At 38.9% G+C, this 70,831-nt stretch overlaps 8 protein-coding genes across 12 annotated transcripts in view; 2 read left to right on the forward strand and 6 right to left on the reverse strand.

Annotated features, from left to right (window-relative positions):
- Nucleotides 1-378: 378 nt before the first annotated feature.
- Nucleotides 379-19,795, reverse strand: hoxd3a (homeobox D3a). Of its 4 annotated transcripts, none has more exons than XM_086267034.1 (4): nt 19,547-19,795; nt 4,307-4,366; nt 2,269-2,818; nt 379-2,087 (listed from the first exon to the last, which is right to left on the reverse strand). In XM_086267034.1, exons 3-4 carry the CDS (start codon nt 2,714-2,716, stop codon nt 1,336-1,338), a joined length of 1,200 nt encoding a protein of 399 aa, XP_086123160.1. In that variant the 5' UTR covers nt 2,717-2,818; nt 4,307-4,366; nt 19,547-19,795; the 3' UTR covers nt 379-1,335. The 4 variants fall into 4 exon arrangements, with proteins under 4 accessions (XP_086123160.1, XP_086123158.1, XP_086123161.1 ...); XM_086267032.1 differs by lacking the exon at nt 19,547-19,795 and adding an exon at nt 8,229-8,608; XM_086267035.1 differs by lacking the exon at nt 19,547-19,795 and adding an exon at nt 6,238-7,593.
- On the reverse strand, nt 9,976-13,790 carry hoxd4a (homeobox D4a). Its single transcript, XM_086265960.1, has 2 exons — nt 12,436-13,790; nt 9,976-12,029 (listed from the first exon to the last, which is right to left on the reverse strand). Exons 1-2 carry the CDS (start codon nt 12,842-12,844, stop codon nt 11,731-11,733), a joined length of 708 nt encoding a protein of 235 aa, XP_086122086.1. The 5' UTR covers nt 12,845-13,790; the 3' UTR covers nt 9,976-11,730.
- Nucleotides 19,796-22,898: 3,103 nt separating the features above from the next.
- hoxd9a (homeobox D9a) lies at nt 22,899-26,421 on the reverse strand. The gene is made up of 2 exons (XM_086266222.1): nt 25,814-26,421; nt 22,899-25,321 (listed from the first exon to the last, which is right to left on the reverse strand). The coding sequence occupies exons 1-2, from the start codon at nt 26,382-26,384 to the stop codon at nt 25,077-25,079; spliced, it is 816 nt and encodes a 271-aa protein (XP_086122348.1). The 5' UTR covers nt 26,385-26,421; the 3' UTR covers nt 22,899-25,076.
- A 1,629-nt stretch (nt 26,422-28,050) lies between these two features.
- On the reverse strand, nt 28,051-30,423 carry hoxd10a (homeobox D10a). The gene is made up of 2 exons (XM_086266342.1): nt 29,525-30,423; nt 28,051-28,759 (listed from the first exon to the last, which is right to left on the reverse strand). The coding sequence occupies exons 1-2, from the start codon at nt 30,270-30,272 to the stop codon at nt 28,485-28,487; spliced, it is 1,023 nt and encodes a 340-aa protein (XP_086122468.1). The 5' UTR covers nt 30,273-30,423; the 3' UTR covers nt 28,051-28,484.
- A 1,415-nt stretch (nt 30,424-31,838) lies between these two features.
- On the reverse strand, nt 31,839-35,876 carry hoxd11a (homeobox D11a). The gene is made up of 2 exons (XM_086266156.1): nt 35,195-35,876; nt 31,839-34,536 (listed from the first exon to the last, which is right to left on the reverse strand). The coding sequence occupies exons 1-2, from the start codon at nt 35,793-35,795 to the stop codon at nt 34,301-34,303; spliced, it is 837 nt and encodes a 278-aa protein (XP_086122282.1). The 5' UTR covers nt 35,796-35,876; the 3' UTR covers nt 31,839-34,300.
- Nucleotides 35,877-39,213: 3,337 nt separating this feature from the next.
- hoxd12a (homeobox D12a) lies at nt 39,214-41,771 on the reverse strand. The gene is made up of 2 exons (XM_086266272.1): nt 41,206-41,771; nt 39,214-40,737 (listed from the first exon to the last, which is right to left on the reverse strand). Exons 1-2 carry the CDS (start codon nt 41,753-41,755, stop codon nt 40,499-40,501), a joined length of 789 nt encoding a protein of 262 aa, XP_086122398.1. The 5' UTR covers nt 41,756-41,771; the 3' UTR covers nt 39,214-40,498.
- Nucleotides 41,772-51,374: 9,603 nt separating this feature from the next.
- evx2 (even-skipped homeobox 2) lies at nt 51,375-55,435 on the forward strand. The gene is made up of 3 exons (XM_086266643.1): nt 51,375-52,032; nt 52,373-52,614; nt 53,150-55,435. Exons 1-3 carry the CDS (start codon nt 51,375-51,377, stop codon nt 53,762-53,764), a joined length of 1,515 nt encoding a protein of 504 aa, XP_086122769.1. The 3' UTR covers nt 53,765-55,435.
- A 13,223-nt stretch (nt 55,436-68,658) lies between these two features.
- lnpa (limb and neural patterns a) overlaps nt 68,659-70,831 on the forward strand; it is an 11,765-nt gene continuing 9,592 nt past the window's right edge. For both annotated transcript variants that reach the window (XM_086266918.1, XM_086266919.1), the window contains exons 1-3: nt 68,659-68,784; nt 69,516-69,621; nt 70,097-70,138. In XM_086266918.1, the coding sequence (XP_086123044.1) occupies nt 69,595-69,621; nt 70,097-70,138 (69 nt within the window). In that variant the 5' untranslated portion in view covers nt 68,659-68,784; nt 69,516-69,594. The remainder of the gene's footprint in view (nt 68,785-69,515; nt 69,622-70,096; nt 70,139-70,831) is intronic.

Here is a 70,831-nt window from a genome sequence, read left to right on the forward strand (position 1 = left end):
AAGATGCAATAAGCCCGTAGACTCACTTCCCTCATACCAATAAAACATCAATAACCTCCAGAGCCTTTTATTCCGCTGAAATGCACTTTGCATTGGAAGCATAGAGCCGTCTGATGAGTTTTAGATATCCTGGTGTCTAATTATTGATTGTCTCTCCCCGTTTAGGCTGTACAGTAAAGCTGTGGGTCAATACGCCTCCTCGGCACAGTTACCTGACAGATTCACTGGCAGCAACAGCAGCAGCTGAATGAGAAATTAAAAATAATGAGAAGCTGCAGGGTAACCAGAGTTCCTGCTGCAGGGTTTGTTGAAAAAGAAAGAAGGGGGAAAAGAAAAGGAAATCAACAAAATGCAATAAAAAACGAAGTTTAAGCACTTTATTTACAAAATGTTGAACACAATAAAATATAACATTTCAATATCATTAGGGTTTCATAAATTTATGGATATCCAACTGAATGGAATAACAATGGAAGACAAATAAAAAATAGCAATGGACTACACAAAATGACATGCTGGTGTGTATAATATTTGATACTTCGATAGTCTACGTTTTGCTTAAGATTTGACACAAGAATAACCATGGACATATAGTGATGTTTATACACTATAAAATGTCCCATTTGTCCCAGATTTACAATTAGAAATGCTCTTTTTTATATACCAACAACACATTGCGAGTCATAGCATTTTCCAAACCCTGTTTTGCCCACACTTCCAAGTGCACTGATCTGTCCAATCTTACAACAAACTCCACACGTATAAATACTCGCATATAAACGATAAATAATGTGCAATACAAAAGTAATTAAATAATAAATAGGCTATATGCTAGTACAAAAGATTATGCAAATCAAAAGAAAAATACAAAACAATAAATAAATTGGGGTGTGCGCGGGGGGAAATGAGAGCCTAACAAACAGACGAAAAACTTCCCTAAAAATCCTTCTCGCTAAGGATGCGCTTCTATTTTTGTGATCTACAAGACTTACCTTCAAGTAATGGCATGAAATACTCAGTCAAAAAAAAAAAAAAAAACAATTGCGCATTGCACTTGAGAAAAAACAAGAACAAAAAAAGAACTACTGACAACCGGGCTATCTGCTTCTCCGCATCCCCAAATATTCAAGAGAAATGGACAAAGCTGTATTATTTAGAAAATAATTACACAATAGCATTAATAGTAATATCAATAATACTGTAATAATACACACGACTCGCTTGGAGTGTAGTTATTAGACTAGTGAGGTAATAAAAAAAGAGCGCAACATAATCTTGGCACACACACACGCAAACATACACGCGCACGCACACGCACACACGCGAAACCACATATTACAAATGCGTCAGTTTAGGCGCTTCCTGAATCCTTCCCTGAGACGCTTGGTGAGAGGTGAGGTCTGTGTATGTGGGATGGGGATCACAGGGTCCATGGTGGTGGTTTCCTGGGATCTGTGCGGCACAGCTGTAGTCCACACTGGTGGATGAGGGGTGGGGAAGATGGCCGAGGTTGAACATGGGGCCCGAGGCTGGCATGGAATCAACAAAATTCCCACCCACGTAAACGGGGCTGCTTTGCAAATTGGCGTTGGCAAAGCTGCCGTTGCTCTGCATGCCGTGGTGTTCGTACTCGGAGCCCGGGTATCTCTTCTGTTGTGGGATGCAGCCACCCAAGGGTGCCGTGTACGCGGCCAAGCCGTACATATTTTGCTGGGGTTTGGCAAAGGACGGGGGTGAGGGTGCGTCATAGCTGAGGCTGTTCACATTTTGGAGCTGGCCAGAGTATCCAATGTGATTTGGGCCACTCAGCGGCGGGCTTCTATCCGGGGAATGTCCCAGGGGGGAGTGCGCCAGCCCTTTAGACTTCTGGTCCTTTTTGTATTTCATCCTCCTGTTTTGAAACCAGATCTTTATTTGGCGCTCGGTGAGATTCAACAGATTTGCCATTTCCACCCTCCGAGGACGACAAAGATAGCGGTTAAAGTGAAACTCCTTCTCCAGCTCCACAAGTTGCGCGCTGGTGTAAGCAGTTCTGACCCGTTTGGACGCTGGTCCCGGTGGGCTTTTCTCATCACTCACTTCACCACCTGTGAAGGAATCACAGAATCATCTTAGGGTCTTTTGAACAATGTGAGGAATAATTTATAAATTCCATGCACATCAAGACCCCCCCCCCCCCCCCCCATCCCTCCCTACCCAAACACACCTCTACACGCTCACACAACATACACAGACACTACACATACACGTCACCATCATGATCACTACCTGCGGTGGCACAGTTGTTTGAGTTCTTCTGCTTTGAGTTCTGTCGGGTCTCCTTCATCCAGGGGAATATCTGCTTGGTGAGGGCTGGTGTGGCACTGCTGGAAGCACTGCTGGATGGGGATTTCTTCTTCTGAGATGCAGAGCTGTTGGAGCTAGGGGAAGATGCAGACAGTGGAGGAGCCTGCTGCTCTGAAATACTAGTCGCTTGGTTGTTGTTGTTATTTTGACTGCTGCTTTGTCGCATGCAGTCTCCGTTCAGGTCACTGTCTTTTAGGGCTGGTGGCCGGACTGCAGCTGTCTGAATGGGACAAACTGAGCCCTGGTAGTCGCTGTCTATGTTTGAAGTAGGATAGGACTGGTGTGCGGGCCCATAGTTGTAAGAGTCTGGTTTGGGGTAGGTGTAGCCTCCAAAAAGTCCAGAGTTGTCGTAGTATGTTGCTTTCTGCATTTTGTGGATTCAAAGCCAGTAAGCCAGTGAAGCTTTATCCAGTTGCATGAGTGTTGTTTATTTACGTGATTGGTGTTTCCCACCGCTGCTCCACTCTGTGACCTATAAAAAGAAACATCTCTCACTGTAACGCCACAGAATGTGTGAGATGCAGCGTTTGAAATCCACATTAAACCAAAAGGCACAGCTTGCTTGGCCCAGACTGAAGCTACTGTATAGAGCATTTGGTGCTTTCTAATTAAACAACTAGAGCAATTAAATTAGAAAAGCACCAAATGTCTTCAAACTGTCTATGACAATGCTTCATCTCCAGCTCGTTCGACTCGTTTCTTGGCACAAAACAGTTAAAGTTTAACTTGGACTAAAAGGACCCTCTGGGAGGCTCTGGGAGTCCCTTGCAAATAAGCTGAATCAGCATTTGACACACACGTACACACAATACCCTTTTCAGTAATCACAAGGCCTGACAAAGCCCCTAATGCATTCATTGTTCACGCGCGCACAGGCATTAGGATCGCATGTTGAAGAGCGCAAGAAGCACAACACTGAACTCCCGCACTGTTCATATAAAAATGTAGCCGTGTGAGAGGGTTAGAAAGAGAGAGCGAGAGACAGAGAGAGAGACAGAGAGAGAGGGAGAGAGAGAAAGGGAGGGATAGAGTGAGAGTGAGAGAGAGAGAAAGATGGGTTGGGTTGGGCTGGGTTAAATATGACATTTCACCAGCCTTTACGCACATCTCAAACATTATAATTTGGCTGCTTGGTCGGTTTTCTTCTTAAAGATTTATGTCTAATTATCTTGAATTATCTTTTTTAAACTTTTGGAGGATATTTTTGAAAACCAAAAAATTATTATTAATATTCTCATTATTTTACCAATATGATAAAAAGCATGACAACATTTAAAGTAAGCCGAAACAAAAATATCAAAGGGGCCCTCCTGTACTGTATGTTGGTGGCTTTACGAGGTGCAGCCTGCGCCGTGCATAACAATTGCACCTGTCAGTTTGGACCGCGGCAAAATTTATGACCGCAAATGTTATGGTTGTAAACGGCCTGAGAGAGGGGAATGAAAAGCAAAACACTCCTCAAGACTCACAGCCCCTCAGAAGTGTAAAACTAAGCGTAGGAGGAAGGCAAGGGAAAGAATTTCATAGTCGGCGACTTCTCCCATGAAGAGGCTCGGTTTATAAATGATGCCTCCATTCTGGCTTAGTGCGAGTCTCCAGCTAAACACAGAGGTGGAAAGCACGGAGCTGTTTTGCTGCTTTGAATAAGGCACGGGGATACTGGCGAGGTCTTGAAAAACTCTACTTTTTTTTCTTTTTAATTTTCTTATTGTGTGTGCTCTCACTGTTTAATTCCGGCAACGCTGCTAAAAAAGGAAATGGGACTTACTGAAATTGGACTCTGGCCTGCGTAAATAATTACACGTACAGGTTAAGACCATCCTTCATGTCTGTTTTCTTGATTTAAGCCTCCTGTGAAACACTGTGAGCGTAAATATGTAGCCTAATAACAAATCACCCTTTCACCTTGTTAGCAGTTGGCTGTGTTGTCCTCTCCCTTCATTAAAAAAACGTTACTCACCGAAATCTGCGCAGATCTGTTTTATACCCCTCAAGCATTCACCACTGCTTCCATCTCGACCTAAAAGACAAAAATAATAACACAAATAAATGTATTGTTATTAGTCTGAGCCCTGCGTTATTTTCGATGCATGTTGTGTTAAAAATGAGTGATACATTTTTAGTTGTAGTATTTTTTTTAAATTTAGATTTATGTGTAAACTCAAGCTAAACTAAACAGTTCTAGATAATTAATTGAAAAATATAGTAGCTTAATAGAACTGAGGCTTTAGTTCCATATTTTCCAGCGTTTTTATTGTATGTCTATTTTTATTTCACTTTTTTTTTTTTTTTTTACTTTTTTCTTCTTCTTTTGCTTTCATTTTCTTGAGACTGAAAAGTCTGACATGTGCACTTTTAGTACAAAAGAGTCAGGCCAAATATCTAGCACTCATAAGCGTTTTAGGTGACCTTAGGGTCATTCAGCAGTAAGTCATAGTTTAATGAACAACGAACAGTTTGCCTTAAAGAAGAGCCAAGTCTCGACTAAATTCACAGCAGCTTTTCAGCGCTAAGAGAAACAGGACAAGATGCTCGACCGACGGCAAGGAAACCAGAACTTCAAACCCAGAAATCTTCCAGATAATTATATTTGCAGTGAGTGTAAAAAAAAGAAACAAACAGCTCCTGTTTCATTGCATCTATCCGAGGAATTTAGCTTCATAGTATCACGATTCAACTGTAGGATTTTTTCATGAGGATTTTCTAAAAAGCCGGTCGATAGTCTGCACCTCGAGTGCTTTTGAGCACACTGAGCTACTAGTAGCAGACATGGTTCCCTTTTCACGCGGCTGTGTTTTTCGCCTACGCGTTGTTACGGTAAGTTTGGTCCACACAATGGGTCGGACTCAATCTGGAGTGTTATTATCTCACTTAGTCGTTTCTTCAGCTTAACCTTTGAAAATCTATTAATAAGAGGGAAGTTTGTATAACTGGAAATATATATATATTATTTTTTAAGCTAAGTTTATAATTTTACACAATGTATTCGCTGCTGTTTTGAAACAACGAAAACGAAAACAAAACACAAATTGCGTTTTGTTTGTTTTTTTGCAGAAAATTGTATAGTGCTTACAAATTCCCATTTTGTAGCAAAATGTCTGTATTTTTAGTTTAGCTTTTTTTTTTTTTTTTTTTTTTTTTTTTTAAATCCAGGAGACTGCGCGTAATTATGAGCAGCTCAGGCCTATAATACAAAAGCTGCAGTGCACAAACATTAAATCTTTATCCAAAGTAAAACAGTAAACTGAACGAAAATGGGTGGAAATTATCTCAAATTTGAGTTTATTGCCTTGTGTTCTTAGACCTGCTGCTCATCAGTCCAAAGAGAGAGAAAATATATTTGCATGGAACAAATTAGCCATTAAGGTATCCAAACATTAAAAAAAAAAACCGCATTTGCATTGTCCTTGTTCACTATTCAGACCTCCTATCCCTTAAAGCATCCACTATAAATTCACCTATAATATAACGTTGCAGGTTAACAAAGCCATACTATTGAACCCACATAAATCAACGGCAAACGCCAGCGAGTGAGGATAAGACAACAAATTAATGTGATTTACGATCCAAGAGTCAAAAAGAAAAGTTCCTCTCCCACTTTTTCCTCCGAGCAGGTTTTCATAAACGTGAAATCAGCTGAAAAGCGCAGGGTAGCTTTGGCTCGATCTGTCGATAATATTTGAACGCAATTTCTCGAGGAAAAAAAACTATAATAATGGTAATAATATGAATCTGCTTTTGAAGAGATAGCTTTGGGCTCCATACCCGCGCGTTTGCCGGTGAGAGCGACGTTAACGAGCATCGCCTCCATGAATGGAATGAATCATATATATTTCCTTGGATTATATTAACCCGTGGTTAAAGGTTGCTTTCTGCCATGCAATTTCTTACCTGTGAATCAATTCATCATAAAGCAGTTCCCTCTCAGTCTCAGTTCCTTTCCACGTTGTCTCAAGAATAAATCCTTCACCCTTTGTCTGTAGACAATGCTGTCCTAAACCTGATCTTGCTGTTTTTCAGACATTTCCATATACCAGTGGAGACAGTATTCCCGAAAGAATGGAAGGACTCGCATTCAACTACCAATAAAAAGCGAACAAGGTATCCTTATTCCTGAAAAAAATCACTGGCAATCAATCACCCAGTGAAATATACAGGAATTCAAAAACGGAGAGGCCTGTAAAGATTTGCAGCTAACATTGGGATTTTGGGGTGTTTCGGAAGCTTTATGATGACAAATAAAGGCGCTGCCTTAAGGTACAAGCATATTTGTTCACGTGATTGTTCCCTTCTTCAAGTAAGCCTTACCTCACCAATCCATTTTGATAAAGGGTGGCGTTTATTTCCTCATCTGAACTGTGTGAATGTGAAAATGTTCCTCTGCCTATTTCTTTTTATCTCCCCATGAGCTGCGAGCTTTGCAGCTCGCCTGCACTCCAGCGTTTAAACCCAAGCAGATATGCTTTTGTTTGGGTGCTCAACGTGCAAATCTAGACATCTTTAACCTCCCCCCCACAAAGGCACTGAAGTGCAATGCATGTGTGCAAAAAATGATCTGTGCATTTTATGTCACAGAAGATTTGAAATTTCCAACATTTATGAAGATTTCTTTTTCTTTGCCTCACTCCCCCTAAAGATAGAAACTAGCGGGGATTTCGCAATAAAACGAATAAAGAGGGCCTCACTCACCACATTTTGCATAATATTGAAACGTTTTAAAACGCGGTTCTGTGTAATTTACAAACAACTGCGCAATGATGTGGGAGTGCATTTTAAAAATTTATTTATGAAATAAATGACGTGTGTGTATTTTCTTGCAACTGGGAAAGGATTGTATTCAAGTAAACCACATTATCATCTCGTGTTTGTTGTGTCTGTCTTCCCACACAGCTGAAGCACAAAGAGGCACGGAGCCAGTGTCTTCTTGCATTGTTTTCGGTACTAACCCCACACTATGCCAAATAATGGCACGCTTTAATGCCAGAGAAAATATACCGAAAGGCCAGACTCTAAGATTTCGAACCACAGAGACGGTTCTCGGACCTGGTTGGTTCAGCGGTGGGTAATCTTTGCTAGAGAAGAAGAAGAAGAAGGGATGCCGGACTGGTAGCGTCTCAGCACATGTTCAGAGGGTAATAAAAGTGAAAGATTTACAGTTTTCGCCCGGCCCCCAACAGCCTCGCACCCTTTCAGGGATAACTGAGAATGATTTACAAGGAGGCAGAACTGTCAGCCTGGCCGAACTTCTAGGACTTCTAAGAAATCAAAATTAGATCATCCCCCCACTAACAATAAAAACAATAGAAAATGATTGTGCTCTAAAGCGAAAGGGAGAGATAAATAACTAGGAATTTGTCTTATGGTTAAAAATACAACACCAAAAATCGCGATTTCTGCTTCGCAAACAAGACAAGTTAATTTTAATGCTTTCTTTAAACATATTCAATTTACTTCAGATTAAAATAAACAAAAACAACTTCACATTAAATTAGCAAAAATCCGAATTAGACTCTGAATAAGGAGTCTATGGGCCCAAAAGAGGGAGCAGACTAAGCTGCATGTGTCCGAAAGAGCAGTTATTCAAAGCGAGCATCCATAAATCCTACTTGTCACTGCCATTTACTTTTTTCACATTAGTCCCATCAGTCCATTTCAAGACATTTGCAAACCGCAAAACTGAAAAATTATGCTACTGCTAATATATTTAATTTATTTATTTATTTTAAAAAAAGAAGAAGGCATGCGTACAGCGACTAGCCACAGCCTATACAATTGCGCTCAGAGCGCACACATCAAAGGGAGCAATTTATCAAATATCACGACATTTGATATCGTCATTTACCAGCTGGGGCAACATGAAAAATGTTGAAATATTTACCTACCCAAGCATCCATCGGTTCAGATGTGTTGCTAAAGTGCGGGACTACAGTTGCGCCAGGAATCGGATATTATTTTCTTGGGGGATCTCTTCAGTTTTCAAGTCTGATAGAGTCCTTGCGATTAATGACGACGCCGTGTTTCTAGGGGGACGTGCTGCATTAATTATTTAGACAATCACGTGGTCGAGAATAGAGAGCGGAGTGGTATAGTCTCTGGATTATATCTCTGAATGCAGACAGCGCACTTTAATATATCTTAGGGGGGTTGTCTGGCTCGGAGAGGCTTCTTGCGAAAACAGCTGGAAATCAAATATGGCCGGATGGAGAGCAACGACGTTGTATTCCTGCACTGGGTGCAGTGTCATTGAAAATGGCACTGCCTTTGGCTCCCATTTATTGCTGTTCAGACATGTAGGTCAGTGTGGCTACACACTGCACGTTGTAGTAGGCTGCTCTGACCTGATAACTGCCAAGGAAACTATGATATTGGCATTAGTTCAATTCATGCATTATATATCAGACGCTCAAAACACCCAGGTTTTATATTAAGTAGCTAAAAATAATAATAATAAAAAAGCAACCTTTGGTTAAGTTAGAGCTTGTAATGTATTTTAGGTAGGTTCTCCCCCCTCACCCCCCTTCTAGTCGCTTCTCCCCAGTCCCCCCCCCCACCCAGCCCCCCTCGCTCTCTCTCCCTCTCTCTCTCTCATCTTCTCCTCAGCATCTATATGGAGATCATTTTTGGCAGGATGGTGGATTGGTAGCATCACTTTGTCTCTGCTTCTCTTCACATCCGTGTGACAAACTTACATTTTATGTATACACAAACGTTTATGCGCGGTGCACGCACGTGCTCAGTGGGCATCAGCCCGTGGTCACTGGGGATGAAAAGTGTTTGGATGCAGGTTGTCTTTACAAATGCATACATATGGTCACTTTGTTTGTATCCGAGCTGATCCTGTAACGTGAAGGGGTCGAAGGTCGGTATTGCTGCGTCTCATCCTCAATAAAGTCTCAGCTTGTGGATCATGGGGGGTTGGGGGTTAATATTAACCATAAGCAGAATATAGGTATGCTTTAATAGCCTAAAGTTCTATACTGTGCTATTGGGTGTTTGTTCCTTCGTTCTAATACAGCTCTAACAAATGTGGCGTGAATTAGTCTTGGAGAAGGACCAACTCCTCTTAACAAGTTTTCCCTGTCAATTTGAGTCTTATGAGGGCACTAGAGATAATTTGTGCTTCCACTGCACCGTAAAGAACCGTCTAAATAACTTTTACGCATTGAATGTGGTTTTTATGGCACAAAAATAATAATAAATAAATTAAATAATCCCCACTAAGAGTTTTTTTTTTCCTAAGGGGAGGTTTTTGCGCAGTGCTTGCTCTCGCTTTGTTACGAACTCATGAGTAAAATGAAACGGCAAAGTAAAAAAAAAAAACCCTCTTCTATTTTATTTTATTTTCTAAATAATAAAAATACACTTGTGTGCTTAAATTTAGGACCTGCCAAGACAACAGGCTGCATTTGTGTATCCATTGGCCATTTGGTCCATTTGTAGATGTTTTGTAAAAGCGGCCTTTAGTTCCATATGGTTCCACACGCTTGTAACTCTTAGGTGAAAAAACACTTGGAGCAAAGCTGTCCTTTGCGTCTAGCGTAAACCAAATGGCACCAAATAACGCAAACAAAGAAAAGTTACTCTAAAATTTCAAGCTATCGGGGAAATAATAAATAACCCCGGGGTCGAAAAAATATATGTATTTCTTCTAAATCAAAATCTATCTTGAGTGCAGGAAATAAACATCCCAGAACACACACAGTCTCCCAAATACTTAAATGCATAATCAGTAGAAATCTTTATTTTTTTTTATTCAATATACTTCTCACATCTCAATGCACCGTACAAGGTAAAAAGCATGTACAAAAATAAAAACGAAAAGATTGCATATAGACATGAGGAGACAAACGCACAAATCAGAACCTTTTCGGGGGCTTCGCCTGGTATAAATACTGTTTAAACACGTGTAAAACGAGGAATTCAGTGGCTCTTACTTTGAATCAGCTTTAGCCTTTTTTCTTTTTCTTTTTTTTTTGAGGGTGGAACAGTCCTCCAAAGCAAAGCGAACAGCGCCTGGGAGAGAAATGCTGCCTGTCCGGCGGGTCAGGGGTGCTGGGGTCAGTCCTTGCGGCTGAAATGTGTCCCCTGGATGAACCTGCCACTGCTGCTTTGTCGACCTTCGGTTGAAATACCTTTTCAACTCTCTCGTCAAGAAGACTTCAGAAAGGAGACCTCCACATACTGGGAGAGCTTCTTGGCTTTTTGTCCGAGGACAAAGACGGTATAAAACGAGAAATATCTGTCTTGAAACATGACCTGAAAGAGCCCCATGGATAGCTTGGTTGTGAATGAAAAAAAAAAAAAATAGAAGATTCCCATGTTAACTAAGACTAAAACTTTGCATAAGGCCATGCTAATAACGCACAAGAGTTCAAACATATTTCGGAATAATAAAGGTTTAACGAATACTTTTAATTTAATTGTGTGCTATACGAAAAAATGTACACGTTTTTAAACAAATAAATAATGACGCAGAAATCGTCTGAAAAATAAAAAATAAAATACTGCTAAATCTCCAGGATTTGATTATTTCCGATTGGAAACATCTAGTATCAATTTGATGCCATGCAAGAACAAATGATCTTTCATAGGAGAGTTTTAAATGGCACAAGAGAGCCTCTGAAAATGTACACTGTTTACAAAGATGTCAGGAAAGATTTATAAGGGCACTCTGAATAGTATGCACACAGGAATGTCTTGTGTTTGGGAAATAACAATTTTAAAATTTCAAAGCTTTTTTTGTACAAAATAAGTTAAAACATACAAGTCACAAAAGATTCAGCGGGGATTTCTGAAAAAGGTTGAGGAGTGTTTGGCGTGCTCTATATGCAAATAATATTTCCTTCAAGTATACATTTATATATATATATATATATATATTGTGCGTTTAATGTGAATTTTTCAGTTGGCTAAAATAATTTCTGTGCTGAAAGCTGTAATAACTTTTGTGTATGTGCGTGTAATTTGAAATGATCTCACTGTTTTGTTTTTAAGCAAAGATATTTCATTGTTTAAATCAGCTGAATCCACGTGAGAAGAGCAGAGACACTTTGTTTAAATCCACTGAATCGGCCGAGGCTGCTTGATAAATGTCTCCTCAGAAGGGGCAACGTCGGAAAAAGAGGGAAGGAAAAGTTTATTTCGACGTTTTTTCTGTCTCTTTGAGGAAATTTGAACACAGAAGAGGCTCAGCTTGCAAACCTCTCGGTTTTAAAGACCGATTGATTTTCTCACTCAGACTCGAGGCAACAATGCTGGAGGGTCATGTTTGTTAAATTAAAAACAAAATGGCTAGAAACGACATCAGTCCATGCAAAAGTCAGATGTAACTTTTGTCTTTTTTTATATACAGTTAATCTCTAAGGACAGGACCACTTTCCTTTCTTATAATGCTGTGATATCAGTCAGGTTATCCTTCTGAATGCTCTGCAGATGGTTGGAGACTGGTGCAGATCTCCCCTTGGTGTTGGGTAGTTTGTGATCTTTCTTCCATTTCATCCGTCTGTTTTGAAACCAGATTTTAATCTGCCTTTCGGAGAGACAAAGAGTGTGGGCAATCTCAATCCGCCGCCGCCTGGTCAGATACCTGTTAAAATGAAACTCCTTTTCTAGCTCCAGAACCTGCTGCCGGGTGTAAGCTGTTCTGGACCGCTTGGGTTCAGATCCCGTGTAATCCGGGTTCACTGGGAGAAAGAACACAAAAGAAAAACAAAACGAAACAAACAAAAGTCACTAAATGTGGTCGATGCAGCATGCAGGTAGAACATGTGCAGGACAAGAAAATTAGTTTCTCTGTCAAAGTTCATACTTTAAGGAAATTTAAACGGAACTGTCATCAGGAAACAGTGGATTATTTTAGCTAAATTTAACCAGATTTGCTCTAGATTTCATCCCAATTTCCACCGGCTAGTCTGCGTGTTTGAGGAGCTTTTAGGAGCTCACCTAGCGGCCTATTTCCTGAGCTATAAAAATTTATGACTTGTGTAATTGGCGAGGCCTTTCAAAGACTCCTATAAATAGTATACTGACTGATTTCTGGATTATAGCCCTCAGTAGAGGAAGAAGAGGAAGAAGAAGAGGAAATCTTACCAGTAGTTACGTGAACTTTCTTCATCCAGGGGTAAACTACTGCTGGCTGCTTGGCTTGTATCCCATTTTGGCTCTTTGTGTTTTGCTGCTGTCCACAAGTCCGGGGTCCGGCCACTTGGACCGGAGTCCCCTGCTCAGTCTGTTCGCTAAAATGGCTCGGGTGGCTGGCTCTCTCGTGCCCATGACCCCGTGGTTGCACTGTGGAGTCCTGCACAGTGTTGCAGCTGAAGGGTTGCTCCGTGTAGTTTGACCGTGGGTAGATCCCTGGATGCTGAAAGTCTGTGTCCTGCGATGGACTGTAGTAGTCGGAGCCCTGCTCAGGTATATAGTTATTCTGTGAATATTCCTCGCAGGGAGGAAATTTGGGATCCACATACTTAGAGTTCACCATATACGAACTCATGGCCATTAATTTCTGAAGGTAGAAAATACTAATTTTTCTCGAGTTGTCTTTTTTCCTCCCTCCATAAAGCCCTCCTACTTGGTGTCAACTGAATAAAGTTAGCGAACCATGTGACCAGATCGGCCAATAGAGGTGATGCGGGTCCAAACACTGGTAAACATACAACTAAATGCATTTTTATCTGAGTTAAGATACACAGAAATTAGAACCTGATGGAAAAAACGCAAATATTATCTTGAAACATCGGCGTACGTGTTTGGAAGACAGAAAATGAGGATTTCAAAATGAATAAATAGAAAAATTGGGGGAAAATATGCACAATATTGAACTTACGAAACGTATTAAAAAGAAAACAGAATATTAAAAATGGGGATTGTCTTCTGTGCATGGTGATGTTTCATCAAAGCTGATTCCTGGTTTCTAAAGTCTAACTTAAAAGCATGGTGTTCAACAGAGAAACCAACAAAAGATACAAAAAGCCCCTTGGCATAAAGACAGCGAATAATGAGTGAGGACAATTGATGGACACTGTCTTTGTCAAGAAGGGGTCATCCAAAAGTTACACGAATCTCATCACTTCATCTGCTCCCATCCCTTTGAAAAAAAAATCTGTCTCAGGAGCCTATTGGACAGCAGCAGCAGTCTCTGGGAATCAATAATGTAGAGACAGAAACTGCCCACAAGAGAAAAAAGAGCTACAGCTGGAGTGTCTGTGGCTTGGTTTCATTTAGTAAATTCATTTGGTATTTCATGCAAAGCACAGCGAGCCAAACAGGAATAGAGACACCTTCCAATGTTTATTTCCACGTGCAACATTTCATATTAGATTTCCTTTAAGCCTACAGAGTTACAGCACGACCTCTTATGAGGAATGTGGTGTTGTCAGATTTACTCTCACTCATAAACCAACACTGTTAATGTAACAACTGGAAGCACATTAGGCTTCAAATGCCTGATAACGATGGCAGTAAAGTCAATAAATCGAAGTTTTTTCATCGACCATATACTCCCCTAGAATCGAATCTGTGAATCTGGTTTCATCACACAAATTCGGTTCTACAGGGTATATATAGACGACGGGAAGCGATGCTGCCTAATTTTACCCCCTAAACCACATCACGTTTTCTTTGTGCAGCACTCTAGACTAATAAAATTAACAGAGTGGCTCACAATCAGAATAAACCAAAACCATCAAAGAAGCTGAGGTTACATAAGAAAATAAGAGGCAAGAATTAAAAACCCAGGGATAAACACATACTTTTATAAGCTATAATCACTCCGGAGTGCCCTATTTTCTTTGTTTTAGCCACGGCATTTCCTTTTTAATTTATTCCCCTTTTCTACAGTATAAAGTAGGCTTTTTTCGTAGTCTTTTTTGTTGCTTATTTGAAGGAAATCTCGTCAATAGGACACACGAAACCCTCGAAGCCTTGTCAGTTGCTGGTTGACAAGGCTTCCAAAAAAGTAGAAGAAGAAAGACATAAAGAAAAGGAAAAGCAAAAATATTAGGCTACAGGCTACCTCTGCCCTGGGTGCTCCTGTCAATCGTAAGAAAATGACAAGCGTAAAGTAAATGAAAAAACAGCTACCAACTGAGGTCAGCCCAGCTTTCAACGCAGAAGATCTTCTTCTCTTCATCAGGCTACAGCCCAAGTTCACAGCAAGACAATACACTTCTTCAAACACCATAAATCCATAAATGACCTTAAACCTTTTAAAACTGTCAGCTCAGATTTAAAGTTAAGCCTCCGTCAAGCAATCGAGCAACGGTATAACCCCCTGAGCACTTGCCAGGTTATACAGGGGTTTCCTACCTCCGCTGTCCAAAAGATGCTACGGACTGGAGGCCATCGAGGTCAACTCAAATCATTTACAAACTTATCAAAAAGTTCAATTATTTTTACTGCTGCTGACAGCTCAAAGGGTGCAAAAGTTTACCAAGTCGTCAGACCTTAACTAACTGCCATGGAGACCACCTCAAGCCCTACACCGAGCTTCCTCTACAAATTAAATTAGTTAAAGCTGGGCGTGATCAAGACAGATTGGCCAAAACTGAGAGAAACTGAGAGGGTCTAGCAAAAATAATACACTTTTTTTTTTCAAGGACGCTAAATCACCATGCGAGTGAGCTAATTTCATATCAGTGCGTCTATATGGAGAAAAATAACGCTGATGGCGAGAAAATATAGCAAACTCTAAAAATGTTGAGTCAGTATTTAAGCAACGAGACAGTAATTTGAATTTATGACATGTTTCCTTCTTGTCCAAAATGTGACACAATAATTGCATCTCAGCTCTGAAAGGGCTTAAACAGCAACTGTGCCTCACACACAGAACACGTTTTCTTCTTTAATAAGAAAAATTAAACGGATAAAGAAACAAATTCGTGGCTAATTATTTGACAGGTGATGTAAACGGTTTAGTGTAATATAATAGGGAATATTATTGGCTTGCACCAACCTTGTAAAAGAGGCCTTTAATAAATAAGAATCAAACATAAAACAGTAAAATGTAAAATCAGTGTGACGCTTTGTGCTGGAGCTCCTTTAACGAATATGTAGGCCTGCGTGTAGTATGCATGTGCACATATATATGCTGTGATCTGAGCTGGAAAACTTCCGCTAAAATACGAACAAAAACTCAAAATATTCGTTATGGCCTCAATTAAATGATGAGTGCATTATTTATTTATTTACTCATTTATTATAAATCGTCCTTGCACTTCACGTTTCAGTATTTATTAGACAGCCTGACCTGCCTTTCACCTGACCCTGCCGGTCCTTGTGACGGGTCAAAGCCGAGTTCCCCAACAAAAGAATGATAAAGTCAGCGTTTCCTGGCAGCTCGTGTTAAACCAATGGCCAACTAGTCTCCAGCTCGACTATTTCTTCATTACATTCACAGATATTTGTTTTCGATTTTGTAAACCATCAGCTGTGGATTTGAAAGCTGCAGAAAACACCAGGCCTGCTTATTTTTCACACAACTTAATAAAGGGATTTTTTTGTCTGATAGTAATACAAAATAAACGCTAAATTCCATTTGAAGCTTGGATCAAACATGCAACCATTGCAAGACTAGATTTCTAACAAAGGGTGACAAAATTAATAATTTAAAGGCCTGCAGTTAGAAACGCGCCAGGCCTGGGGTGAATTAAGAAAAAAGAAAATCCACACCATGTAAAGACTTAAAACTGATTTTCTTGCGAAATCAGTGCTGTTTAAAAAAAACCAAAACATTTCTGTGTGATTGAAACCCAAAGAGAAGATGACGTTATCTAGCAAACGAATTGTGGGTGAAGAAATGTGCAGCTTAACAGTTGGACACAGCAGGAAATTAATGCAATTTAAAATAAAATTCCTTTGATTAAAATCTCAAGTTAACTGCACAAGATCACCATACAGCTTTAAAAAGACCAAACAAAGAAGCAGAACCAAAAGAGGAATAAGAAGAATATGGTGTGGAGCAAATCAGACCAATAACACTTTTAAAAAAAGAGTGAAGGTTAGATCCATAAAAGCTTTTCAAAACAAATCAAACAAGTACTAAACTTGAACACAACTTCAACAGAAGAGCACACTGTCTAAAAGTTACCGAGCATGCACTGCAGCTTTACAGGCAGGAAACAGTTTAGCCTGAGCATTACGCATGTGACATCACACGCCCATACCACGAGCATAATGATAAAACGCAGCTTACCGCGGAAACCGCAACAGATGACACGCAGTCCAACAAACGCATCCATGCTGAAGGGGAAAAGTCAGTCCGGTAGAGTTCCATGTCAATTGAGGCTCTATTCCATCTGGACTGTCTTACTAATACACAATGAGAATTATATTTTGGCTTGTCAAGTCCCAGGCCATAAAACAAAGTTTAATGGCATCACGTGTTTCCTCACAGCCATTCACAACAGGGCGCAGGCCCATAAATAACCCCGAAAGTTGCACTTACTCAATAATAGCGATTGCACTGATGTGCACTGAGGAAAAGTCGTGGAAATGAGGAAGCAGGGAAGCGGAAGGGATTTTGTAACAGTCACAACAGAAAGTGGTACAAGAGCGAGCCGTGACAGAATAGCATGTTTTATTCCCACCGTGAAAACTGGGGAGAAAAATATGTGCGAGCTTTAAACTTCCATGAACAAACACCAAAGTATCCTGGTCATCTTAAATATTCATTTTAATCATTTTAATATTGAGGTGTGATGGAATCAAAACTACTGAAATCGAGAATTTCAATATTTAAATCTCCTGAAATCTGACGCCTTTTGACCTCTAAAGTGTTAACAAATGAACCACTACGCGTCACTGATTGGTGCCCGAATACATTTTTTTTTCTGTCCAGTGAACCTGTCACAATAGGACTGATGTCATTCATTCTTCTGGGCCAATCCCAGAGTGCAATGCCTTTTGGTCCTCCTCCTCCCCCTGCTCTGACCTAACCGGAGAGAGCAGACCATGTTGAGGTTTGGGTGGCTGCCACAGTGCGGCAGGTATAATAAATGTGAGGGCAGCAGATCAGAGGCTTTGAATTTTCTTACATGTATGTCTTCATAAAAGCTTTTCTTTCCTTGCAGATTCAAATTCTTCCTACACATAACCCCTGCTTCTAGTTTTCATGTTTCCTCGAACTGTTTTGAACTTGTAAATAAAGTCGTTTTAATTGAATCATCCTGTTTATCACGAGGACACAGTTTACGATTATTGAATGACTGTTTGCTGGGGAAAGATGACAGACATGAATATTTGGAGGATTTCCAAACCAGCACAAAATGCACCATTGTATAATCTTAATGGCTGATCTCATTTGATAGCAGCCTTTAACGTATCTAGTGCCCATGCGCGCCACATGGGTGACTTTTCTGGCACCAAAACAACTTTTAGAAAGAAAACGAACTGGATCACGTGATTCCCGCCTCATCTACTTACAGCACCAAAGAGCATGCTAGTAAAAGGATTGCTAAATGGGACCAGAGAATCTGACTGTTGGGCAACAGCGCCTTCTGCTGGCATGATAAAGGCCTCTCCACAGTTCCACTGTAATAAATACAAAAAATAAATAAATATATAAAACATACACAAACCAGTTATTTCACCCAATCCTGTGTTGCATCAAACTGTTGATGAAGTTTTGAATGAGGGGAGAGGAGATTTACTGTTGGTATGCAGACCACTGATTTCAAAATTTGCTCAATTACTCCTCTAAATGATTCCCTCCAAAGCAAGTAGCCTAATGCAAGCTAATTCAAAACTAGGTTTAGTCAAGCTCTTTAAACACATTATATGAATTCAGAATAATTACCATAGCATATTTATATCTAAATATTTTCCTCTATTTGTAGAGTGAACATTTAAAAAAGACTATAATGGGAATATCTGTAGTAATAAACTGCAAAGTAGATGTTGAAATTGAAAATGCTGATGTTGTGGTGATGATTCATACTTAACATTGTTAATGAAAGCATCATTTATCTAAGTGGCAACAAAAAAACAATTAAAACTATTAAATAGAAGGCAAATGACAGCACATTTAGGTTCACATGGCTTGGCTTGAGCAAAAAAAAAATTAAAAAAAGAAATCTCACAAAATATATTATATGATTATATAAGTCTGTTGCTAAAGGGTCTAGACAGTCTGGATGTCTGAGAGGAGCTGAGTAGGAGTGAAGGGAGGAAATCCATTTATGGAAACTAATAAAAATATTAGTGCAGGGCCTGCGGTCACACATATACTAAATAATTACGTGCATTACAAAAAACGCTTAAAACGTGTGATCTTTTTTTTTTTTTTGCACTGTCAAAATGTAAAAGATCATGACTGAGTCCTATGTAATTCTCTCAGGCTTCTGCTTGTGCCTGTCTTTCAGGGTCCATTTTGCCGCATTGCAGTAAGGCTGTAAATACTTTCGCAGCTGCCTGTCAGGCAACAGTGAAATACTGTCTTTGTTCATTTGGCCTCATCTCCAGGCAGCTGAAAACAAGTAGGAAAACTGAACTTTTGCTGCCAGGCTTTGTATACGTTCCATAAAGCAAATTAACTGAACTTTGTCTCGAGTATAATCCCTCATTTATTAGCATATAAAGCGAAACAGTGTGATGGAATATGGTGGCCTGAATACGCCAATACAGATTTTCTAGCAGGTTGAGAGATGAGGGATAATATAGCTACAATTATTCGTAGAGGCTGATGGAATTGGGATCTGTCTACAACCAATAACTTAACGCTGAAAGCAAAATAAGGAATGACCGGTTAAAGACAAAGCTCTCTTGCAGTGCACAGTGGAAAAAAAAACTTCTCTGCATCAAAAACACAGCTCACACATCACCATCTGTGACCTCAGAAACAACTTCTATTTGTGCATCTAAGGCTTTAAAAAGGCATCAATAAACACGATGAAACGACTTGAAATCCATATGATATCTTCTTAAATATTTCTCTGTGGTTGTTGCATTATAAAAGGCAACTTGCCGGCTAAACGGACGTTTGTTAATCATTATAATATAATGGCCAGACTTCTGTTACTGAACATGTCTAAAAACAAAAACAATTAATCCCAACACACCCAGCAACATGTGACTTCACCAAATTACCTGAGTGCCATTACCTTGCAGCTCATTTACATGACCAATGAAACAGGAAGCTGTCAAACTTTACATGCTCTCACACATGCCCAACTAATAAACGCCATTATCGCACAAGAAATCTTACCTATGGTGGTGAGGTACTCCATGCTTGCTCTTTGAAGTTTGCTCAGGCAGTGCATTTTGCGTGAAAGAGCCAGCACAGCTCTGTGAATGAAGAAGGTGGGATGTGGATAAAGTTGAAACGCTTCTCTTGTCATCCAGTAAAAGAAAAAAATAATTAATTAAACAAACGACGCAGCGCCGGGAAAATATGCGCTGATCAGACAATTATGAAACGAATGGCAGGCGATTTTTAAGAGAGCAGACCGTAGTGTATCGGTTTAACACCATAGACAACGTGATACAGAATGCAGTGGGGGGAAATCGCCAGGGAAATCAGGAAAAGGGCCATGAAGACGTTTGCCTCTCGCACATGACCAGTGGCATCCAATGACAGGCGATGGAGGCACATAAAAAGGTCTATTACCAAGTTGTAAATTGTCCCCTCACAAAAAGGAATTTGGACTGCAGCAATTCTCTCCATCTTGGCGCATAATAGCAGAAGCCCCACCAGGTCCCCCAAGCAAGAGCTTTTCCCCCTGTTGTTTTTTTTTCTGTCGTCGTTTGCATCACTCAAAAATCTAAAACTTCATGCAAAGTGTACAGAACAACTAAGAAACGAGTCTGATTAAGTATATGAGATTAATCTTTTTTATTATTATTAAATATTTGGCAAAATCAAACTGATCCGAGGTTTGGATATTACAGTGTTAAAATGCATAATCTGCCATAGATCACGTTGATGTTTAACGTTTTGCAGAAACTGGAGATTTTACGAAACAAAATCTTTTGAGAAACCAAATATTTCTTGTATAAAATACAGAACAACTTTGTGCCTTTATTTTATTTTATTTCTCATCTGTGAGTTCACGGCCTGTGCAGCAGATGCTAGGAAAACGCCACACAATAAAACCAGCAAGTATAATTTACACCTTTTTTCCCTCATTAAAAGTCTAATGCTTTGTCGCCGGCCTTTTCCCGTGGATGTTCAGTCATTGTCCTGGAGGACAGATTTTCAACGGATGCGGGACTTTTGTGTTTCCAAATGATATTGCATATCAACGGCTTTTTCCCACCCTCTTACAGGCCAGCTGTTGTTTATTATTAGAGACAGAGATACACTATGGTGTGAAAGTTTTTTCGTGTAATTGAAACTCGACACTTAAAGACCTAAATACTGCAACTGCATGCAGTCTCTGCACATGTGTCTACGACTGCACCAAAGAGGAATTTCATGTATTTCACTCTCGTTCATCTGGTGGCACGCCAGAGAAAGCATCGTGCGATTTATAGTTAGGCTAGCCCGAGCAATGGCTCTGGTTTCCTGTCTTATAGCTCCCTTTCCTTTCTCTCTCCCCGCGTGTGTCCCTGTGAAAGAGGGAGAAAGATGCAAGACCTCAGGATTTGTTAAATCACATTGCATTGCGACTATGACGTTACTGTAATGTAGACTATACTTGAAGGCCTTTCTTTTGGAGGGAAATAGACTGATGCATTTTTACTGTACTTTTAACCTATCTATCTATCTATCTATCTATCTATCTATCTATCTATCTATCTATGCAGGCACACACACACACACACACACACACACACACACACACACAGACAGACAGACAGACAGACACACATACACACACACATATGGGGCATATCAATGTCATTTTTTCACTGTATGTCGGCGCCTCTTTGTTTGCGCCCAACATATATCTTGTTGCACGACTTTAAGCGTTTCGGCATGCCACATAATATACATTTATATAAATGAATCAATCACATATCAGTTATTCTGCAAACGACAATTAGGGCTTTGCAAAGTTTAAAAATCGTTTTCTTCTTCTTCTTTTTCTCCTTCTTTTGCCAAGTGGCTTTCACTGACAGGTTTAGTGCTGCATGCTTATTGATAGGCCGACACTGATTTTCTCAGAGACATAAATTCAGATCCTGGAATCATGTCAAAGTCTGCCTTCAAGAAACTAAATATTAAAAAGGGTGGTGAACTAAGTTAATGCTTACAGGCACATTTGTGTCATTATTTGCCAAGCACACTGACTCTATCTGTCTTTGTGACCCATTCTGAGCTACAAATTCCTCGTCACATTACTCCTGACCAGCCAGAGGCTGCCTACCCACACTTTTATCAAACCGCAGTGTTTCATTCGCTTTTGGGGAAGTGTCATTTAGTGTTCCTCCGCATTGTCATTCTATATTCATCCGCAGCTCTATTCTCATAGAAACACCGTGTAACGTCCAGGATCTGTTGAATAGGATCTAGAATATATAGTCATATTCTATGCTTGTTTCGTTGCAGTCGCTATGAAAACAAAAGCGGTTAAATTCATAAGCATATTTATAACAATACATCATTAAAAAAAACATATTAAAAATCTAAAATTATATTGGGACGAGTGGGGGAGAGGAGACATTAAAATTCATTCCTGACAAGCGAACTTTAAAACTCATGCATCACATTTGTTTTCTTTTCGTCTTCTTCTTTTCTTCGTTTTTTTAATGCGCACACAGTTCTCCCAACAATAAAATAAAATAAAATAAAAAGGTGTATTATGTGTCTTACGTCGTTTTTTCTAATAAAGTTATCACTTTACGTTTTACTCTTTTTTATGTTAAATTGCCCTGATTATCTTGGCCTACACGCATAACATTAATACGGGAAAAGTCTGCATGCAGTGCTCACTAAAAAACTGTCCCTGTTCACAGTATGTACACACGCAGACACACGGATATATATATATATATATATATATATATATATATATATATATATATATATATATATATATATATATATATATATATATATATATATATATATATATATATATATATATATAACAGAACACACATATATATATATATATTCTGTTGTTTTTGTCCTGCTGTAGTGACTGTACACAATAACGTCAGACGGACAGACGTACTAAAATGTTACTCCCATGCTCCTTCTAGGTCTATTATTCTCCTTTGAACCAGTAATTGAACCAGTACGGTCTCTAACTATTCGCATTATTTAAAGGGTAAGCAGCTTCCTTTGCAGCGACAGAATTCGATCCATTCCTCGTGTGTGTAAACAGTGTAGTCTCAAAAAAAGAAAAAACAACAACCAAGTTGAACGTGTGTTCAGCCGTTTCAATAGTGATTACTAAAGTGATGCTCACAGCAGTATGTGCTGCAACATCTCTTTATGGCTCCATAACTGCGCTAAAACGCACAAACAGCAGAAGAAGGATAAGCTGCATTTTATTTCACGAAATGAGTGTAAGGTGTAAAAATAAAGCAAAACAACTTGGATTTATATATAAAAAGAAAGCTAAATCTGAGTGTACTTGGTGTGTTTTATTGTCAGTGAATTGACGCCATTTTTAAACTGTAATTACTTATTTTAATGTGAGCTTTGTGAAACAGAAAGCACTACAGTTTACATTTTAAGTAGTAGTAATATTATTAATAGTATCACAACAAATAGACAAAACAAATTTCCCACGTGTGGGACTAATAAAGGTTATCTTATCTTATCTTATCTTACAACAAGCAGGACACTGTGGGACAGTCTAAAAACGACAGGCTACTTCGCTGGTTATTTAACAATAACAATAGCAGGCTAATAATAATAAAACGACGAGGCTCAGAGACCTGCCCTTTAAAGGAAAAAACCATCTGTGAAAGATCAGTGTCTCTGTTGTTATTTTCTCTGCATTTACACGGTGGGCTGGGTCTGCTTCTGCCTTCAGAAAGCCTTCCCTCTAACGATTAAATTTGGCTTCTCCTTTGTGCAAATGTGTGACATATTGCTGAAATATGGGGCCTGGGAGCTGTCAGGAGATTTCAAAATCAGTATAAGGGTGCTGCAATAACCGATTAGAAAAATGGGGCTTTCAGGTTTTGGAACTATTAAAAGTAGAGCGCTCTTCTTCACACACGTTCATCAGGGCATAAGACGTTTATGATATAAATCAGTAAAAACATGGACAATGGTATGGACCTTGCCTTGTCTACGTGTTCCAGCTGTGAATAGGCTGCTTTAGCTGAGACTTAAAGGACAACATCGCCCTCTAGCGCTCCCGGTATTCTTTCCAGGGGCCCTGAAGCTCCAGTAAAGGTAAACAGATTGCTTTTAGATCTGCAACTTTCTGGATTCCTGTTTTAATCAACAAGTTCCACTGAAGGTGGTTTAAGAACAAAGAAAAACAAAGCGTGTTAGCTCCTGCCCGTAAAGTACAATTAAGACACGTGCTCTTCTTGACCATTTCAGTACACAGTCCCATCAGAAGATAAGACTGCACCACACAGCAGTCAAAGTTAAGTTTTTTTTTCCCATCGGTGGGAAGTGCAATTGATGAATACACGTGACCATTAAGGTGGGGGGTGATTTCCTCTAAAACAATTCATCGACCAGACACCCCATGGAAAAGTGTCTACACTCTGTTTGTCAGCAACAGACGCAAACACCCAGGAAAAAGGGTTTTTCAAAGGAGAGCGTAATTACTGGCCAGGCCCATAAAGTAATTTAGGCCAGACGTCTAGCCATTTCTATAGCTTTATTGGACCGCGGTTCTTCCTGCTTTAAAGTAATTGTTCGTACAAGTTGGACCATAAATTGGAAATTCGCCGCAACACCTCTCCCAATAGCAAACATTTTATGACTTGGAGCACTACTTTTCAAAAAAACACTAAAATCTTCCGTTTTTTAAAGTTATTTTTAAAGATGTTTTAAATAATATTTAGTGGGGGGTTAATATAATTTTAATATGTGGGCTGCTAATAAGAACATCCAGCCATTACATATTTAATATTATGTTAAATAGTGCTGTTCTCTATTAGGTTACATGGCCTCGATAAACCGCATTTGGATAAGTAAGGCCTTAGGGGATATGCTTTGGTCTAATACAAATAAATTAAAGAGCAAGGTGCTTACGTCAACATGTCAAAAATACGAATAAAGGATAAAATCTTTATGCATTTATTTTTGATTTAGACTAAAGGGAGATTTTTCCTTTCCTAAACATGGCACCTTGTCATGAACTGTATGAAAGCTTAAAAAATAATTTAGGAGGTTTTAAAAACAAAGATTTTAAGCAAAATGTCGTTAAAACTGGGTAAATTCTGGCTTTACTAAAACTGCGTCCCGTGTGTGTAGTGACATAGACAGCAGTCGAAGTAGTTGCTCTGAATTCTTTTTATATTTATATATATATATATATACACACAACTCCAAATAACAGCAATACACATACATGTTTCCTGCTGCGTAAACATCCCACTTTGTTGCGTAAAACTTTCAGTTGGCTTGAAACATTGTTCGACAAATCCTCTGTGGGTCTCATCAAGGCAAATTTTTTGCACGTGTGATGCATATTTGGCCAAATAACCCCAGAACGCTGACACTTAATAAATGTTAAAAAAATAATAATAATAATAATAATAAGATTTAAAAAAATAAAATGGCTAAGGAGGCTCCTATCAAAAATCATTATAATTGTTCACATGGCTTCCTTGGTACAAACGTCAGAATGTGTGAAACGGCACCAGCACCGGACTTATAGCTGCTCCTTGCCGTTCCTCTCTCTGTTCATCTTCTTCATTTTCATCCTCCTGTTCTGGAACCAGATCTTCACTTGTCTCTCCGTTAAACTGAGTATGCGAGCGACTTCATAGCGCCGGTCTCTTGTCAAATACATGTTGTAGAGGAACTCCTTCTCTAGCTCTAAAGTCTGATATTTTGTGTAGGGACATCGCTTCTTTCTCGTCGAGCGTGCGTGAATCCAATTTGCTGCAGGGTTACCTAAAGACACATAAAGTAAATACACATGTGATTAGTTGTTTGGTTTTTCCCCTTTTTATTGTAACCTTTAATAAACCATAGCCATTGTTTTTACTTAATGGGGCTCAGAGACTTGCGGTCGGTTTCATTGAAGCAAAAGAAAATGAGAACTGTTGCCTGTTATGTCCAAAGAGGACTATTTCGATTACATGATTTCCTGTTTGTACCGATTGCCCCCGTGCACCAACAGAGGGGAATAGATCTGTACTTAGGTATAAAGTCTCTTTAGATGCAGTCTTATCGAAATATTAAGTTGTGTATCTATTTCGGGTGTCCCGTGACATGAAAAACATTAGGATCCCTGCAATAACCCTTGTAGGGCGGGTTCTCCCCTTTCGGAGCAACAGTATAGTACGAGACACTTTTATAGGTTAGTAAAACCTCCAGTTTTACACACCCGGCTCATACAGTTCTTAAAGTTGTAAATCAGCCCCGGCTATTTCGTTTACTTACTTGGGTCAAGTTTTTGTTTTTCCTCTTTGGGTTCGCTGTGGCTCGAAAGCTCACTTCCACTGTGTTCTTTGGTTGTTTTTTCTGGACACTCCGATACTCCACACGTGAATTCGCCAGCAAGCGGCCGAGCCTCCGCTTCCAACGTGTCACAATCTGAAGATTTAGCTGGCAAGACCTCTGGCTTTGTCCCGTACGACCGACTGCTGGAGGGGAATCCGGCGAACGAAACGTGGTTCGAAATGGGGTCCATCCACGGTCGGACGCTAACGTATCTCCCGTCCGACGCAGGCAGATGGGACTGGTGGTGGTGGTGGTGGTGCACATATGGATGATAAATCCCCTGAGGATGAACTGAGGACCAGGACGGCGAGAAAACAGCGGATTTCGGTGCAAAATTACACGAGGAAAAGTCTGCGTTGTCCCCAGCACCTGACGGCCTCGGGGTCATCGCGTGTGGAGCCTGAATAAAGCGAGCACCGTACACATCCTCCGGCTCCTGCCCCATTATAGCGTCCACATAGCAGTTACTGAGAGTGCCACTGGAAGACATTTTTGATGGCTTCCTACTCATATAATAAGGGTTGCACTGTTACGGGAAGCTTCCCTTTATGAACAATCATAGTATTTTTGCTGGCCCGCATCTACAGGGATTGGTTACATGGATCACGTGGTCATATTTACCAATACAGCGAGTAAATCAATCCTGCCCTTGCTCACCCCCCCCCCCCCTTTTTTTTTTCGTCAGGTTTAATTTAGCTTTTCATTTCTCAAATAATAAAAAGCCCATTCTGATGTGACTAGTGGGAGAAAACTAACGCTCAAATAAAATGCCCCTTTTTTAATGAAGATGTGAGGATGTTTCAACAAAACCTACAGTCTGTTGTTCTGTTTTTTAAAGGAGTAAGAAACATTTCCACCAAAAAGCACACACGGCGTCCAAAAACACAGATTCCTTCTGTCTTAATCCTTCAAGGGGGAAAAAGCTCTTCTAATATCGTCCTGTCCCGATACCCTCAATCCCAGTAAAATGGTTTATGGACTTACAGAGTCCTCGTAAAATAGATGTAATAACATGTTGTAAAATAAAAAAGACGCCATTTCAGCTCACAGTGCGGTGTATCCATTGTTAATATTTTGGCAAGGAAACGTATTTTCTGAGTTGGTTTAATTTTTTAAGTTGAGGCGGAAACAGCAGCAGTCGTGAAATTATTATATTCATTGAAAGGAGAGTAATAATGTATCAATAAATGTTTTACGAGGTGCGTGTGATTATACATGCCGTCAATAAAAAAAAGTCTTGGAGGAGTCCATGTGTGTATTGCTCTCTGAAAGGTGTAATTTAGCACTAATAGCCTGCACATCTTGCCATGTTTCTTCTTCTACTTTTTTACCTACTTTTTTCACTATGTCATTTTCTCGCACTGTGTAAGGCAGAATGTCTCGACCTTCAGTGAACACTTGGAGATAAGAACTAGGTCAAATCTGAGGAGGGGATCAGAAATTGTGTTACGTTATCAGACGTTTGAAAAAGATTTGTGGCAAGCTAAGAAGGCCACACGAAGTTATTTTGTAGATGAAAATGAAGGCTGATTTCGCCACGAAGAAAGGGAGAGCCGAAAGTAATTTACTCCGTCCTCTAATCCTTATAGGCAGTGAGTTTAATTATAAACAGGCCTGCACGCAAAAGCTAAACCAACTTTATTCCATTACACAATCAGCCATCTTCGCATGATTTTGCTGAGCTTTTTCTTTTGCATCCAAATAGACTTTAAAGGAATTCTATCTTGTTATTCATACTAATTTTACTTAGATTTTATTTTTAAGTCGTTTTTAGCCAGAATTTGCCTTCCTCGAGTAGCCTACGCGTAAATGAGCGTGAGAATATATTTTCTGAATTTAAGAAGATTACTGTTTCGGCTCGTCTTCAGATGAAGTTGCGGCATAATTACAAACGTTTGGCGAAACTGGAAACACAAATGAGGGACGCGTTCACACTGTTTTGCCTGCTGTTTTGTGCAACAAGCTTGGAGGAAATTGTTCTTTTTCTTGCCTTTTCCTGCTCGGAATGGGACTGTTTTTTGAAGGAAAACAATGCTTGCGTCAGTGCAAATTAATTTCGGATACTCACAGTGCTGCTAAAACTGAGGCAGGCTATTTGCCGAGCAGAGACCGTGTAGCACGGACAAATCTAAAACAAGATCCTTTGACAATATATTTATTGCAAGATACATGCCACAAACATGCAATAAATTCACAGATTGACATTGTTTTGTTCTGTATTTTTTCCATCACTTTAAAGCCCATAGAAACATTTCACTATCGAGCACACGGCTTGCACTTACTCTTAAACAAATGTTGCACTAGACGACAATAAATGTGCTTTCATGACTGAAATAGAGTAACCTTTTCCACAGCTCGGCCGGATACCCATGTCTTTTTAGTAGAAGAGAAGCACCCTCCAATAATTTAAGACCACAAAGTGTTACCCTGTGATGAAACAAAACAAATACAGGACGCCACGCAAAATAATAATAATAATAATACAAATAAAAAAATACTAAGATTGGCAATACAGTCACAGTTTTGTTGATTTTGAGATAAATGTCCAATGCCAGCGAAGCATCAATATGTGAAGGAGGAGGAGGAGGAAAGACAGCTAACACATGCAGCCTCACGAAAAGGTGAGATTTGAGGTCAGTTCACGGATGCGGTTTTCCCTGTTCATTTTCTTCAGCTTCATCCTGCGGTTCTGAAACCAGATCTTGACCTGCCTGTCGGTCAGGTTAACGCTCCTGCTGATCTCTAGGCGGCGCTCTCGGGTCAGGTACATATTGAAGAGAAACTCTTTCTCCAGCTCCAGGGTTTGGTGCTTTGTGTACGGGCACCTTTTCTTTCTCCCACTTTTTGCTGTCAGCCAGTTGTTTGTGAGAGTGTCACTCTTGCAGTCTGCAGGGATTCAAATCAGAGAGATCAGAGTTTTATTTTTTATTTATTTATTTTTTATTCTTTTAGCGACGCACTGAGCGTCCTCTCGAACAAAAAGCTCATCAGTTGCTTTGGATTTCACCTCTGGGAAATAACGCACAACATTTCCCTGAATAAATAAAATGCATGGGTTGTTATTAGTCACTCACATGCCATCACTAATAAAACAAAAATGAAATGAAACCCCAAATGATCAACCCGCACACGAGGAATAGGTGTGTATATGGCCTGATTTTTTTTCTGTAAATCCTGATTTAAATGGTGAATTAATATGAATCGTGTAAGATTTCATAAGGAATTTGACATATTTTACTAATTTTGCAAATTGTCAAAACTGGATTGGGATTAGGGTGAGATTTCTCCTCATCATTTTTCATCTTTTTCCAAAACTTAAAAGTTCACACATTTGCCAAACAGATGTTAGAATTAATCAGTGGAGCTTGATTTAACGCTTCAATTTATGAAAGCTGTGCAATATGCTCACATAAGACAAGATTTTGCATAAAAAAAACTATGCATATACTTTAAATATCCAAAGAACAGGAGGACATAGGCTTCATGCTGCATGGTAAAACCATTCTCTGTTGCCTATCAGTGCAACCTGAGAAAGACTCTCATTAAACATTACGACTTTAGGGTTGTTTGTGTTTTATACTTGGTTTTATGATGCTGGAGCCTTCTCAGCACCGCGCCACGAGATAAAAGCTTTCATTACAGCCAACCCACCTTTCCCTTCCTTCTGTAGCAGCTCAGGACTGGACACAGGCGCTTCCACTGAGCAGTTTTTCTCCTCCGAGCCCGACTTGGGATCCGGGCTTTCTACGGGGACCGGCGTTCTTGCGGTTTCCGGGTTTTGCGAAGCGTCCTCAATTTTTTTATCCACCTCTGAGAAATTAGAAGATGCCGACGAGGGCTGCGGTTTCGGGGTGACCCGGCTGAGCTGCATCAGTGTCGCGTTTGGACTCGGTGCTTCATGGCAGTAGTTTTCCTGATGCTTCCCGTTCGCATAAGTTTGGCTCAGTCTGAAATAGCCGGGAACCGGGATCTCGGGACCATCGACCGGACACGATTCAGGAATAACGTTAGAATATGCGGGGACTTCTGAAGAGTTGACTTTTTGTACTCTCTTATCGGAGTACATGCAGCAATTACTCTCTTCCTTTATGCTCTGTGAAAATGTACAGTTTGACATCTGATTGGGAGGCTCTATTCTGCAGGGTCTGCTCGGATCAGTCCAGTTATCTATCTGAGGTATGTACGAGTGGACGTTCATGCCCATATTTTGGTGGTTGACCTCCCCTCTTTTGCCGAAAGACGGCAGGAGTCCACAGGTTTGCATTCCGTAAGTTCCCATTTCTGAGCCAGACGGCATGTACATGTTGCTGTTGGAGTAAAAGCTGTCCGTCCTGCAAGCACCAATTAAAGAGTCCACTAAAAATGTATTTGCCACAGGAGAGCTACTGGAGAAGGACATTTTTTGAATTTAAGTTCTTAGGAGGAGAGAGATGTCCTTTGTAAGCTGACATATCTAGGAAAAACAATCTGTAAGTCAGGATGCCTCCCAACCACATGACAAGCCCACCAATGAGATTTGAAAATGGCCTTGAGACGCAGCCTCCTCTCTCTGCACACACTCGCACTGCGGATGCAGACGTGGTCAACAGCGACACCTACAACACGGACTTGAAATTGGTTTTTGCAGAGAGTCGCGCACGTTTCCAATGGGCATCGCGGGACTTGGAGACTTATTCGCGAAATTGAAAGAAATGCGTCGAAAGGACCATTTGAATCCCAACAAAAACTGCTCGCCTTCAATCTAGTCTCAGATTTATAACGACAGACGCGCTGTGAAGTGTTTAAGTGTTTATCAGTGCACCAACTTGAAGAATATGCGTGTCTCTTTGTGTGGAAGACATTCTCGAGAGAGAGAGAGAGAGAGAGAGAGAGAGAGTGTGTGTGTGTGTGTGTGTGTAGGTGTGCGTGTGTGTAGGTGTATGGGGAGGGGGGTGGGGGTGCCTGCATGGCGCATAGGCGACAACTGCAGACTATTTGGAAAAAATTTAGCAGCTCTGCTGATTATATTTTTATTTAACCTTTCACACTTCACCCGCTGTAATCATTAAGAGTGCTTTCCCTGCATATATGCAGCATATGTCTCGATTGTATTTGTATTAAATATGTAACAAAAGAATAAACTAAATATAAATGTAACGCTTTCTCCTTTCATCTATTTAAATTTTGGTCTTTTTTCATTATGATTTGACAATTTATGAAAGGCTTATTGTTGTTGATGTTTTTCAATTAAGGTGCACAGAATCTCTCTATTAAAGAGGAAACGATTTCCCCGTTTCCTGGAAGATATCAGCTTTTAAAATACCCAGAAGATCCATAAGATGATGTGAAAGGTGGACACATACCTTTAACAAATTGAACTCACAGACTGGTAAAAACGTGAAGGTCAACGTTATAGCTTTCGCAGTCGTTATTACACACTTCACACTTAATCCATGAAGCTATTTCTCCAGGATTATCATATCTGTGCTTTCGTTTAACGTATTTGACGCTCAGAAGCAGAGTTCGAAATGACTTGCTTGACCGTGGCTGTGCTCACAGTCACAGTATTCTCTAAATACCTCAGTGTTTTCGCTCGTAAGGAAGGCAAACGTGTACTGCCTGTTAAACTAGAGAGGAAAAAAAAACACTGTCCACGAAATTATTCATGATCACAAATCAGAGGTCATGCCAGTAATTGCCACTGACTCTAACGGCCTTTACAAAAAAGTGTAACACTGGGAATCCTTATGTGTTTGATAGTAATGGCACAAGCTTGAAATAATTATACAGTGTGTAAGAGAAGATGTGTAACGTCCGTTTGGCTCTCTTTAAGGCTCTTCGATATTTATAGTTGGCTGTAAACAAACACGTGTGCTATGCAAACGGGATTGTCAAAAAAGAAAAACCTAGAATACCATATGCAGCAGTTATAGCTATTTAAATAAAGCTTTACAACAGTTAAATGAGGCAAATGATAATGGATATATATTTTTTCTCTTTTTTAATTATAATGTTTCCAATAATGTTGCAAAGATAACATTTTAACATACAATAAAAAAAACTCATTTGGAAGCCAGTATGTTCTTCAGGCAAAATCAACAATTTATACATCACATTGATCCAAAATATATTTTTAAGTCAAATGGTCCGAAGGATACGTACACTCGTTGACATCATTGCTGTCATTATTAGTCTTGTGAACAGTGGAAATATTAACAGTGATAATTTAAAGAAAATAACAAGAGATTCACTTGTATTTAAAACATTGGAGTAGAGCGCGTAAATTTAAAAAACGAAGAAAAAATCTAAAAACAAGAAAAAAAATACTGGCTGATTTTAGTTACAAGCAAAACAAGAAAGCTTAAAAACTGCGACAATACTCGGTCTTTATTCGGAGTACCTGTACCTTTTTTCAAAGTAAATAGCTAGACTCAAATAGACGAGAATTTGACAATGAAAATAAAAGAAACAAACGTTACATATATATGTTACATATACATATATATATTTGAACAGAAATACATATATAGCAAATGTGGGTCAATATTCACTGCTCCTTTTAGCATAAACATGAGATATTACTGGGCTTCAGGCCCATGCGGCCCTCAGGTAAAGGTCTAAGCCTTTATGATGCGGATCACAAACAAAGAAACAGAACAGAATTAAATTCCTGGTGTCATTTCCATACGCATGACAATTATTTGAAATTGTGTTTGCTGTTTTCATGAAACTCATGAGGAATTTCATCCCTTCAGAGAAGCATTTAGCAAAATGTAATGCGCTCTCTGATTAACAGTGTTCTTATTTTCTTTAAGGAAACTCAAGGCTCTCGTTTTGTCGGTGTTTTTTTTATCAGTTCATTAAAAAAGAGGATTAAATACTTTGAAGGGAATGAGTCTTTAAATAAAAAAAACAGCAACATGCAAACCATGCTGAATTTAGTGGACTGGAAGAAGTAATAATTAAAATAGAAATGTAAACAAACAGCTTGCTGAACTGATTATTCCCTCACTGACAGGCTTTCATGTGGGGTTGATGCTAAATTGACTGCATGGCTGTAAAAACTGAGAGTGCCCTCTTGTGGCTACATTGAGAATTGAAGTGAAACGCCCCTCACAGTTGGTAATGCAATTGCACTGCAGGACAAGCTGAGCACCCTTCTAAATGCTTAATGAAACCTCAGTTTTCTAATATCCTTTTGGGGAGGAAAACGGTAAATGTAACCCAGGTGGTACTAAATTAGCAAAAATCAATCTATAGAGGTTTTCTTTTTCTGACACTAAAAAAATGGGAGTAATTTTTGTTGCATAAATGAGCGATCGCCTATCTTTTAACAAATGAATTATCAATAAAGCGGCTGTTTTGTCCGAAATTGGTGCATTTATTTAGTTCGTCCCCCCTACTGGTTACAAAAAAAAGGGAAAGAAGGATATACAGCACCTTATATTTTTATGGAATTAAATTTTTTTTCACTTTTTGCAGAGGCAGCTTGATGGTTCGTGTATGGTGAAGCTACACAAAGATGGAATCGCCTTACCTACACAAGGAAGATCGTACAAATTTCGTGCTATAAGCTCACTTTGCGTTTCTTTCTTCTTCGCAGATTCAGAGCCATCAAAGAAACATATATCCAATTTATAATACTGCAAAAGGAGAGAAACATGAAAAAGAAATACTTATCCTTCTAGAAGACCGGCCTGGTTACAATATTTTCCATTGTCTTCCATTTCTTTAGTTGCAAGTGCCCCAATATGCCAGCATGAGCTAAATATGGAAACGATGCGCAGAAATTCTCAAAGCATTTCTAGCCTGGAGTTAAAAGTACTTTAAGACAGGAAGGAGAATCAGTCCTCATGTGGTCTGGGGGTTGGGACACCAAAGTCCAATAGCCCCCTATTTAGACATTTACAGCTACTTTTATTATAGTGTCTAGACGGTTCAAGGTTTAGTAAACAATCAAGTGTTTCAAAGCAAAGGAAATAACGGGACATTACAGTACTGCAAGCGCCTAAATTATTCCGAAATCTTTCCTGATGTAAAGTTTTTTTTAGTTTAGTTTAGTTTTTTGTAAAACTTCCTTGTGATCGGTTTCGTGACAGCATATTTATTTTCGTACTTTTATTCACACCACAATTTGCATTGCATGCGCCTTACAAATATACATTCAGAGAAGAAAGAAGCCTACATATATTTAATATAAATTATTTCGAAGCACAGCTCGCAATTTGCGGAAATTTCTGCTACCGATAACGCAAAAATATGAGAATACAAATAAACGCAAGAGTTGGTGCAAAAATTCGAATGATACAAAATATTGGCAAATTAATTTTTTAAAGCCAGATTTTTGTGAAATCAACTGTTAATCACAGCTGACCATGAAGCCACTTGGAAAAGTGTTTGCGATTTTTCCTCCGTGTGTGAGTGTGTCTGTGTGTGACATGCCAGGTATCAGAACAAAGGATTCCCAGTGAAATACTGTAGACGGTCGCGGTTTAGCTTTTTCTCTTTCATTCTTCTGTTCTGAAACCAAATCTTCACTTGCCGATCTGTCAGGTTTAACATCCTGGACAGCTGGAGTCGCTTCTCTTTGTTAATGTACACATTGAAGAAAAACTCTCGTTCAAGTTCTCGGATTTGGTATTTGGTGTAGGGACACCTCTTCTTCCTGGACTTGGTTGATGAACCTGTGGAAGACAAAAAAAAAAAGTTTTCCCAGATTTTACATCAAATGCCAAAATTCCCAAATGTGAAATATAGCAAAGAGAGCAGATTAATAGATTTACTTCTTTATTTCCGAAAAAAAACTTCCTCACACACACACACACACACACACACACACACACACACACACACACACACACACACACACACACACACACACACATGAGCGTAGACTGAAATAACCAACACAGGTATTCCCGTGAAAATTAGTCAATATTGCGCAAATGATCATCTACATGTTGGTGTTTGGTTACTTTCCACTACATCCCAGTCTGCATTTCCTCACTGTATTTCTATATCTGCACAGCACTAAAATATAAAATATAGAGTCACAAAAAAATTCCTCTAATGTCCTATCAAAACAAATCAAACCTGGCAACAAGGTATTATTATTGGACACAGGGAGGCCTTTAAGTATGGTTACTTAACGGTCTCCCATTGTAAATACCTTTACAACCGTAAAGTAAATCTTATTGGGATATAAAAGCTTTTGCATGCTTATAAAGAAGCATATAACCCTGCACGGTCACGGCGGTGGAAATGGCGCAGTCCAGACCCTCAAAAGTCTGGACTGTTCATCTTATGTCTAACACACATAGGAGTATATCCTTACTGACTTACTTTGCTGGTTGATCTTGTCGCTGCAGTTGGAGGACGAGTCCTCGTCGACGTTCCCGGTTTGATCAGCTTTGTGTTGTTCTACTTTGGTCACAGCCTGATTGTTATTCGCAGCATCACCCGGAACGTTATAGTCTGTCTTTTGTTTGGGGAGCTCCGCGTTAGGCTTGTCCGAGTTAGGAGTGTCAAAAAACTGGTCGAAGCCCTGGGGAAGAACCCCATTTCGACCCACGCTGGTAAAGAAATTGCAAGGCGAGCCTGTCCCTCCGTGGTGGCCATACAAGGACTCGTTTTTGAATATCACATCCGCCCTGCTGCTGGAGGACTGGATTAAGTCCCGGTGCATTATCTCGTCCGTTGAGTAGTAAGACGTGTAATTGCCCCTGTAGTGCCATTTGGGATGGTCCAGTCCGTAATCCCTGAAAGCGACTTCTCGAACAGGTTGGACTTGAGCTATGTTGGAAGAATAGGGGAAATTAATCTGACACGAAGTCGTCTGGGGTAGAAAGGAGGAGACTGATGTAAAATCGGGCGACGAAACATAATAAGTGCAGCTCGGTAAAAACATATTTGACGCACAGCTGCGATCATCATATTCCGTCATATCTCCTCTTCAGTTTTCCTCTCTGCAACAGAGGAAAGAATTGGCAGCTTTGCTGTGTTAAACTTTGTCCATCTATAGCACCACAGGCGTGTGGAAAGACCCCGCCAGGGAGAAAAAATCGGAAACGTAGGCAGACCTGCAATACATCTTGATCGATTCTTGAGGTAATTGTGTCATGTGATCCAGCTAAGAAATTACCATACATCAATATCAGTCATTAAAAACTGTCCGGAAAAACTCATGTGAGCGCATGCAAGAGACTCCATTGGCTCTCTGGCTGCAGAGGCAACTCCTCTCCAGCCTTCTTGCCCTATAGCTCACGAAAAAAAAAAAAGAAGAAATGTGTGAACCATCGCTGGAACATTTAATTAAAAGCTTTGCTGCAACATCATCCTCATCTTGTAATGATGTGTAATGACGGTCATACGCAGTGATGGTGTCAGTAAATTTTGGCTTTATATGTTTGTGGCAACAGTTAGCGGAAATATTAACGTTAACCTCAATGCAAAGCTTAAATGGCATGGCAACAAGGCTACCGTACCTACTCGCGCTGAAAAAAAGAAAAAGAAGAAGAAGCAGCCTGTGGAATATGTGATTCACCAAGTCAGATTTTATGCAAATACATTTAAGGCTCATTGCGCATAATCACTGTGCACCATGGTGGTTTGAGTAGAGTTAAATACATACAGAAACGCCAGAAGGAAATCGTTTGAATTCAGTTTCACTGACAAGCTTCTTGGCCTTCACCATGGTGACAAAAAGCTGAGGCTTCACAAAGAAATAAAAGACCACGACAAGACTGGGCTGCAATAGATTATTGTATATATTACACCCAGTTACATTGCAGAGTCCATTTTTAAAACTCGTTGTTTAGAAATATCTGCCCATTAAATGGTCCTGTTGATTAAAACAAAAAACAAAAAAAAATCCCCAATTTTAAGTACAGATGGATGCACTTGAAAACAGACAAGTAAACAACCCCATGGAATGTTACTGCAAACACAGAAATGTTGATTTTTGGTTTCCACAGAAACATAAATCAAGCGCAAGCACAAATCGGTAAGCACATCCAGCATTGCCAAGTCCAAAACAACTGACTTTGACCGTCTGTGGTGTAGCTGATGTCCACCAAGCCTTTTTCACCAACAAGCCTCTGCAGCCAAATCATTTTACTGCCCCTGGGCAGCCATGCTTGCAGTGTTTTCCTCCTTCTTGGTGGAGAAAACGAACTTATACCACTGATGAACGGATCTCTCATATAAATGAAATTTCCTCCAATAATTTTTTTTGTCTATGTAAGTATTAATAACTTTATTGTTTCATCTCTTTCTGTATTTTTAACTTATTACCTGGCGATTTTTATTTTATTTTATATGACTCCACTTAATGTAGTTTTTTTTATTGTAGTTGTGATACTGCAGTTGTGAAACTGCATCAGGCACTGGGCTAGTTTTATATTTATATATATATATATGCAGGAAAATATGCAGGAAAAATGTAGTTCATATTTCTCTGTGGGCTTATATTGTTTTTAAAGGTTAATCGATTGTCGGGCTTCAAACATAATGTGGTGTTCGCTTAAAGACAGCTTTAATATTATCTGGGGCTAAAGTCGAGCTCGTTGGTCCTGTTCTGTATCCAATCTAACTACATTTCATAATAATCCCTTTTTAGCCAGTTAGAAGATAGTTTCCAAAATTAGGCCAAAATGTTCCAAAGTAAACTACTTCCATCTATATTCCACAGCGTTAGGAGGTCAAAACATCTGTATCTATGTAACTATCACATGAATAAATAACTTAATTATTTAATTAATTTAAATAATTGCAGTGAAAAGTTGATAGCGGTATGAGACTAATGGCTTACTTTAAGTTAAGACGAGTTGTTGCTATAATTTGGTGTTTTGTGTGCTTTAGGTTGTCTTTTTTGGCCGTCTTCTATTACATGGAAAGGTTGCAATGTGTAAGACTGTATTAAGCTTAAAATTTCAGATATCAAATCAGGCTGCAGACGAGATGCTTTAAAGTTCCAAGCATTTACAAAAAGGTTAAACGTCGTGTTGTCCAGCTTGTTTAATTAAGGCGTGTGACATTAAGCAAAACATTAAAAGGTTCCACTTGAAACACAATTGCTGAAATAGACACACGAAAGCTAACTTCCATAAGACTTTTTTTCTGATATTGTGAGAAATAGAAACCCAGTCTACTAACTTGACCTTAACTTTGTTTTTGGCACCCCAACTATCTAGAGGAAGCCTTAGCTATGTGACGCAGCCAGGCAGTAAACCAATAAAGCAGCAAACAATGTCTGAGACGCACAGAAAACCCACTGCAGGCGTCTGAAATACTCTGTGGAAGGAGAACTGGCTGTTAAGCTTCTAAGCACCACACAACAGGCCCGCAAAACAGTGAGGGCAAAAAGAATGAATTGCAGTGGTTTGAAAGTATGCCAAAGTCCCAGAAACTCTGTAAGGAGAGTGGAAAAATCTTTATGTTTCATTACAAATTACTATAGCTCTAAAATGTTATTCAGACTTCCTTGAACTTATGACTGCAGTTTAACAGAAACATAATAGTTGCAGTGATGCGGTGATGATGACGTGATAATGATGTAACGAGGGGAACCATTTATAGATTCACTCTCCCGTAATGTCGCGTGTGCTGCTCTGCTGATGGCTGGTCGTTCCTGCAGAGTCGCGGTCTCTCTTCGTTTAAAATTACCCTGACCACTTGTGACCTGCAGGTCCGCCGTGGAAACACCAGCGAAGAGTTTTGGTAATGAAAACAGTGACAGAGCTAGATTTGGCCATATCACATGCACCACTAATGAGCACGGATGGACTTGTCTGGTGCAGAAAGTTCACTTGATGTCGCTGAGATATTGATTTACATCCATTTCATTTAGTTACAGCCGCAATAACCTCCAACTGGCATGCAGAGATTTTCTTGTGGGTGAGAAATGCTGCTGGGTTATCCACTGTGCAGAGGAATTACGCATATAAAATGCCAAAGCCAAATGCAGAATGGAGGGGTTTCAATTTAAAGTGAGTGCTGGAGAGCAGAGAGATAATAGCCTGTTAAAGGTGCAGATATAAAAGAAAAACATTCCTCCATGCTACAGACATTTTATAGAGATACAATTTATTTCTAGAGAAAGATTACGCTCGCATAAGGCAGCCCTCTCATGGTTCTTTTACATCTGCAGGCTTTGAGATTTCCTAAACAAACGACGCTGACTTTAGTTTTAAAATCTATGTGACGCAGCGTGGAAGAGGTGCAGATCAGTGCTCGGTTATACGCTAAATATCAGCTCTGGAGCGAAGCTATATGAATAACGGTGAACGGCACAAGCGTGAAGTCTTTAGTTACATTTTCTTTCCAATATCATTCCTAATAAATATGAAATATCTATCATGATGCAAAATAACTTGGTCACGATTCTTTTTTAAAGGATCTTTATTTACAAATGCATTCATCTCCAGGTGCATCCACAGTACAAAACCAATTTACCTTGATTTAAAAAAAAAAAAAAAAAAAAAAACTTGTATAACTTCATATTATACTTACCAACACCATGCATTCTGAAATTGCTATTAAATAAGTCAAATCCAGTTTGGAATAAACTATAACTGCGTATTTATTTTCAAAAAATGTAAATCTTCCGCTTTAGAATGACTTTGATGCGACCTTGAGATCACACATATGTGCGTTTTTTGTGACAATACAGAGGTCTAGCAACAACAACAAAAAAAGATAAACATTTAATTTACAACAGATATTATGCGTTTTGACACCATCAGACTGTTTCACATCCACAAACCTTTTTTCTTTTCTTTTTCTTTTTTTGCGGGCTTCAAACACTTCCTAGCGCCAAATACGCTGCGAAAAGTAGTTTCGCATTACTTCTTTAAACAGATTTACACAAAAAAAGGTGGATAATTCAGACATTTGATTAAATAACATCAATTAGGGGATGGGCATGCAATCATGAGATATATTTTGCAGTGCTGACTATTGCTAATGTTTTACACATCGTAAACGTGAACTTGACTGTTGCCTTCTACAATAAGGCTGCACTACATGCAAAGGCCGTCATACAAAAGACACAAAAACAAATGGTTCCACATTTCAGTTTAAGCTGGTCTCATATTTGCGCTGGATGAGAAACAAGTGGGCTTATAGACTGATTATCATCCGCCGGCTAAGACCAGTTTGGAAGCTGTGGCCTACGGCGCATTTGGAGAATCTTAAAGCCAAAAGTGACCCAGCATGCGTAAAAATCTACTCAGTCTCAGTCACCAATGCAAATTTATTTTTTGCATTTGTTAGGCTATACTACAAATATGCTGGAACTTTTTGATGAAGGTATAATATATAACGTAACAGAAGCTGCGCATTTAAATTAAACTAAAACAAATGTATTTCCATGACCTTCACCAAAGTGCTTTAGTCGCCCAGACCTAACGACAGACACGACTGTAGACACGAAACCCGGCCCACCAATTCCGTCCACCCACCTTTCCCACCTGTGCAGCTGATAAATGTTGAGATTCATTCATTCGAGAAAAGAAAAAAAAGAACATAGGAAATTATTCCAGTCAGTGACTCCTCCAACACAACTGGAGGAATCAATTTAGCAACATGGAGTGCGGACGCAGAACGTTACATTATTGATGCGATGCTCAGGATCAAGGCCAAAGGTCATCAGTATGCAGAGAAAGCTTGCTCGCGCATCATCAGTCGTTTCTTCTTCATCCTCCGATTCTGAAACCAGATTTTCACCTGCTGGTCGCTAAGGTCAAGTCTGTCTGACAGCTCCTTGCGTTTCTGTCTGTTAATGAACTCGTTCATCATAAATTCATTCTCAAGTTCAGCTAGCTGCAGCTTCGAGTAGGGCTTTCTCTTTTTTCTTGTTTTCACTTGCGACGAGCACCACGGGGCACCTGAAGAGAGTAGAGGTGCAAACAAGATTTAAACTTTAACAGCACCTCCAGCCACAGTTAAATAAGGCGAAGGAAAATAAGTGGTCCCAAATGCGCTGCTTATAGCGTGGCTAACGTCTTACATATTTTATTAAGATCATAAGAAAAAGGAACCACATCTGCTGCGCTTATGGAAAAAAAGACCTGACATTAGAATGACTCACACATGCAAAGGACTCTACAAGGTTATTATGGGACATTTTAAATAGTATACATGGACCAAAAAAATAAATAAAATCATAGCCACATGTATGCATTCCTGTTGTAATAACCTTATAGGAGATTAGTTATAGCCACAGAACCACACAGTGGCCACACAGAAGCATAGATCATGCCCATATTGTTGCAAATGTGTGGTTTTATAGTAAAATAGCTAGCACTGCTGATAAAATAAGGAATCTGGCCTGAAGAATTATGTAACTACTTAACCTTGAGCAAAAGTCGTCCTGGAGCATGGGTTACTGGATAACGTGTGAATGGGATTCTCCTCCTGTTTGGGGCCGTTCACGTTCAGTGGACCTGCTGTATCCGGATCAAGCTGTGCCGCAGAACCGTGAGACCGGTTGTCCAGAGCTGAGTAACGGACCCCGTGATCCCCGGCGTAAACTTCATCTTGACTGCCAGACTCCTCTGTCTTTTGGCTTGTGTCCTGAAAGCATCGAGGAGACTCCTCCAAATGCGTCTTGACGTGGCCGCTCGAGGAGTTTGTGTTTAAAGACACTGAATTGGACAAAAACGGCGGACAGTAGCCTCCGAAGGCGCGGCTCTGTGGTGGTGCCGCTGGCCCAGACGCGCACGAACTTGAGGAAGTCCACGGGAGCGTGCACACCTCCCTCCTATTGTAAGGGAGCTGATGCAGCCCGGGTATATGGGCTCCATTACCGCGCAAGTTGGAGAAATACAACGACTCAGGGGGAGCAAAATTTAACAGAGAACCAACATAGCCGGGATTTAAAGGATTCCGCTCACACATTTCCATGGAGCTTTCCTCAAACGCTTCTTGCAAGCGTTTTAGCAACTCCTGAAGAATAAAGGGAAGGTAATTGTTGATTTGTTAATACAGTGTCACGTGATATGTAAACTATGTTGTTCCGCCCCCACCCTTGCTTCCAATACAGCAAAGCAAAATACTCCTTGAGGAAATGTTTTGGTATTGGGCGGGTGGGCAATGAAATGGTTCCAACCAACCATTTAATCTTTGCAATTACTCGGAAAAAAAAAACTTAGAAATATGATTAGATAGATAGATAGATAGATAGATAGATAGATAGATAGATAGATAGATAGATAGATAGATAGATAGATAGATAGATAGATAGATAGATAGATAGATAGATAGATAGATAGATACTAAGTTTGCGTTTTGCCTTTCATGTGACACAATGAAAGGCCCAGTAACCCTGACCATAATTCTAACTACCTTTTCACTGAAATTGCACGCAAAAACCTTAAATTGTGCAGACAAGAAGTACGAATTCGTCCTGCCTGGCGTGCTGTATTTATACACAATGCCACTATATCAGGATAAACGGACATAAAGGGGCACATACCTTTAGTGCACGCAGGGCATTGTATTTGATATTTGATTGTAGCCCTGGTTTCCTCGTAATGCCTGCAAAATACCCTTTATTTGCGCTGGTAAAGAGCCAAGGTCTAAGCACAGAAATAAAGTTACGCATGATTGAAAATTCCCACTGACTTTTAGAGAAGTATTTTTGTCTATTATTTTTATTATTTGTATTTATCTGTCTATCTATCTATTTATTTATTTGTCAAAACTTGCTCAAGAAACTTGAGGTAGGTAGATCTGAACACACCAGTTAAAGATCACCATAAAGTCACATATGAAATTCACTATAGAATATTGGTGCCTTCATCTCTGTGTAAAATTATGCTACGCTGTAACCCAACTGTGCCAAAATAACACTGAGATTCTTGTAAAATGTTAGTACCTTTACATAAAATGGAAAATACTTCCGTCTGCTATCATTTTGTAGCACATTTGTTCTGGTAATATCAAGTGCTTGGCTAAATTTAGAACAACCTCGGTTTTGTTTGTAGTTTTCCGTATTTATTTATGATCGTACTGTTGGGATATGTGGGAATGTACTGTTGTGGGATACTTCAGCTACACGGTGTAATTGTGCGTTATACCAGCTTTCCTAATACACCCATAATATCTCCATACCATATTATTTTCGAAAGGACGCCTGTAATTCATGGGGAGTATATTGCACTATTTTCTTTGGTATTACTGCATGTTTTATATAAATTATTTGTTTATTTTTTTTCTTGGATACAGTATTCCCCTGTGACGTGAAATTGATTTTTTTTTTTTAATGACACTGACGACAGGGAGGATTTTGTGGTTATGAATAAATAAACAAAACATCCCTAAAATGTAAAATAAACATTTAATCATGCTGAACCTGTCGCTGTGATCTTTTTTATTTTCTTTTGTTTCAGGTTTTTTGGATATGTCTGGAAATGTTTAGCATTAAAGCCAAAGCTTCTGAATGTGTTTAATTTGATACAAGATAAAAGACAAAAGCTTTAATAAACCTGTAGTGTTTTGATTATGTGAGATGTTTCGGCTTTAATCCAATAGGTGGCAGCATAACATTATGCATATATAGCCTTTGTATCGTGTCATTATGTCTTTACTCTGACCATTGTAATGTTTTTACTGCGGTAGGAGCTTTGCTTATCTCCAGTAACCATTTGAGTCGTGTTTGGTTTCCTGTGCAAGAAGAAAAAAAAAAGATTATCAGGAAAGGAACCATGAGATAATGTCTCCAGAGTCTACATCGTCATCAGTACCTAGGTATGCTAAATATAACAATCACATGAACTGATGTTTTACAAAGCCGATTTTAAGGGATTAAAATTATATGTGTTAGACTGAAAACAACGTTTTTTCAATTAATTAAAAGTCCAGTGACGCTGTTACATTTATTTCATCCAAAGAGGGAAACGTTATAAAATCAGACGTTTTGGGGGGGGAGGGTTTGCAGTTTATACATTTTCTGTTTTACATTTCATAGTTTAAAAACTTTTAAAATATAGACTATGCGAGGTTTTAGATTTAAACTGTCGTAAATAACTTGTTGGCCTATAATCAGTCAAATCTCAAACATATCGCACATTTGATTCGAAGGCATTTTGAACATTCCTGTCACAATTTAGGCGCTGCAATCGGTTTTTTGCAAAGTGACCTTAATTCTTCTCAAACCTTCATTACAAATTTTCTTCACCCAGCTCAAAACCTGAAAAAATGACATTAGAAATGTCTTTTTCACGACATCTGGCCAAGACGGCTGCGCAAAATGCAACATAAACAGAGTTCTGTAAAAATATTTGAAGTTATCAACAAGGTTCCGATTGATTGTAACGTGGAGCACAGAAGAGATACTTATAGATACTTACAAAACAGGTTCTTTAATTTATATATAACCCCTTCTTTATCGATGTTAGAAATAAAACACACACAGACATCGGCCATCACTTTTTTGCACGACTCATGCGCCATGTGTTTTCAGTATTCAGAGTAACTCACGAGACACTACAATGAAACTTCAGCAAAGAAAAAGTCAAAAAGAAACATCTGAAAATTGTCGTTTATTACATCATCATTTTAATGTGACTACAACTATTTATATGACTAAAACTAATTGAGAAGAAAATATTAGGATTAGGAACAATTATGTGTGTGCAGATGAACGGTTTTACCTGCGCCCATGAATTGTTCGTGTTTCGTACGAGTGTTGCCCAGAATCTGGTGTTCACAGCTTCTATCGAGGCCAAATGGATAGCAGTCATCAGAAATGCTAGCTTTAATGCTAGAAAATTAATATAATAACGCACATGAAACGTGTGTGAACCTATATTTAGGAAACGTTTTGCTTTATAAAAGTGAGCTTTCGGCTGCAGCCAAGAATCACAAAATTACAGACTCCGACAATTTCAAAATAGAGTTTTAGTGTCATTTACTGTTCTTCGTCCTTCGTGTTTAGGGTGTCAGGAGCCAAACTGAGGATACTCAGTCTAGCTGTTTCCAGTCTGGCTGTTTTCCTTTGAGGGCTATCCGCCGTCTATTGTCCTTGGTAATAAACTTGCTGCTTCCCTCGTTCAAGTTCTCATGGCTGAGAAATGCTACACTGAATTTTCGCAGTTATTTCTAAGTTTTTTTCTGAGTAATTTCGCAGCAATTTAGAGTCATTGGAAGTAAAAAATAAATTTTTAAAAATGAATAAACATAAAAATATAGCAAATTTAAGAGACTGTAGACTTACATTCAGCTTAAATTTCCATTATGTAAAATATAAAGCTCCGGTCACCTTAACAGAAATAATAACGTGAGATGTTGCATCGGAGAAAAAGCTGATTATATTCTGAGAAACTGTCGCGTTCATTTGGGAACACTTGACACCCTGGTGCCTTTCAATAGAATTATCTGAAGTAATGGACCTGAACCAAGAGTTCCTTCGAGGATAGTACTCCCACAAATGAGGTTGCTGTTTTTTTTCTGTTTTCTGTATTTTAATGGGGCTACCGAAAAGGGTCACTGTCTTTAAAAATTAGGTGTGCTGACTCAAATACATCAGTGGTGTGTATTTTTGGAGCTTGGAGTCACAGTTTCTTCTCAAATATGCTGCGTCACAATTAATTTACTGATGGTGAAAAATCGTTAAAATGCCTCATATGCATTGGGCTATAAAAGCTACCCTATGTTATAAGGACGGTGCTGATGCTGCATTATAACTTTATCTCCAGTGCAGTCATGATTTTGTATAAACGTGCCACGAAAGCACTGCAAAGAAATGACACAGTTAACATTTCAAAAAGTGGTCCCAAAACAAGGGTGGGGATAGTTTCCAGCATACATCACAAAAGTTGTAAGTTTTATGGTGGAAAACAGTTACTACTGTGTTATTTAACATTTAGTTTGCCACATTGTTTAGATTGCAGTCAATTTTCTCACTACTGACAAATTGTTTCTTTTTGTCTTTGGTCTTTTTTGTGTGTGTAGAATTGATAGATGAGGTGGGGCGTGGTAAAAGTATTGCTTTAATGACATCAGGAAAAGACGAAAATTCTCAACAATTTAGATTAAAAAAAAAAACATATTTACATGATTCCGGTACAGTGTTTCCTTTTAATGGCTTTTAAAAGCATAAATAAAAGTACCGGAAAATGCTCATGTTTTGTATCAACGAAGCAGAGGGTTTAAATGTGAATGTTTCATCATGGCTTTCATCTCTCACTCAAAACGTCCTGTATAATCTTAACCTGGTTGACTAGTTAAAGCAAAATAAATAAATAAATAATAAGCAAGCATCGAAATACTTGCAATAATGCATCATAACTCGACTTGTGGGACAATGTGGCTTTCAAATATGGTCGATTAGGACAACATAATATGCTCCCCTTTGTTATGCAACTGCATTCACAAGATAGCGCCACTAGATGGACCTCTCACTTCAAGAAAGAAGTCTACAAAGTCGTTTTAACAGTGTATATGGATTGTTTTAGCAATATCAGAAGCACTAATGATGGTGTAAGTGGTTCTCTCTTCTGCACATTTTAAAAGGAGGAGGATCATGTGAAACAACTTTATCTATCACTGACCCTGTCTGCAAAACCAGCCCCATGTTATCATACTTCAAGTGTTGAAACAAAAAATAAAGCACTAAGCACAGGAAGTTCTTAAAAAGCTGAGAGAATTGCCTACACAAGTGAGTTAACACTCTTTTACAATATCACACTTTAATTCTCTTGATTTTATGAATGACTAATATCACACACAATCCTACACATACATGATGATTTGGTGTCCCACATAGCTCAGTATATTTGTCACTTTGATTATTATTTCAAGTAAGCTCAGCATCTTTGATCATTGATGGAGGTACATTATTTTACAGCCTCGTGTTATTGTTCACCTCTAATATAGGCTATTAGTAATCCTTCAGTTGCCTCGGATTTACTCCCTGGTTATCAAAACAATATCTAGGATTTATTAACTTAATATTCTACTATCACATTTGTATGTTTCACATATTATTTTTTGTGCAAGAGCTTGAGATGCGATGAGGAGAAAACAAGTACCAGTAAATCTTTGCTAGCATTTGTTAACATTTATTCAGTTGTGAGAATTGTTCTTAGCAATACCCTGGGTGCTCGTTTTGTATTCTTCACCTAGACATTGTTTTACCATGGATCAAGATAACTACCTAGACTGTGGTGCCAGGATGGATCAATAATTTTCCAATGCCAAGTGCATTTGCTCAGTCTGAATGTAATGGGAAAATGACTCATTCTTCATCTATTGCACTTCAAACTGCAAATGTGAAATTTTTGTCACTGTGGATCATATTTTAATAACCAACTAACCTTTGTTTTTTATAGGTTTGTTGTGTAATTTTTTTTATTCTTTATGTGTGTGTCATCATGTATTTATCTTTCACTCTTCATTGAATAAATTCCTCTTTAATGCAAAAACAATTAACAGATGTTCGAGGTATAAGAAGATTTTTTAGAAGGTAATGTCCACTGATCAGGGGCCAACTGAAGCCACTTAAGAGCCGCGAAAATGCAGTTCCACTAATGGTCACTAGAGGAATACTGATACACACAAATCTACTGAGGTTAACTGGGAAACTCCCCAAACTTCTCCCATGTTTTATGGTCTGTGGTTCATTATCCAGTTTGAAATCCATCATCTCACAAAGTTGATATTAGAGATTATGGGGAAATATTCAAAGCATGTAAGCTTAATTGGCAGGTGTCTTAGTTAAGAAATGACAGCTTGTCCCATGTCCGTTCCACCAGACTCTTCCTCTCTGCCCACACTTGTATTTTCTGACTTATTAAAACAGACACGTTTTTCTGAAGTTTTAGCACAATGTGAAAATAAATGTTCGGTTTTGTGTTTCTAATGTCTGTTTATCTTTGTATGTTTGTGTGGTGACACCACTGAAGAGTAACTACCACAAAGGTAGTTTTGTGTGCTTGGGCAGGTGTTTATATATCTGTCCATCTCTTTGGAAACAGGTTTCTAATGTGTTAACACTCCAATTGTGCATTGCATACTGTAGCAACATTTGCAGATGTAAAGTTTGAAGACTGATGTTGTACAGCTCTTAAGCACCACTGCCACTGTGTGACCCCAGTGCAGGATGGTCACCAGTCCCGAGTCCCTAGTTTATTTGAGTTTAACTGTACATGCATTAAATCTGATCTTATGCTTTTTCTGTGTCTTGTGACTCATCGACACTAAACATGTGAACAATTTATTAGCTGTTAAACTCATTTGTGCTTTTTATTGCTTCACACTCCACAATGCATACTTTGATATAACATTATTGCATCAATGTCATTTCTGTCCACTGTAATAGGCAAAAGAAATGGCACATTTAATCAATGTTTGCTCTCCGGAATAAATAAATAACTTATTCAAGTCAAGCAATATGAACTTTTTTTTATTCACCTGATTGCATTTTATCCCATTCTATAAGATGCTGTTTCCTATACTTTTTCCAGATTCCAGAATATCTGTTTTTACCTTACTTTACAGTAAAAAAAAAAAAGTTAATTATGTTCACAAATGGAAAATCTTCTTAACAATCACAATGTCTGAAAATTTCTTTCACATAAGAACAAAGGACACCTTTGCTACTATGAAATTGCGAGTAGATATCGTCACACACAATGATAGCAAAATCTTTGATTACACATATTTTCTACCAGACCTCACCTTCACTACCCTAATTATCTATCAATGAAGAGAGAAGTAATCGATCAATACCTGAAGAAACTCTTTGTCCAAACAAGCTATCCCTTGCACATAAAAACACACAGAAATTGTGTGCATGGTGACTCCACATGACAGAGAAACGTAACTGTAAAGTACAAAAAAAGGAGAGAAACAACATATAACCTTTCATCAGCACAACTGCAGCCTTGCTTTCCACCCGGTGATTTGGCTAATACTATGAAAGCTGCAGGTTTATATTTATAGGCTCCAAATGTTCCCAACATATGTACATAGGTAAATTCTGTGTGAAAGAGCTCTGGTTCTCAGTGCAGCTGCACACTTTAAGTCATGAAATGTGATAACTCAACACATGTGCATCTGTGCAATGCATCAACTGCTGAGGAAAACCTTCAGAGTCACCTCAAGTCATCCACATTAAAGCCTTCATGTCCGAGTGTAAATGTAGCAGAAAAGTGAGGGAATGCTTATTCCTCCACACTGTGCATGGATATTAACACTAACTCCTGTCATAAAAGAAGGTAAAGGTGTATAACTTTAAAAAAGAATTATATATGTAATTGCACTCTCGCAACAAGATGACTGTGACTTAATAAAATTGAACTTCAAAGGAAAATTTAATCAAACAAATCAGTGGCAAGATTTATTTTCTGTCACAGATTTTTTTTATGTACAGAAGAAAAAGATTTGGTCTATTTCTCTGAAATTTGCCAAAATTACAGATTACAAATTACATTTTTATAGTACATAAACTTTTGCACTGTAGGACTAGCTCTCTTTTGTTGGATGGTGCCTGTGGAAGAGTCGCACTGCAGTAGCTGCACATCCAAACCTTTCCTGTCTTCTACATGTCATTTGTATTCATGCACATATTAAGCATATCATTTTTTATGCCCAACCTCCAACCAACACACACACTTAAAAAAAATTCATAAAAAGATCCATCAGCTGCAGAATTAAAGCAGTGCATATGCAAATTATCTAATTATATTACATGTAAATTCCCAAAGCTCTGGGGGAACAATGCATTTCAGTGTCTTATTTCAGTTTAACAATATTTGTATTTTTTTTAAAACATATTGTGTTCCCAGACAGTATAACAAATGCATGTAACTTGCTTTAGATTTGTGTAAATTTAATTAGTTGGTCTTTTACTGCAGGTTGTAAAACATAAAAATAAAATCAACAGCAGTTAAACAGTGGGCTGGGTCCCTGATTAAATGATTATGACTTGTGTGGATAAAACAAACGAAAAAGGGGGTGCTGATGCTGCCATGTTGATACTTAGTCACGCTTTCACTGTTAGTTACTGAAAAATAATAATAATACAACAAAACATGGGTTGGGTGAATGATTTCTTTTTCAAACTGCAACACAATGCAAGTGATACAAATATATTATAGCCCACAGTCAGCTGATTAACTCCATTATATTCTTGATAATACAGAGGACACTGTAAAATAGGAATAAAGCTCTTTCAGTTTCCAGCTGCTTGCAGCTGTTTTATAATACTCTTGTGGTAGGCTCATTACAGTATTGATCTATTAAACCATTGTCATAGACACTAGTATTGGCTGGCCAGACACAAGTCAGGACTTAAACTACAACCAAACATCCATTCAACGTCTCATTTCAATGCAATTAAAATTAAAACCTGCAGGAGGCGCCAGAGGACGCGCATAGGATTATCTGAGGGCGCCTTTATAGTGTTTTCACGTCGACAAACTAGTCCAAGCACGGGTGTTATGTGCTCACATACAGTTAATATGTTAAATACTTTTCTGTAATTGTCTTATGAATACACCCTAACTACCTTTCAACAGAAACGATTGAAACGGACTAAAAACTGGATATAATACTTCAATTAGATAAGACATCCTAAAATGCCAGAAATGGCTGTGTAAGATATGAAATCTGAGTAATTCAGATGAATTTAATGCATAAGTCAATCAAAACGAACGAGGGAAACGTAACGAGAATTAGCTGTAACGAGACGGCTGTTATTACAACAGCGACGTTTCGATCGTCAAATCATAAAAGCTTATATAGACCCAATTTGGCTAAATTAATTTTAAAAGTGGCCTTGTGTTAACGAGCAGCCTTCATACTATGTGTACTGATAACTGTTTGTGTGTGCTGCTGTAAAAAAATAAATAAATAAAATAAATAAATAGAAAATCCAGGCGCGATTATCGCAACGAAATGTGTCGTTCACGATTAAAGAGCTGGGTGCAAGTCCCCCCAAAAACGGAGAAAAACACATACTTCATAAAATAAAATAATAATAAAATAAAACAAATCATCAACGTAACACTATCTGAAGAATAACACTCTTATTCTCACGTCACTGCTTTCCAGCTTAATCTGATTGCACTTCGCATTCTGATTAAGTCGCAAAAATGGCAAAAATATATATATAAAAGAAAAAAGGGGAATAAAAGGAATAAAAAAAGAACAATGATTAGGGAGGGGGAGGGCTGGAAGAGAGGAGGCAAACAATGGAGAATCAAAGCATAATAATATTCCTAAATGAAGAGGGAAATGTTGCCTCGCTCATTTTATTAATCAGACTGTCAATTTCACCCAAGAGGCCAAACCCAAGAGCGATCTACAACAGACTCAGAGATCAACCCAGGGACAAGCACCTCGCTCCTCACTTCTCTCTTCCTCTCCACTTGGATATTATTCGTCTGACCGAAGGCCGCCTCCATCATCAAGTGACAGCCCTCTCCTATTTATTTGCTTATAAACCTGTTACAATAAATGATCATTGGAGCAACGTCAGCCCAGCATTTTAACAACGAACAGCAGCCACTTTTGATGAATGACATTTTGCTGCTGTGGGGAGGATGCACGGCTCATTTTGAGCAGTCGCTCGTCGATTGCGTTTAGATTCTTTCATTTTTGCGTCTTGCTTATAAAAAGGTTTAGAGACAGTTATTTAGACACAGTTGCAGGAGTTGCATGCGGATTTAGCTCCGACACAACTCATTGGTGCTCCAGCCCCCTGGACAAGTGTTGTGTGTGTGTCTGTGTGTGTGTGTGCTTTTTTTTCTTCTTCTTCGTCGTCGTCGTCTTCCACGGCTTAATGATGGAGAGGATAAGAAAAGAGATGATATTGATGGAGAGAGGTCTCCACAGTCCTGTCGCCGGGAAGAGGCTCGCAGACACGCCTGGAAATTCAGTGCTGGAGGCCCTGGAAAACTCCCAGCACGGCGGACGACTAAGCCCGAGAATAACTTCCGCTTCCCTCCATGGAAATCTTGGGGACATCCCGACGAAAAGCAAATTTGAAATTGACAGTCTTTTCGGTACACACCACGGCAGTGAAAATTCTTCCTCGGCGGAGATTTCCTCGTCAGAAAGCAGGAAGAAAATGAGCCTTTACTCCGAAGTTTCGCAAGAATCAGATATTAACAGTGATGTGGAAGTGGGATGCCCTGCGCATCGCTCCCCGAGCCAGCACAAGGAAAACAATAAAGGTAAGATTTTATTTTCATCAGTTTTTCTCTCGGCAATCATTTTGGACATGAACATTACTATTATTGTTGTTATTGTCGACTATTTATTTTATCCAAGGACAAAAAATTCCAAACCAAAACCCTAAATTATTATTATTATTATTATTATTATTTTATTATTATTATTATTATTATTATTATTATTATTATTTGTTACACAAACGTCTTGTTATTCTACTACACTGTGAAATCCGGTAGGCCCACTCACAAGTAAAGCTGAATTACTATTATTAGTATTAGTATTAATCTTATTATTATTACTGCGAAAGTTTTATTTTTTATTTATTTTTTTAATTTTCAGGTTTTTCAGACAGTAGCTCTGGATCTTCCAACACAAGCTCAAACTCCCTCCAGAACATGAACGGTAATTCAACGGTGGGATCAAACAATTCAAATGCCGATCAAGTCAGAAGGTATCGGACTGCTTTCACCAGAGAACAAATCGCAAGACTGGAAAAAGAGTTTTACAGGGAAAATTATGTTTCGAGACCGAGAAGATGTGAGTTAGCGGCGACGCTAAATTTGCCCGAAACTACAATTAAGGTACGTTGCAAAATTAAGCTTGAATAAATATTCCTCTGTGTGTGCGCGCGCGCGTTGTGTGTGACGTGCACGTGTTTTTGTGCATGGAAAGCAATGATGTGACTATTTAAAAGCAAACACATTAATAGCAACAGTGAAAATACTCTGCAGTTTAAAACAGGGGCCGTGTTATCTTTATTCGTGCGCATAAAATGGTGCAGACATTTTTTAAATTTATTTTATCTTGCACACACTCACACAAAATGCGATTTTACTAAACAGCTAAAGATGTGGATAGTGACAAATTTTACGTTATGGATCCAAGTAATTTGTACATTAATCCATTAAAACAAGAATAAGTGCAAAACAATATACCCCCCTTTACTTTAACGGATTGATAATACTGCAATAAGCCGATCATTACTTCGAGAACATTTGCATGAAACATTTGAAATCAGCGCAGGTAACGTGTCTGTCCAGCTCAGCTCTTCAGAGGTCTGAGCTTGAAAACAACATGGCAGCTTCAATATGGGGCTTGTTTTGACTCTGTGTGCAGGTGTGGTTCCAGAACAGGCGGATGAAGGATAAAAGGCAGCGTTTGGCGATGTCCTGGCCCCATCCAGCAGACCCTAGCTTCTACACTTACATGATGACGCACGCGGCAGCTACAGGAAGTCTACCTTACCCTTTCCACTCACACATGCCTCTACATTACTACCCGCACGTCGGTGTCACGGCAGCAGCAGCGGCCGCCGCCGCCACCGGTGCCGCCTCGTCACCTTTCGCCACTTCCATCCGCCCCCTCGATACCTTCCGAGCGCTCTCCCACCCATACTCACGGCCAGAGCTTCTATGCAGCTTCAGGCACCCGGGACTCTACCAGTCGCCTGCAGGCCTGAATAGCTCGGCCGCTGCATCCGCGGCGGCTGCGGCCGCGGCCGCGGCAGCTGCGGTAAGCGCTCCGTCAGCCACCGGGCCCTGTTCGTGCCTGAGCTGCCACAGCAGCCAGGCGGCAAGCGCATTGGGCTCCAGGAGCGCCAGCGCTGACTTTACCTGCACAGCTTCCGGGCAAAGATCCGAGAGTGGATTTTTGCCGTATTCTGCTGCGGTTCTAAGCAAAACTTCAGTCCCGTCACCAGACCAGCGAGAAGAAACTTCACTTAACAGATAACTGATCACGCAGCCAACGCGACCGTTTCCTATTTTGCTCCAGTCCTACTTTTAGGGGTGGGGTGGGGGTATTAGGCCTACTACTTTAAATGGGGAGTCCCACCTGGGCGATGCATTAGGCGGTATCATAAACACACCGACACTCGAAGATTAAAAGTCTAAAAGTGATTCAACTGGAAGAGACTGTTTTTATTAAAACAAACACTGATACCCAAAACTCTGAAAATTTTGCAGCTAATAACTTTTTTAAAGGCTTATGGTCGTGTGTTGAACTATTTTTACGGGAGCTACTGGATTAATTTACACATTTGAAGGGAGAAAAAAACATTTTAGCTTTTTTATTTAATAATGTCCCACTGCCTCAATAAATGTATCATATTTATATTTTTTCCCCAAATGAAAACATAAACTTCAACTTAAATGTCCAATACTCTGTGTGACAAACCCAGCCTTGGCTATCTCGGCTCCTTTAGTTTTCGGATAAAAATGTGAACTAATCATGCTTATCTAAATTTAGATATAGCAGACGGTCTACTTTTCTGCCCAGCAGCATATCTTTCTTCACTATAGGTCTAATAGACTGAGATTTTGGCAGCAATAGCTTCTCCAACACCCAGCCTCGGCTCTATAGGGACACCTCTAATCAGCTAGAAGGTGCATATAATTTTGCACCGCGTCTTTCGCGTCAAGTTTTATGTTAATAATGAGAGGATCATGACAAAAATTGCCAATCATGTACCTAGATGGAGCTCCTTTGAATACATGACTGTAAGAAAGTTCCTCGTTTTGAGACCCGCTGTCAAGTGCTAACAACCCGCGGAGGGAAGTCATTAGACATACAAAAGACCTGGAACAAAGCGACAGTCCTGGCACACAGAACGCACTGTATGAGGATGCTGTATCTGACACATGGACGGTTATAAAATATTACACACAAAGTAGCTTTCCAGGATCCTTTGATTTTTTTCTGATAATGGCAGATACCTCGATATATCAGTCTCTTTTATTTGCATTGCTGCACCTCATTATATCAATCCAGTATTTTCATACGTGGGCTATCTAATCCCTATAGGACCTCTTCACCCACAATGACGGGACGGAGCAAGGCGAGAGTTCAGATAAAATAGCCTGGCTTTACAATCTGTCTGCGCCTGTAAAATGGCTATGTGCATTTTAGTTGTTCCTGTTGGGACATCACCAATATGTTAATTATAAAACATGTGAACTGTAAATCGTTAAATATTTTCCAAATAGTCCTACTGATAGCTTAAAACTGAAATATTGATCCGGAAAAATGTACCACGAAATGTGGATGGTAGGCTATTTTTAAAACTTTTTTTTAATTTATTTTGTGACTTGTTGAATGTTTCTTTTTAAATGTTAAAACACTGGATCCCATAGCCAACAAACTGGCTTGTAAATTCACCAATGGTCCAAACTCATGACCTGTTTTGGGGGTTTGTTTGTTTGTTTTTTCGTGCAAATTTATACATTTACTATAGAGATGGAGAAAAATTCTTATGATCCACTCAAAAGAGGCTTGGAAGGGCTGATAAACGGGCACTGAAATTAAATGGAAAAATCTACTGGCCTTTGTCCCCATGGTCTCTGTTATAACTCTATATCTCTGTATTTAAAATATCAATGACTGTATGAATTTAAATATTTTAACTTGAAAAAAATGTGCAATATGAAATGTAAATTATGTTATTTATTGATCGTGTTTGTTCTTGGAAAGTAAATAAAAAAAAGTCTTTACACATTTCCGTTTCTTCACATGAATGACACATTTTTAAAAAATAATTGTAACCCTGGATGCTACAAATTATTATGATTAATTTTGAATTTAACTGCTTAAAATAATGTAAACATTTTTTCTGCGTATGCTTATAGCGACATTGAAGGCACAGGCTTATTTAAGTGCCGCTGCACCATATCTATACCCAGTCTAACATTAATTAAAAATACGTGGAAAGCTACAGGGAATATGAGGCCTGCCATCACGGGTCATTCCGGCCCTATAATTTACCATTATTTTTACATTACCTCTAAATGATACAAGCTGATACTGTCGTTAATTGCACTTGGTTAAATATAGCCTACACCAGAATGCCCCCAGGGGACTTCAAGATAAGTTGCTTTTTTGAACGTCCCCATTAAAGAAATAGGATTAGGGGAGCAAATATGGGCGTGATATATCACCAGGTTTACTTGCTCTTTACTAAAGAGAGGGCTGCAACCCATGCAACAAAGGCACTGAGATAGATGGAGGTGTAAAAAGGAAAAGACAGAGGCCAGAAAAACACTGTCCACAATAACACGATTAGTTTTGTATCCAATGTGCAAGACAGAAAAAGAGAATTCATCATAATGCAGAGGACTGTCTGTCACCTTCACTGAATGGTTTTTGACAAGAAAATAAATCTTTTGGGTTGTTTAATATATTTTATATTTTCTTTATTTCAGTGCTAATAGAAAAACCAAATTAAAATGTCCACCAGCGAAATAGAAATGCAAAGATCGATGATCCTGCAGCTACTGTCCAATCACCCGTATTTAATTGACTGTATTTTCAGGGTAATTGAACTGCTTGTTGTAAATTGAGGATTTTATAGAAACGACATGAAAACTACATTTACTGACATTCATCGCATCTTTGACATTGATTATCTGATCAGCGCCGTGTCATGCTAACCTCCAATTCTTCATTACACACTGTTTATGAGCTGTTACAGAACAACTTGCTTGTTCCAGAGTGATTGATTGCCTTATTAACGCGTGTTCTTGTAAGTGTGACCGGACTGATTACGATGCATATGTTTAGAATAATGTTTCATTTAGCTGACTGCGAGTAATGCAGGGTGACAGCTGCTGCGGGAGGACAAAAAACCTAAACTACAGGGAGCAAGCGGGGCCAAAACGCATTTAAGGTGGAACTAGAAGACAACACACGGCCCTGTGGTCAAATAGTCGTTCAACGCCACATAACGGACTGGCAGCTCAGCTGGGTCTTCAGTGAGCCAACTGGGAACTAAAACAGCTATTTTGTTACTATTGTAGGTTTAAAAGCATAAACCCGAGTCCATTGTAGCGTGCACTCCAGCTGAGCGTATATAAAACATATATGATACAGTAAAAGTGACTTCCCAGCTATTATTTAAAATGGTGGCGAAACCTATCAAGACAGCAACAACCAAAAAGCATCTTTGAGGTAGACGTTTTCATATTTAGCTAACATATTTCTCCAAACTCTTGGATTAAACGCACACCACAAACGGGAGCCTGATGAGATTTATGCCACCATTATGCTTCTAAAGTAGTCTCTGCTCTGTTTGTCTCAAATCATTGCCTCTGTTCAAATGTTACTTTCATATATTACATGGCATTAATTCAACTATAGCTCATTAAGACAGAATGAAATGGTTAAATTAACTTATCAACTCATAATGATGATGAATGGGGTATTAATTCAGATACAAGCTGGGTAATTTGCAATTTTGCGCGTTTTGATGGTTCTCAAATAACATTTAATATAGCGGGTCATCCCCTCAATCAATTACATGAACATGTGAGTCGGTCGTATGGAAAATCCCCTTTTCATGCATATGTATTGAAACATGTTCTCAATTATTTTTGGAAATTGCTTTTATAGGTTTTAGAGTGATTCTTTCAGTGGTTCTTCACTCTGGTTCTAGTTAAGGTGGTACTCCAAATTGCCACTCTTTTTTTCTGAAAGGTCTGTTAAGCCTGTAGTGTTGCATTTTTAAAAACCATGTGTGGAAAACACGATTTATTAGGAAAAGAAATTCAGCGTTTTATTTTAAACCCTTTTTCCCGGTACTGAAAAAGCATTACATCTCATCAAATTAGTCACAAATTCATCACTTATTTATTTATTTGTTTATCTGGGTAAAGGAGCTGGGTTAAGGTGGGGCAAGGTCAACGTAAAGACCAAGAAATAGACAGGTTAAGATACAATTACAATGGATTAAAATTGTTTGCGACCTAAAATGGTTATATTGTTGTCAGGAGTCCCAAAGCAGTTCACAAAATGCTGTATTAAAAATGATATTAAATACTGTTCAAAATATGGTTCTAAGAGTAAATACAGAGTTAACATCATTTCCACGATTTTCAAATTTGTTCCATCTTAGCCTCACTGAGATTTACACTGCCCCCCTGTTTTTGTAATGTTCTGTGGGAAAGTGTCCCAGTGTTTTAAGTAGCACACAACGGAATTTCCACTCACTGAAATTGCTGCCTTGGTACCAATATTGGTTCCCTAGCTAATCTAGACTAGTTTCAGGTCTATTTGACCGGAGTCAGATTATAAATATTCCTTTGAGCAGACCAGTTATTTTCAACAGTGTTTTCAGTATAGACAGCGTGTTGTAGACTTGTTTCTGCTGCAATACTCAAATAAGTATGCTTCTCCAAAACGTACTTTTTGGAGTGACCAAACATGAAGCAACAAGATATATTGAAAGTCTCCGGGGATGCAAAAAATATTTTAAAAAACACACAAAAAAAAAACCGTCCTGAGTGCATGAATATTTTGACTGGCGGTATAGTTCCATCATTGGAACATCTATACACGACGATAATAAAAAAAAAAGTGTACACTTAATTTTTGGGCTTTTTTGCATGGGAAAATTGCTCTCTGCGCTGATAACTTCTCCGCTGGAACCCGAGCACGTTAAAGCCGAAATAAAAAGTGAAAGAGGACGCGCGTATTCTACAAACATTCTGCGTGAATGTATAAAATACACTGTATTATTTTCTTTTTTTGAGTTGATTACAGAGTGACCCGTCAGTTTGTACTTACTTAGAGGCAGGAATACAAAGCAGAAATTTAAATGAATTGGCTACAATTTTAAAGAGTGCCACAGAAACAGTAAATGGAAGATAAAAACCTCAAACAGACGGGGTTAGTAACACAACAATGAAGAGTCAGCACCAGAGAAAGTGTATTTGGGGAGATACTTTACCCACAGTGGTTCTAGTGTCATATACATGTAGTCATTAAACGTCTGTAAATTGATAGCTTTCTCCAGGGGCGTGTCTTAAAAGGAGCTGGGGGTGCCCTTTCACCCCCACCCAGCCCACACTTCTAGGAATATAGAGTGCTCCCTCCATCCCAAAGCCACTGAATCAGTGAACGTTTTTCCATTTTTAAGTGTATAAATATTCTGATACTCCACTTTACTTTGCTGTAAAAATTGTTACTTATAGTTGTTTTTTTTTTTTTTTTTTGCTGTATATAACTGATGCAATGTTACTAAAGATTAAACACAAAAAGGCATGAAGTAATACAAAATTGCTCCAGTTTCAACATAAAAGTGGAACATAAGGGCATTAATGTTTATGTAATGTATTAGTAGATGACTGAATAATATCATATAAATGGTTTCTATATAGCTGTTCTGCATAATGAGTGTCTTTACTGTAAATGCCTATATTTTCAACATTTTCAACGCTTATACTATTGTATTTATGATTTTGTTAAGTGGAAACTTTCTAGAAGATTATTATTACACTGTAGAATTGCTACTTTTGAATAAGAACTGAATCTACATGGATCTTCAGTCAGCATGAAGGAGTTTTTTGTTTTGTTTTTCAAATACACAATTATCTTTAGACTTATGCAGTAAAACGTCGCACATAATTCCCTCTATATACAGCACAAGCCACTGACTAAATGCTCAAAAATTCTGGCCAATGTTATCTAAGATAATTTTCAGCACAGTATTTATTTCTGATTAATTGTATTATTAACTATTGGCCCCATACAACTGGTTTTAGTGTGGATTGTGCCATCACATTTAGATAATCCAGGAATTACCCCTACAATTGTCTTTAACAACAAACAGCAGTGGTCAGCTTTAATTCCCTCTAATTTTTCTGAGTAACATTAAACCAGTGTATCAAGCTAAATATCTTATGTCCTTGGTAAACCTCTTATTATATAGAGTACCATAAAAAATCTGATGCTCTGTGTGACATGTACGTGTTGCATCTTTCACAGATTGTAATGAAATTAGTTACGCAAATAATAATATTTCTGATGATTCCTTAATTGTTTCCTTCACATCATTATATGCGAGGTCCTGTTCAGATATTCATATAAAAACACAGAAAGGATTTTGCTCACACTTAGCCAGATCCAGTATATACAGTATGTCTATGGTAGTCACAGATCTGATTAACTTCATCTCATATTTGATCCCGACACCTGCTCTTTTGTGACCTATTAAAAAGGAACATGTTACTGGTACCCTCAAAATACAAAATACACTGTGATGCACTAAATCCCACTATCAGGGAAGCATGGATCCAACATTTTAGTCCAGATATCGATACAGTCACCTTGTCTTTGGCTATAAGCCAGTAGTAAGTATCAATCCAATACCACTGGAAAAATTATAAGCTATATTGTTTACTGTGAACAAAAGACAGCAGATCATTCTTATTTGTGGACGACATCAGGCTTGATTTAAATAATAAAAAATACAATCTGATAAAAATGCACACACAGAGTGGAGCAGACAAGAGACCGATGAAGTGAAGATAATAAAAGAGTTGCTGGCATATCAGGATACTGAGCCTTTGTTGTTAGTTCCTCACATGTTATTTTAGCTGAATTAAATAAAATTCTGACTGATATAGAGAGACAATAAGCAAATATAAAGACAGAGATAAAATATCTTATTGGGAATTAAATATTGGAATTAAGTATCTTAAGGGAAGGTAAGTCTTACACAACATTAACTTAATGAAAGATAAACTGATATAAAAGCTATAGACAAGATGTCAACTTTTCTTTTGATGCACAGTTTGGGAAATTTGCAGCTATAGCATATGATATCTGTTTTGGCCATTCAGTTAATGGATGTCTGCCAGTAATTCAGCTACAGGTGCCAATGGTTGCAAAGAATACACTATTTGTGGCTTGCAAATGGAAAAAGTCTCAAAAGGGACACTTCTTGTCACTCTGTCAGCACTTATTATTAACTTATAGCTTGCTGAGCAACTGGCACAAAAACACAACTTGCTGCTCCAACAACAGTTGCAGTTTTAGCTGTAACTGTGGCTTTGGTTACTACTGTGACTTCTGAATATAACAAAGTATTTGCCTATGTGATGCAATACCTTAGATAATTGTGAAACACTGCCCAGAACAAATTATCTTACCTATCTTACCTCAATATGGCAATAAATACACTTAATGCTACATCATTTAAAAGTGTGTGTTACAGCTATGATTACGTCATGAATTTAAATTACAGTTACTTTAGCTAGTATATTATAAGTGCAGTAGCTAAGATTGAAATCTGAGTGTCAAAATCTGCAATTAGCCAAAATGACATTTAAGGCCAAAATAGTCCAAAAGAATAACAGTGTTTAAGAATTGTATGTTAACATACTTACCAGTCAGAAATTAACATTTTTACTGCTAGCATGGAAAAAGGTTTCTTTGACCTGCATAGCTGATTTCCCAAACCAAGCATGCACAGGGCACTGACCAGGCTCTATGAAGTTACTGCAGAAAAAACAGACATTGCATTGTATTGATATTGATAGAGGAATGGTACCTGGTTAAAGACCAAAATAAATCCAATTTTTCTTGCTTTTCTTACTACTACTACTGGAACATGGTCAACTCTAGGGTGACATTATTCCCAGCTCTGGCAGCCAACTTCCAAAGTAAATGGAATGCACCACAAATGTATGACAAACTAGAGTGGAAAGGATATTCCTGACTAAATGTAAAATGGAATGGGGCTCAGTTTTCAAATCCATCGTTCATGTTGGAGTTATGAGATTTTTACTTTGAAACCAAACCAGATTGATATCAATATACTATTTATGCCTCCTCACAGCATTAAATGTTTCACAATTCAGTGCCAGTGCAGAGCATCATGGTGATGTAGTGGTTAGCACTGTTGCCTCCCAGCAAGAAGGTTCCTCAGTGCGATGCCACCTAAGTTTGGATGTTCTCCACATGTTTACGTGGGTTATCTCTATTTTCCACCACTACAGCAAAGTAGGTATGGAACATTGTCCACTTGGACTCAGTGTTGACAGCTTCCCTCTCAGTATGCTGTCAAAGCACTACTGGATATATGAGCTAAAGATCTCTTGACCAGGGCCTCTTCAAGATGATCCCAGCATACCCTCACTACATATTTTGGCACACAAGGAATATTCCAGTTTCCCCACCACCTGATACTTCTCATCAGTTGACAGCTCAGCTCCTCTCTTCACCTCAAGTTTTCAAGACATGTGATCACAGTTCTGATGATAAAAATGGCAAAATCTGTTATTAACCTGCAGCCAAGTGCACATATGAACGCTTCCAGTTTCTTATCAAGCAGCCCATTCCTACCAGTCATACCCCCTCTAGGTTACACTAGTATTGTCACAAAATTGTTGTCCCCCAGTAGAACAATGGCGTCCCTTCTGGTGCACTGTCCAGCTCCCCAGTGGACTCCATCTGAGTATCCAACTGACCTGTTGTTCATAGAAACAAGCACTAACAACAGTGATGAACTGTTTTCTGACTTGAAGGCACAAGGAAAAAACTTTTCCATCTACAGGGTGGGCCATTTATATGGATACACCATAATAAAATGGGAATGGCTGGTGATATTAAAGTCCTGTTTGTGGCACATTAGTATATGTGAGGGGGCAAACTCCTCAAGATGGGTGGTGACCATGGTGGCCATTTAGAAGTCGGCCATTTTGGATACAACTTTTGTTTTTTCAATAGGAAGAGGGCCATGTGACAGATCAAACTTATTGGTAATGTCACAAGAAAAACAATGGTGTGCTTGGTTTCAACGTAAATTTATGCTATCATGAGTTATTTAGAAGTTTCTCTTTGTTCACAGCCATTGACATGTTGAAGAGGTTAACACGTGAGGAGCGGATCGAAATTGTGTTGATATCTGGTGAACGCAGTAACCGGGTCATTGCAGCAGATTTCCTACGAGATCACCCATCTCCCATGCTACAGTCAGCAAACTGCTTGCTAAGTTTCGTGAAACTGATTCAGTGTTGGATTTGCCAAAATGTGGACGCTAGAAAACTGTCACCAATGAAGAAACATCAGTGGCTGTCCTAGCTTCATTCAGCAAGAGCCCACAGCGTAGCACTCGCCGCATGTCACTGGAGAGTGGCATTAGTCGAACATCCCTTCGGCAGATATTAGCTACTCACAAATGGCACCCTTACAAACTCCAGCTACTGCAGCATCTCAACGAGGATGACCCAGATCGGCGCACAGAATTTGCAGAATGGGCAAAACAAAAATTGGAACAGGACCCTCAGTTCACGCAGAAGATTTTGTTCAGTGATGAGGCAAACTTTTATGTGAATAGTGAAGTTAACAAACAAAACCACCGCTATTGGTCTGATACTAACCCACATTGGATGGATCCCTCCAAGACTGTTGGAACAACAAAAGTGATGGTTTGATGTGGTATATGGGGTACAATGATAGTGGGTCCATTCTTCATCAATGGAAACCTCAAGGCCACTGGATATTTGAAATTGCTACATGATGATGTGTTTTCCTCTTCATGCACTGAAGCTGGCACGTTCCCTGAGTTTTTCCAGCAAGATGGTGCACCACCACATTATGGGTGCCAGATCCGAGCATTCCTAGATGAACAGTTTCCTGGAAAGTGGATTGGTCATTGTGGGCCAGTTGAATGGCCCCCAAGGTCTCCCGATCTGACCCCCTTAGACTTTTATCTTTGGGGTCATCTGAAGGCAATTGTCTATGGTGTGAAGATACGAGATGTGCAGCACCTGAAACTACGGATACTGGATGCCTGTGCTGGCATTTCTCCTGCTGTGTTGCTATCAGTGTGTGAAGAGTGGGAGAAAAGGGTTGCACTGACAATCCAACACAATGGGCAGCACATTGAACACATTTTATAAGTGGTCAGAAACTTGTAAATAACTCATGAAAGAACAAAGTTACGTTGAAACCAAGAACACCATTGTTTTTCTTGTGACATTACCAATATGTTTGAAGTGTCACATGGCCCTCTTCCTATTGAAAAAACAAAAGTTGTATCCAAGATGGCCGACTTCTAAATGGCCACCATGGTCACCACCCATCTTGAGGAGTTTGCCCCCTCACATATACTAATGTGCCACAAACAGGACTTTAATATCACCAGCCATTCCCATTTTATTATGGCGTATCCATATAAATGGCCCACCCTGTACTGTGGAAAACCTCAGCATACAGGGGTTTGCTCTGTGTTTGTGGGATGTAAGCATACTCATCCTGCTCAGAACCTTTAACCATGGCGTACTCCAGAGCAGAATGAAGTCCACCCCTCTACAGGAAACTCATGATGTGCATTGAGGTGACCCCGCTGTCTACTTGATCCTTCTCCAACAGAGAAGTGATGTTCAATGTCACCAAAACCAGTTTAAGCAGCAGGGGAGTTGAACCACCAAGGCCTCCACCTTCAACTTCTGCCCAGTCAACAAAGCATCGGACACTCTCAAACAAGCCCCTGCCCCAGAACTGGCTGCAGGGTAAGACCCGGTATCCCTGGTCCACATGAGGTTTCTTGACTGCTGTCATCATCATTATAGAAATTTAGAATATATAGTCTAGTCTATATAGAAGCCTTAAGTCAAATTTTGCCACAGTCTTGGCTAGAGGGTCTATAGAAAGTACCTTAGCAGAGTTACTACCAGACAAGACTTTATATCACAAGTCTTGTCTGGTAGTAATGGCATATTGTATATGTCTTACAGCCATATACAATATGCCTGTAAGAACTGTAATTACTTTTAGTTTAAAGTTGCAAATGGAACTCTGACTGCACAGAAGTATATGACAAAACAACCCTTTGTTTGCCTTTCTCCATGTAATAAAGAAAGGCAAACAAAGAGCAGAATGAAGTCCACCCCTCTGCAGGAAGGGGTTTTATCTAGCTGATGTAAGTTTCATCAGTTAGATAAAAAGCATGTATTTACACATGGGTGACTTTGATACTATTTGTAAAAAAGAATACAGTCACACAAAGGAATTTTTTATGTTTGAAATTGAGATTTTCTGTACGTGTTTTCTTGTTGGTAGCTTCCCAGCTTGTACTGGTGAAGTTCTGGTCTAGGAACTGAAATATAGATTAGCATGGCAAGTTTGGTTAGACCATTTGATTGATTTAGTTCAGCATGTAACAATACACAGTGGTATGGCTTGGGGTTCAATTAGTAGCAGTCTATTAAAGGCTGCCAGTTAACATCAGAGGCTGCAGAAAACAAGTGCCACCTGTGCACAGCATCGCTTTATTTTATTTCGTTATTATTTTGTGTGTTCTTTACTGGTGCAGACCAATACTTGGTTTGACTGCACCTTATCTCTGCCTCAGGCCTGCTACTTTAATTCAGCCACTATTGGCCATTCTAACACTTCTGATGAGGGCTCTGTCACCAATGTCAGGTTTTACTGAAGAAGTTCTACTTTATGTTGGACAAATCACTACTGTATGAGTGTTTAATGTCCCTCAGTTTTAAATTTAGATTGTGTATATATGTAACTGCTCAGGTCAAAGCTTCAAAAATGGTAGCTCACAAACCAGCTGGTGAAAACATGGTGGCATGTCATTTTTTTTATAGACATTCTATATAATCTCATTAAAGCCTGGAAAGCTAAATGAATATTTAAAAAATCAGTATATTTAAAATAAATACATAAATCTAACATGCATTCAGTGTACTTGTTCCTCGGTCTAGACAGAGGATCCTAGAAGCCCCACAAATGACAAGCCTCTGTGCCTAATCCATTTATTGGAAAGTGGGCATACAAGTGTATACAGAACTTTCAGGTCACATTGTGTTGGAAACCAGTGCATCCCATCAAAGTTTAATTAGAGCATGGTTAATGGAAAACGTGAGCCATTTAAATTTAATTTCCATCATTTTGTAGCTCATCTACATGCAGCACCATTATTATCTCCCCCAAAAGATCTCTGAAAGCACTGTACAAGACGCTGATTTTAAGACACCATTGTAATTATCAACTCTTCCATCATGTTAGTCTAAGCACATATCTGTTAGTTTTGTCCAGAATGAGTGAATGCCACAGTTTGGACAACTAATGCATCTCCAGGGAAAGAGACCGAAGACCCAAAACGCAATGCTGAAAGTCTCTTTGGTCAGGCAGTGGCCTGGGAGATGTGTAATTGACTTTCAGCCATTTCGGCCACCAGCTTTTCTTTCTTCTTTTTCACCCATATGGAAAAGAAATAGAAAAAAACTTATAAAAGACTTACTTGCATAAGATGTGGCCTACTTCATATAGTGAATCATATAAGGCTTATTTGATTTACTCGTGAAAGTGGCCACTTTCTCATTACTTTCATGTATTGTTTTAGTAAGTATCCAAAACATACAAGTTTCATTTATATAATTTTTCAAGGGATCTTATATCTGTTTTCACTCTTGTATGCTTTTCATACAAGTTTCACACAAGACAGATACAAACTTTATAAGATTTATATATTTTCCATATGGGCACTCTCACAAACATGCACCTATATATACAAATAAATAAATAATTAACTCCAGTAACAACAGCTTGGCCACATGATTACTTACTGCCCATTACTTCACTCCAAAGTGAACTCATCAACTGTTGAATGATGGCAACATTTTCCTTTGTTTTAGATCAATCTTTATATCAGTAAAAATTCACTTGTCTTTTCTGTGAAACCACCATACACTTGACTTTGACTGAAATGTCTCAAAAACTCTTGGATGGCTTTCCAATAAATTCTGCATGCATTAATTTAATTGTGGTGCTTCAGCAATCTAACTGGCATTCAAGATAAACTTGACATTAAAATAAACTTGGGTGCACATTCCTTTCATTGCAACTAAATCAGTATTTAAATAGCAATTAGTGAAAGCAAACTTATATTTTTTCACATGCTCTGTACAGGCTGCCCAAGGATGGAAAAAACAAAGTTTAATGATGAAAAATCATAAACATTTTTACCTCTTTTCCCCCCAGTGAATGAATTACAGATGATTTTCAAAGCAGTTTTTTTTTCATGAATTAAACAGAAACGGCATGGTGTCTGCCATCAAAGCAATTTATAATGTACTTACTGGAAGTACTGGAACATGTTTTTTTTTCTTTAATTAATTCCACTTTTTCATCTTTGTTTTCAGCAAATAATGGGCATTTTTTATCCACTCTAGCTTTTATTGAGCACCCTCAGGCTAGTGCTGTGTTCACATTCCCACTAATGAATATCACAGCTATATAGTTAGCTATATTGGTAATTTTATGTGCAACCACAAACGAAAATATAAACATGGGAATTTTCAGCTATTGGCAGTTTGTAATGTTTGTTGAAGGGTATATGGGAACATATTGCACAAACTAAATAAATATAATGCTTGCTTTGCATTTGAAAAAACCTTTGTTGCACAGTGAAACACTGTAAAAACTGTTAACACCTACTATAAAATCTGTACTTTATAATAGCATGAGAACCACTAGCACATTACATTAATTTGGCAGACAGTTTTACCTGGAGATATATATTTACGGCATAAAAATGTAACAGTGCATGCACAATAACCATTTTGTATTTAACGTTGCAATTACTGAGCAGCAAGTACTACTAATATCGATACACTATCCAGTATCAGCATTATGTTCATGTCGTGTGCATGTCAGACGGGTTACTTCATTTGCTGGATCACACGCTCAGTTTTTACCATTCAGTCTGTCACTGAAATCAAGAAATCGTTAGAGGGGGAATTAATTCTCTCTTGCATATGTGTACCGGGTGTACATAGCTTAGTTATAAGGGTAACAGTAAAATGTACAGTGCTATGAAAACCTATTTGTCCCCTTCCTAATTTCTTTTTTTGCTTGATCTTCTCACACTTAGATGTCTCAGATCAATAACAAAAAAACCCCATATTTTTTATATTAGCAAAAGATAACCAGAATAAATACAAAATACAGTTTTTCAATGGTTATTTATTAAGGGGGAAACTTATTTAAACCTACTTGGTCCTATGTGAAAAAGTAATTACAAAGCAATTTCTAAGGACTTGGGACTCCACAGAACCACAGCGAAAACTATTATCCACAAATGAAGAATTCGTGGAGCAGCAGGGAACCTTCCCAGGAAGGAACATAAGACTAACCTTTAGAGAAATTATTCTGTGGACTGATGAGACAAATCTTTAACTTTCTGGAAAGTTTATGTCCTGTTACATGTGACCAAAACTAACACACCAACAATCAAGCATGGTAATGGTTTTGTGATGGTTTGGGGCTGCTTTGCTGTTTCAGGACCTAAACAACTTGCTGTGATTGACAGAACCATGATTTCTGCTCTCCACCAGAAAATCCTGAAGAAAAAAAGTCCTGAATCCCAAGGTTGTGCAGTAGGACAATAATCTGAACCGCCTCAAAATGAAGGTTTTGGAGCGGCCTAGTCGAAGTCCTAACTCAAGTCAGATTGAGATGCTTGGCATGACCTCAAACAGGTCGTTGGTGTTTGAAAACCCTGTAATGTGGCTGACTTACAAAAAAGAATTATGCAAAAGATAGTTAACCAAAATTCCTCCACAGCCATGTGAAAGACTCATTGCCAGTTATCATAAACACTTGACTGGAACAACCACTTAGTGTAGGTTTAGGGGGCAATTACATTTTCCCATAAGACCAGATAGATTTTACTAACCCTAACCCCCTCCCCCACCTGTTAATAAATGAAATCATTATTTAAGAACTTAATTTTTGTATTAACTCATGTTATATTTGTCTAAAATTAAAATTAGTTTGAGTTTCTCACAACTTACCAGGCTTCATGAGCCACAGACCAAACTCCCGTGAAGGCCCCGGTGTGCTCATGCTCCATGCTGGCTCTTCGAGTGGACACTCCCCCATCTTGGCTCACACACCCTCCGTGCAAAGACAGGAGCGACTGCCACAGGCTGTTGAAACAGGACAACACAACTTTCAAGGTAAGTACACCAGTCTCTGTCAAAACACGGAGCTGTTATTCATTCACTTAGCACTTCTATAATTTGGCCTCGCTTGTGTGTACAAACTCTGGCGAAACTTGGCGACCTTGCTTTAGTTATCTCGGTGAACTGCAGGGCGCAGTAGTGTTAGCCCTGCAAGCTAGCGATTACACAAACTTAGCTGCAACACCTCAAAGCTAATGTATATGTATATGTGTATTCATTTATTATAGGCTATTTAGTACATGTTGGCTGAAAAAAGCGATATAAAAAACCTGTGAGATAACTATTAACGTCAGCTCGATTCTTGCTGACGCCTCCGGAAAGTTGTTTAGGTTTGCTAATTTGAGCTAGCAAGGACAACCTACTTCAGCTTAGTCACTGATGAAGTTTAATAAAAAGCGTTTAAGTGTGTTTTACAGGTGATTTAAGAGGATTGGTGTATGTTTTCTAAACGTCAGTCAAAACATGTACCTATAGCTGTTAACGAGCCGCTGAAGCTGTGAACGCTCCTCTGTGATTGTTTGGAGCTGCTGTTGCACATACATATACAGAAGTACATGCTTTATAGCTCTACAGTTTAACTAAAAATGAGCCTCACAGAAAAAGTATTATTAAAACTTCTGGATTTATTTCGGGAATGCTGTATTATACTGCGGCAGTTGTTGCACAATGTACCTAATACATTGGCAACCGAGTGTGTATTCACAACTCATTACTGCTGTCAACAGGTGGAGAGGTAATTTGTGAAACGGCATCAGAGGAGGGTCCCAGTAACAGAGTAACCTACACTCCTTCCTCTTCATCAACATGGGGGCTGCGGTCTCACGGTGGAGGGTTTGTATTCAAACCTTTATTAACCATGTCATGTGAAACAAATTACAGTGCAGTTAGTTAGTGTTACTTCTGCTTTTTGATAGTTTTGAATCATTTTCAGTAAACTCTTACTTTGGAAGCATGACTTTAACAGGCACCATTTCTACCACACCAAACGTAATACACAAGCAATGATCTCATGGTTGGATAGATTTACATAAATTTTGTATGTCTAAACAGTACATCTGTGTTCTAGTTGGCATGACATGATGCACATTTGCATGATCAGGGTAGCCTGTTAGTAATAGAATAACACACATAATGCACGTACAAAAGTAGGAAGAAGAAAAAGGAAGTTTCCAGATCTTTTTCTCTCTCTCTCCCTCTCTCTCTCTCTCTCTTTTTTTTTTTTTTTTTTAAGTTCCTCACAAAGAGCGCTATTGTTTTGGAAATCGTAATTGTACAATACCTCTTATTCAAACTTTTTGTCTTATAGGCGAAACCATCCACTGTGGAGATTTTGGAAGGAATTGACAAGGTACGCTTAACCTATTAAAAAAAAAAAAACAAAAAAAAACTAAAACTATTTCAAGCTACAATATGAACTTCCTGTCTTTTATTAATGCAAATCTCTGATAAATATTGGTTATTGCACAATTGGTTTTTATGCTCAATCAAGGCAGATTTTGATGCAGAAAAAATGACTTAAATGTGTTGTATAAGCACCGACCTTCAGTGACTGCCATAGCAGCTCCTTATTTGCTAAGTGATAGAGCTTTACTGCTCTTCTGCATTGCAGCCAGTGTCAGACTATTTAAAGATCCTGTCCTTGGAGCACGGACATGATGACATCTTCCTGTCACAAAGACATCAATGACATTGAAGTTGCAATGCAATGGGTGTTGCTGCTTTTTGTTTAGCTTCAATTATTCACCTGTGAAAGAATATATATATATGTTGTGAGCGTGTGTGTGTGTGTGACATATAGCACACAGCACATTCGTAAACACAAACAGACCACTGTGAGGTTAAATGTGAGACCAGCTTGTGCTTAGAGTGACACACACACATGTTACAGTGCAACCATAGTGGCCAAGAGTGGTCCCATTTTTGTCCAGTAGCTATTTTTAGAATATGTAGTCAGCAGCCTGAAGCAGTGGTGTCACATTTCAGTTTAAAAAAGCATAAAGTACCTGTTTATGTGTGACGTAATAATGGTTGAGGTGAGAGA

Source organism: Aulonocara sp. 'chitande type north' Nkhata Bay, linkage group LG16 (assembly GCF_057382095.1).
Source record: "Aulonocara sp. 'chitande type north' Nkhata Bay isolate Kocher_YH1m ecotype deep benthic linkage group LG16, A_spYH_male_GT1.1, whole genome shotgun sequence".
NCBI classification, from domain to species: Eukaryota; Metazoa; Chordata; class Actinopteri; order Cichliformes; family Cichlidae; genus Aulonocara; species Aulonocara sp. 'chitande type north' Nkhata Bay.

Coding starts and splice junctions, on each gene's coding strand:
- hoxd3a (XM_086267034.1), bottom strand. CDS start 2,716: ATGCAGAAAGCAACATACTACGACAACTCTGGACTTTTTGGAGGCTAC. Junction 2,088..2,268: donor AAACAACTGTGCCACCGCAG/GTAGTGATCATG, acceptor ATTCCTTCACAG/GTGGTGAAGTGAGTGATGAG.
- hoxd4a (XM_086265960.1), bottom strand. CDS start 12,844: ATGGCCATGAGTTCGTATATGGTGAACTCTAAGTATGTGGATCCCAAA. Junction 12,030..12,435: donor GAAAGTTCACGTAACTACTG/GTAAGATTTCCT, acceptor TCTTTCTCCCAG/TGAACCCGGATTACACGGGA.
- hoxd9a (XM_086266222.1), bottom strand. CDS start 26,384: ATGAGTAGGAAGCCATCAAAAATGTCTTCCAGTGGCACTCTCAGTAAC. Junction 25,322..25,813: donor AAAACAAAAACTTGACCCAA/GTAAGTAAACGA, acceptor ATGTGTCTTTAG/GTAACCCTGCAGCAAATTGG.
- hoxd10a (XM_086266342.1), bottom strand. CDS start 30,272: ATGTCCTTCTCCAGTAGCTCTCCTGTGGCAAATACATTTTTAGTGGAC. Junction 28,760..29,524: donor GCTACAGAAGGAAGGGAAAG/GTGGGTTGGCTG, acceptor GAATCCCTGCAG/ACTGCAAGAGTGACACTCTC.
- hoxd11a (XM_086266156.1), bottom strand. CDS start 35,795: ATGACGGAATATGATGATCGCAGCTGTGCGTCAAATATGTTTTTACCG. Junction 34,537..35,194: donor CGACAAGATCAACCAGCAAA/GTAAGTCAGTAA, acceptor TGTCTTCCACAG/GTTCATCAACCAAGTCCAGG.
- hoxd12a (XM_086266272.1), bottom strand. CDS start 41,755: ATGGAAATGTGTGAGCGGAATCCTTTAAATCCCGGCTATGTTGGTTCT. Junction 40,738..41,205: donor CAGGACGACTTTTGCTCAAG/GTTAAGTAGTTA, acceptor TACTCTCTTCAG/GTGCCCCGTGGTGCTCGTCG.
- evx2 (XM_086266643.1), top strand. CDS start 51,375: ATGACATTTTGCTGCTGTGGGGAGGATGCACGGCTCATTTTGAGCAGT. Junction 52,033..52,372: donor GCACAAGGAAAACAATAAAG/GTAAGATTTTAT, acceptor TTTAATTTTCAG/GTTTTTCAGACAGTAGCTCT. Junction 52,615..53,149: donor TGCCCGAAACTACAATTAAG/GTACGTTGCAAA, acceptor CTCTGTGTGCAG/GTGTGGTTCCAGAACAGGCG.